The sequence below is a fragment of the Stegostoma tigrinum genome, chromosome 13 (genome assembly GCF_030684315.1).
Source record: "Stegostoma tigrinum isolate sSteTig4 chromosome 13, sSteTig4.hap1, whole genome shotgun sequence".
Taxonomy (NCBI): Eukaryota; Metazoa; Chordata; class Chondrichthyes; order Orectolobiformes; family Stegostomatidae; genus Stegostoma; species Stegostoma tigrinum.
In genome coordinates this window covers 40429495-40501583 of record NC_081366.1, presented here as the reverse complement: position 1 = coordinate 40501583, position 72089 = coordinate 40429495, and the positions used below count along the sequence as shown (strand labels likewise).

General features: G+C 41.6%; 1 protein-coding gene across 5 annotated transcripts; it reads left to right on the top strand.

Annotated features, from left to right (window-relative positions):
- Positions 1-34138: 34138 nt before the first annotated feature.
- On the top strand, positions 34139-68622 carry ube2d2 (ubiquitin-conjugating enzyme E2D 2 (UBC4/5 homolog, yeast)). Of its 5 annotated transcripts, XM_059650709.1 has the most exons (8): positions 35233-35404; positions 41800-41834; positions 62482-62545; positions 62651-62682; positions 62777-62854; positions 62943-63048; positions 66970-67063; positions 67771-68622. In XM_059650709.1, exons 2-8 carry the CDS (start codon positions 41829-41831, stop codon positions 67814-67816), a joined length of 426 nt encoding a protein of 141 aa, XP_059506692.1. In that variant the 5' UTR covers positions 35233-35404; positions 41800-41828; the 3' UTR covers positions 67817-68622. The 5 variants fall into 5 exon arrangements, with proteins under 5 accessions (XP_048399261.1, XP_059506692.1, XP_048399262.1 ...); XM_048543304.2 differs by lacking the exons at positions 35233-35404; positions 41800-41834 and adding an exon at positions 34139-34780; XM_048543305.2 differs by lacking the exons at positions 35233-35404; positions 41800-41834 and adding an exon at positions 35514-35853.
- Positions 68623-72089: the final 3467 nt, after the last annotated feature.

Below are 72089 nucleotides of genomic sequence, written 5' to 3'. Positions count from 1 at the left end.
CACCCTCATCAACTTCTCTTTCGATTCCTCCCACTTCCTACAGACAAAGGGGGTGGCCATGGGTACCCGCATGGGCCCAAGCTATGCCTGCCTCTTTGTAGGTTACGTGGAACAGTCCCTCTTCCGCACCTACACAGGCCCCAAACCCCACCTCTTCCTCCGTTACATTGATGACTGTATCGGCGCCGCCTCATACTCCCAAGAGGAGCTTGAACAGTTCATCCATTTCACCAACACCTTCCACCCCAACCTCAAGTTCACCTGGACCATCTCCAATACATCCATCACCTTCCTGGACCTCTCAGTCTCCATCTCAGGCAACCACCTACAAACCAATATCCATTTCAAGCCCACCGAATCCCACAGTTACCTAGAATACACCTCCTCCCACCCACCTTCCTGCAAAAATTCAATTCCCTATTCCCAATTCCTTCGCCTCCACCGCATCCGCTCCCAGGATGAGGCATTCCACTCCCGCACATCCCAGATGTCCTCGTTCTTCAAGGACCGCAACATTCCCCCCCGGAGTGGTCGAGAACGCCCTCAACCATGTCTCCTGCATTTCCCGCAACACATCCCTCACACCCCGCCCCCACAATAACCGCCAAAATTGAATCTTCCTTGTTCTCACATACCACCCCACCAACCTCCGGATACAACGCATCATCCTCTGACACTTCTGCCATCTACAATCTGACCCCACTGCCAAAGACATTTTCCCAACCCCACCCTTGTCTGCCTTCCGGAGAGACCACTCTCTCCGCAACTCCCTTGTCCGCTCCACACTGCCCTCCAACCCCACCACACCTGGCACCTTCCCCTGCAACCACAGGAAGTGCTACACTTGCCCCCACACCTCCTCCCTCACCCTCATCCCAGGCCCCAAGATGACTTTCCACATCAAGCAGATGCTCACCTGCACATCTGCCAATGTGGTGTACTGCATCTGCTATACCCGATGTGGCTTCCTCTACATTGGGGAAACCGAGCGGAGGCTTGGGGACCACTTTGCAGAACACCTCCGCTCGGTTCGCAGTAAACAACTGCACCTCCCAGTCGCGAACCATTTCAACACCCCCTCCCATTCTGTAGATGACATGTCCATCCTGGGCCTCCTGCAGTGCCATAATGCTGCCACCCGTAGGTTGCAGGAACAGCAACTCATATTCCGCTTGGGAACCCTGCAACCCAATGGCACCAATGTGGATTTCACCAGCTTCAAAATCTCCTCTCCCCCCACTGCATCCCAAAACCAGACCAGCTCGTTCCCGCCTGTCTAACCTGTTCATCTCCTCCTCCCACCTCAAGCCTCACCTCCATTTCCTACCTACTAACCTCATCCCACCCCCTTGACCTGTCCATCCCCCCCGGACTGACCTATCTCCTCCCTACCTCCCCACCCATACTCTCCTCTCAACATATTTTATCCTCTATCCATCTTCAGTCCACCTCCCCTGTCTCCCTATTTATTTCAGAGTGCTCTCCCCAGCCTCCTTTTCTGATGAAGGGTCTAGGCCCGAAAAGTCAGCTTTTGTGCTCCTGAGATGCTGCTTGGCCTGCTGTGTTCATCCAGCCCCACACTTTGTTATCTTGGAAACCCTGAATCAAATCACTGTCATGAAGATCACCTCAGCAAGTTGAATGAATGACGAGACAGTGGAAGTGAAAAAAAGTTAAAAAATGTCATTTAATAATTGGAATTCTAAATATTCTGTCTTTAATTTATATTCTCGACAAACATATAGATAAATGTATAATTTTGTTTAAATAGCGTACTTATAAATGTAATTGTGAGAATTGAGGACTAATGAGCTATCGGCTTTCCTCGGAACTGGTGTGGAAAGACTAGCCCAATTTAAACAACCTTGTTGTATCCCGTGTTACAATTGAGAGCCCTGAATACCACATAGGACTGGGTTGATAATTGACAATAGTAATATTCACACGACAGAAGTGACAGACAAAGGTTACTTATGAAGAAGAAAAAGTTGAATCACCTTCTCCTGAACTTCAAAGGAAATGCCATTGTTTCGTCTCCTACTATTTATATCCAAGGGTCATGTTTGACCTAAAGCTCAACTGGAACTTGTCTGTAAGGGCCCTCTGCTTTGCCTCCTCATCCACCATAATTTGTGATGCTCATGTCAGGAGTGTTGTGTCTGGATGTGTTTAGACTTAAGAAGCTTGAAACCATGGTTCAAGTAAACAAAATGGTTCTATGGGTCTTTTTCTGATTGGTAAAATGTATCTAGTGGGGTGTCTTAGGTCTTGGTCTTCAGCTTCCAACAATTTACAATCTATATTAATGACTTGGATGCAGGGATAGAAAGTACTATATTCAAATTTGCAAAGAGTACTAAAGAAGACAACAAAGTTGCAATGAAGAAATAAGCAATTTGCAAATGATGTGGGTAAATTAGGTGAATATGCCAAAATCAGGCAGCTGATATTTAAGGTGGCTAAGTATGATGTTATCTATTTTAGTAAGAGGAATAGAAAAACAACATTATCTAAATGGAGAGAAATTTCACAGTGCTTCACTGAAGAGGAATCTGAATGTCCTCATGCATGAATCATACAACACTGCAATGAAAGTACAACAAGAAATAGGAAAACAAATGGAACGTTGGCATTTATTTCTAGAGGAATCCAGTATAAGAGTAGGAAAACTTTGCTGTAACTGTACAAAGCATTGTTGAGACTACACCTGGAGTATTATGTACAATTTTAGGCCCTTACTTGGGGGGAATATATTTACATTGGAGGCAGTTCAGGGGAGGTTCACTTGATTGATTCGAGAGATGAGGGGTTTGTCTTACCAAGCAAGATTGATCAGTTTAGGTCTATACTCCATAGACTTTAGAAAAACGAGTGGTGATCTAATCATGGTATATAAATTAAGGGAGATTGGAAAAGCAGTTGTAGAAAGCATGCTACCTCATGTGGAGCAATCTCGAACAAGAAGTCACAATTTTATGATAATGGACAGCAGATTTTAAACAGAGGTGAGAAGACATTACTGCTCTCAAAGAGTCATGATTCTGTGAAATTCCCAACCCCAGAGGATAGTGGATGCTGGGAGATTTAAGGGGAGACAGACATTTTTAATTAGTAATGGGCTGTCTAGTTATGGAGAGCGGGCAGGAAAGTGGAGTTGAAGCCAAGATGAGATCAGCCACAATCGTATCAAATGGTGGAATAGGCTCGAGGGGACAAATTTCCTGTTCCTGCTTCCTAGTTTTTTTGTTTAGATCCTGATGTATAACTAACAAACCAATATGACAGTGTTCTCTCTTTACTAATGCATTTAGGATTTTAACATGAAAAGCAAAAAGCAGAAAGCCTCCTCCGGATGTTACTAAGGCCAGTTTAAAAATGTGAACCAATTTGAGTTTACAATGGATTACATAGATACAACACAGAAACTGGCCTTTCGGAGCACTAATGTGTGTTAGATAAAAGAAAACAAACTGTTGCGAGCACGAGAAGGTAATCAGCCTAAATTCAAGAGGTCTGATGAAATTATGTTTTGTGAGCGCTTATAGTTTCTATTATGTCTAAAATTTATTGATCAATTCCTAACCAATAATTTTCATATAGATTTTGCTGAAGCAAGACATTGCATGACATGTCCTCTTAGTCAAACATTTGGTTTCCCCTATTTTTGTAAAGGCAACAGGACACCCATGACCTTGGTGAATGATAGGATCAAGAGTTCACCTTAACCAAGTGAAATTTAAAATTTTTGAAAATCGTATGAATGGTTAAAGGGAGAAGGATTAAGCAGAGTGAAATCCAGTAAGAGAAACAATGAAAGGAAATGAAAGATTGTTTTAAGAAAAAAAATACATTTTCTTTAAGAAAAAGAATTCTCCATCAACAACTTGTAAGAATGAGATTTTATAACTTGAATTGTTCCTGTTCTAAGCTAGAAAGTGCTGTATTTGGCTCTGAGTAGTTTGGGTACAGTGCTGCACCAATTCTGCTTTGCACTATTTTAAAGTGATCAAGTGGTGAAAATAATCAAAATTAGTGGTGACAACCTATAAGTAGTATTGTAACAAAAGTAAGCATTTCAAAGGAATCATGTTAATTTCAAATTACGATACAACTTTCAATGATGCACTTCAGCGCACATGATGCCTACCAGTCATGGAAGGCCTGAAGCACACTGGCAGCTACTACATGTCCCTTTTCCAAGAAAACGTAGAAGCAGACTTAACCGCAGAGGCAAGGCAGACAGAGGTGCATAAAATCCTCCTTTATCCCTAAGGGCCTATCTAACTATTAGTGGTAAATGATAGAGCACTGGCAGATCTTAACAGATGAGGCACTTGTCTTACATAACAAGAGGCAGTTTATTTCCTGATAGCAATGGGGCAGGTGATGGCCTAGTGGTATTACCACTGGACTGTTAATCCAGAGACCTGGATAATGTTCCGGGGACCCGCGTTTGAAACCCGCGGTGGCAGATAGTGGAATTTGAATCCAATAAATATCTGGAATTAAGAGTCTAATGATGACCGTCGATTTTCGGAAAAAAAGCATCGAGTTCACTAATGCCCTTTAGGGATGGAAACTGCCATCCTTGCCTGTTCTGACTGACATGTGACTCCAGACCCACAGCAATGTGGTTGACTCTCAACTGCCCTCTAGGCAATTAGCGAAGGGCAATAAATGCTGCCTAGACAACAATGCCCTCATCCTGTGAATAAACTTATAAAAAATGCAACAGATGGAAGTTACTAGTTCGACAAAATTGCATAAGAAAATCAAAAGCCAGAGATGGCACATCTATCTCCAATGGGGCCTTGTGCTAAACTGCCTGAATTTTCACACAAAAAAAATGTCACATCATCAGAATTGGTAGAGGCCTACAGAAAATCAAAAAACAAACACTTTTGTAACCATTACCTTTCACAACAAAAAGGGTTGATTGAGAAGAACAGAATTTATTTTGCTTAAAAAAAGTACCCTGTTTACTTCTGAGACCTGTTTATTTGGCAATTAATGTTTCAAGAAACTCATGAAAAAGTTGAGTATGAGTTCCCACTTGCAAATCTAATGGTGGAGTGGAATAAATCATCCAGTAATGATATGAAGCCTGTAATTCACTGACAACCTCTTCTTCCCTAGTGCAAATTGCTGAACAACATGTCCATTAATAACAGTGAGCAATATTAAACTCATTGTTATTTTAGAAGTAAAACCTCAACCATTATTCAGTAATTTCCTTGCTATTCTGCTGCTGAGTTCTGTGATGCAAAGACAGAGCTTGCAAAATTACTTTGAAGTATTCCGTTTAGTGGCTCACAAGCAGATTCACTTTAATAATTAGAAAAGGTGCAAATTGACTTGAAGGGAAACAAAAGTCCTGACATTCATAGGATGGGCGGTGCACCTCTTTTTGGATGACAAAGTTATGCTCAGTTACAAGTAACAAAATTTAACTGATTTTTCATTTGTTGATCTCAATTTTAATTCATCCATCATTAATGCATTTGAGCAAAAGCAAAATACTGTAGGTGCAGAAAATCAGAAAGAAGAAGCAAAATTCTGGAAACCTGAACTCAGCATTTGTGGAGACAAGCAAATTTATTGCTATTGGGTGATAACCTTTCATCGTGACTTACATCTTTCATTTATCTGATATCAACATATTGTAGGAAATTTACACTAAAACTGTTGATTTATATAGCAAATTCTCTTGTCAGTGTTATGTCCCTTTACAGATATATCCTGACGTAGCCTTCACGACCTGACATGTGTGTTGAATGCAGCCATTGGTAAAGATTGGAAATGCTCCAGGTGCACTCGATCACCATGGAAACTGTAGCTTTACACATATGCTCTGAAGCTCGGTGAGATTCAGTTCCTGAAGACAATTCCAAATTTCAAAATTAAGCGTGTTCATTCAGTTCAAATTTTGTTACAATATTTTTACTATTTCCACAGGCAGAAATTTGTTGTCCTTTCCCAGTGGAACTGTATGGCCTTCTGATTGGCCTGCAGAGTTGGTTTCTCCATTCCATGAAATGGAAGTCTGACAAATACCGCCCCTCACCCCCAACCCCACCCCGACAAAGATTCAATTGTTGTGGAATGGGAATAGACAATAAGTCCATTTGTATTTCTGCACATGTCACTTGGGAGCTCGCCATAAACTTCTGTCCTATATGATTTTGACAACTTCTTTCAAACTGTAGAGTAAATAATGTACGCAATGTTCTGGTATGTAGCTTTTGATGTCCGATTCATTTTGTAATAAAGGTATTTTGAACGCAAGAAATGAATTTTACCAGCTTAACAACAGCCCAGGGAAGAATAAGTGAACAACAAATGGGGACACATTCAGGAGTCTGGATAATCCAATTTGGTAGAAATCTTCAAAACGTGTAGCCCACGGTGAATGAGTAGGCTTTCATTGATATACACTGTGTTAGCTCCAAAAAACCCAAGGCCCAAGGGGAATCATTAATAAATCTCCCTATTGAGCTCATTGAGTATGAATTCCCTTAGTAGCAGGAAATGGCCTGCCCAAATCTAACTAAAAAAGGAAATAAAGCAGACCCAGGGATGGTTCAAGGAACTATATGTTCTATGGGCTGGACTAGCCTACGTAAGCCACCTGTAGTGTCTCTATTTTGCATTTAACAATAAAATAAATGTTCCAACCGGACTTCCTGAGGTATTACAAATGCCATTAGCAGATTCTACAATCACTGCAGGGCAGGGTTATATTTTATAGCCACATCAAGTGCCATTTTATAACAATGGGCTAAAATTTCCCAAATAGGAATCAATTTTGAGGAATTTCATGGAAGGTTTCTGCGAGTGTGAGTGAGTTCTCATTTTATTCCCTTCAGCTTGCTTCATTACCCAAGCACAAAGCTTCTATGGCACCCCACCCATGCTCTCATACTCAGCAATGGCAGAAGGACATACCACTGCCAGGAACTGGAGGACTCTAAGTGCCAGCATTATTTTTAAAACTTAGCCAGCCAGAAGCTGCACTTCACAGGGCATGCAGTCAGAGGGGAATGGTAAAGAGCAGTTTCTGGAAGCACATGGGCAACATCATTGCAGGTTGAAATTGTATCAGTGATAATGGGAACTGCAGATGCTGGAGAATCCAAGATAACAAAGTGTGGAGCTGGATGAACACAGCAGGCCAAGCAGCATCTCAGGAGCACAAAAGCTGATGTTTCATCTCTGATGAAGGGTCTAGGCCCGAAACGTCAGCTTTTGTGCTCCTGAGATGCTGCTTGGCCTGCTGTGTTCATCCAGCTCCACACTTTGTTATCATTGCAGGTTGACAGTTGTAAATCTATTGCTCCTTACATCATCCATCTGACTGATTCATTGTAATTACAGCTGCAAGAATCATGTTACACAGACTGCCCATCCTTAGCATCATCCCAACCCTGAGAAAGGAAATGTTGCTCTTTCCCAGTACCCAACATACCATAACATCTTATCATTGTTCAACGTGTCATCACCACACACTGGCAAGCTTTCAAACAATTAAAAATGTTTGCTTTATTCATCAACAACAAAAGCAAAGTAAAACCAAACAAACGCTGCATTTGCTTGTGGAAATAAACAGACACTTGCCTTTTGAGCATCGACAAATTTACAGCTTATGAATGATTATTGGAGGCTTGTGTCAATTAAGTCCAGTCTGGCTTGTTGCACACAAAGCTACAGGGCTCTATCAAGCAGCAGGGGATGTTCCTCCAGTTCAATGTCCTCACCTTCCTCCTCAAAAGATGGCTGTTGCAGAAAATAGAAGCTCATAGTGTAGGAATTAGTCATGTCTATATCAGCATGGATAGAAGTTTGGCTGGCTAACTGGAAGCTGAGAGGAGGAATAAATAAGTCTTTTTCTGGTTGGCAGGATGTCACGAATGGTGTGCTGCAGGGGGCATCAATGCTTTACAATTTATATTCATTATTTTGGTGAAGGAATCAAAGACATGTTAGTTAAATGTATTGCTGACACAAATATAGTATAAAAAATTGGGTTGTGAATTGAACATGAGGAGTCTACAAAGAGTAGGTAAAGATCTGGCAAATGAGGTACAACATGAGACTGTTCTCACTCAAGTACAGTGTGAAATTATCCAATTTTGTGTAAAAAAAGGCATATTATCTAAATGGTGAGCAATCTGAATGTCCTACTGCAGGAATTGCAGATGATTAGTATCACAGTAGATAGATTCTTGATAACCAAGGGATAAGACATTCTTGGGCAAATAAATAAATGTGAAGTAGAGTTAAAAATTGGATCAGCCATGGCTCTTATTAAATGGCTGAGCAGACTCACAGGGCTGAGTGGCTTACTCTCGTTCCTTGTTTATACGTTCATATGTCACTCTCGCAGCTATTCAAAGTCCCTCACATCCCTCCTTCCATGCTCCAGCTACTCCAAACACAGCATGCAAGGATTTTATGATAAACTTTCACTTGAATATGTTGCAAGGTTCCTTCAGACTATGGAAAATTATTGTCAAAAGCCCTATCATCTGTTGCCTGGTGGACTTTGTTGAAGAATCAACCAGGTATCTACACTCTGCATCAATCAGGAGTTTGGGTAAAAGAATTGTTAGCCATGGTTGACCCTTGTCAGGGATAACCCCTGCCTCCCAGTAACCATTCTTGTAGGGCAGTTGGCTCCTCAAATGAAGCAGTTCTGAATTTTTTGTTTATTCATTTGTGAGATGTAAGCATTGCTGGCTGGCCAGCATTTATTATCCATCTCTAGTTGCCCATGAGGTGGTGATGGTGACCTGCCCTCTTGAGCCATTGCAGTCCACCTGCTATGTGTTGACCCGCAAAGCCGTTAAGAAAGGAATTCCAGGATTTTGAACCAGCAACAATGAGGGAACAGCAAAAAATTTCCAAGTCAGGACAGTGAGTGGCTTGGAGAGGAACTTGAAGGTGATGGTGTTCCCATTACAACTGCCACCATTGTCCTTCTAGATGGAAGTGGCTGTAGCCTTGGAAAGTGATGCCTGAGGATCCTTGGTGAATTTCTGCACTGCATCTTGTAGATAGTACACACTGCTGCTACTGAGTGTCGGTGGTGGAGAGAATGCATGTTTGTGGATGTGGTGCCAATCAAGCGGGCTGCTTTGTCTTGGGTGATATCAAGCTTCTTGAGTGTTGTTGGAGATTCACCCATCCAGATAAGTGGAGAGTATTCCATCATGCTCCTGACTTTTGGCTTGTAAATGATGGACAGGCTTTGGGGAGTCAAGTGGTGAGTTATTCACTGCAATATTCCTACTCTGACTTGTTCTTGTAGTTACTGTGTTTATGTGGTGAGTCCAGTTGAATTTCTGGTCAATGATAACTCCCAGGATGGCAATAGTTGGGGATTCAGTGATGGTAACACCATTGGATATCAAGGGGCAGTGGTTAAATTGTCTCTTGCTGGTGATGGTCATAGTCTGGCATTTGTGTGGCATGAATGTTACTCGCCACTTGTGAGCCCAGTACTGTCTGGGTACTGTCCAGGTCTTGTTGCATTTGAATACAGACTGCTTCAGTATCTGAGAAGTCGTGAATTGTGCTGAACATTGGGCAGTCATCAGCGAACACCACCACTTCTGACCTTAAGTTAGAGGGAAGGTCATTGACAAAGCTGCTGAAGATGGTTGAACCTAGGACACTACCCTGAGTAACTCCTGCAGAGAGGTCCTGGAGCTGAAATGACTGGCCCCCCAAAAACCACGACCATCTTCCTATCTGTCCCCCTACAACCACACATCAACGAATACCAGTCACGGTCGGACATAGAGCAGTTTTTCCGCCGTCTTCGCCTGCATGCCTACTTCTTCAACCGGGAACCCAACCCTACTTCCACTGACCCCTTCACCCGCTTCCAACACAAGTCCTCCTCCTGGACACCACCCCCAGGCCTCCTACCCTCCCTCGACCTCTTCATCTCCAACTGCCGTCGAGACATTAACCGCCTCAACCTCTCCACCCCTCTCACCCACTCCAACCTCTCCCCAGCAGAACGGGCAGCCCTCCGCTCCCTCCGCTCCAACCCCAACCTCACCATCAAACCCGCAGACAAGGGTGGCGCAGTGGTAGTATGGCGTACTGACCTCTACATCGCCGAGGCCAGACGCCAACTCTCCGACACCACCTCCTACCGCCTCCTCGATCATGACCCCACACCCGAGCACCAAACCATCATCTCCAACACCATTCATGACCTCATCACCTCAGGGGACCTCCCACCCACAGCCTCCAACCTCATTGTTCCCCAACCCCGCACGGCCCGTTTCTATCTCCTTCCCAAAATCCACAAACCTGCCTGCCCTGGTCGACCCATTGTCTCAGCCTGCTCCTGCCCCACCGAACTCATCTCCACCTATCTGGACTCCATTTTCTCCCCTTTGGTCCAGGAACTCCCCACCTATGTCCGTGACACCACCCACGCCCTCCACCTCCTCCAGGACTTCCAATTCCCTGGCCCCCAACACCTCATATTCACCATGGACATCCAGTCCCTGTACACCTGCATTCCGCATGGAGATGGCCTCAAGGCCCTCCGCTTCTTCCTGTCCCGCAGGCCCGACCAGGCCCCCTCCACCGACACTCTCATCCGCCTAGCGGAACTCGTCCTCACACTCAACAACTTCTCTTTTGACTCCTCCCACTTCCTACAGACTAAGGGGGTGGCCATGGGCACCCGCATGGGCCCCAGCTATGCCTGCCTCTTTGTAGGTTACGTGGAACAGTCCATCTTCCGCACCTACACAGGCCCCAAACCCCACCTCTTCCTCCGGTACATTGATGACTGTATCGGCGCCGCCTCTTGCTCCCCAGAGGAGCTCGAACAGTTCATCCACTTCACCAACACCTTCCACCCCAACCTTCAGTTCACCTGGGCCATCTCCAGCACATCCCTCACCTTCCTGGACCTCTCAGTCTCCATCTCAGGCAACCAGCTTGTAACTGATGTCCATTTCAAGCCCACCGACTCCCACAGCTACCTAGAATACACCTCCTCCCACCCACCCTCCTGCAAAAATTCCATCCCCTATTCCCAATTCCTCCGCCTCCGCCGCATCTGCTCCCACGATAAGACATTCCACTCCCGCACATCCCAGATGTCCAAGTTCTTTAAGGACCGCAACTTCCCCCCCACGGTGATTGAGAACGCCCTTGACCGCGTCTCCCGCATTTCCCGCGACACATCCCTCACACCCCGCCCCCGCCACAACCGCCCCAAGAGGATCCCCCTCGTTCTCACACACCACCCTACCAACCTCCGGATACAACGCATTATCCTCCGACACTTCCGCCATTTACAATCCGACCCCACCACCCAAGACATTTTTCCATCCCCACCCCTGTCTGCTTTCCGGAGAGACCACTCTCTCCGTGACTCCCTTGTTCGCTCCACACTGCCCTCCAACCCCACCACACCCGGCACCTTCCCCTGCAACCGCAGGAAATGCTACACTTGTCCCCACACCTCCTCCCTCACCCCCATCCCAGGCCCCAAGATGACATTCCACATTAAGCAGAGGTTCACCTGCACATCTGCCAATGTGGTATACTGCATCCACTGTACCCGGTGCGGCTTTCTCTACATTGGGGAAACCAAGCGGAGGCTTGGGGACCGCTTTGCAAAACACCTCCGCTCAGTTCGCAACAAACAACTGCACCTCCCAGTCGCAAACCATTTCCACTCCCCCTCCCATTCTCTTGATGACATGTCCATCATGGGCCTCCTGCACTGCCACAATGATGCCACCCGAAGGTTGCAGGAACAGCAACTCATATTCCGCCTGGGAACCCTGCAGCCATATGGTATCAATGTGGACTTCACCAGTTTCAAAATCTCCCCTTCCCCCACTGCATCCCTAAACCAGCCCAGTTCATCCCCTCCCCCCACTGCACCACACAACCAGCCCAGCTCTTCCCCCCCACCCACTGCATCCCAAAACCAGTCCAACCTGTCTCTGCCTCCCTAACCGGTTCTTCCTCTCACCCATCCCTTCCTCCCACCCCAAGCCGCACCCCCAGCTACCTACTAACCTCATCCCACCTCCTTGACCTGTCCGTCTTCCCTGGACTGACCTATCCCCTCCCTACCTCCCCACCTACACTCTCTCCACCTATCTTCTTTACTCTCCATCTTCGGTCCGCCTCCCCCTCTCTCCCTATTTATTCCAGTTCCCTCTCCCCATCCCCCTCTCTGATGAAGGGTCTAGGCCCGAAACGTCAGCTTTTGTGCTCCTGAGATGCTGCTTGGCCTGCTGTGTTCATCCAGCCTCACATTTTACCATCTTCCTATGTGTCAGGTTTGACCTCAACTAGTTAAGTGTTTGCCCTCTGATACCCATTGATTCCAGTTTTCCTTGATGCCAAACCTGATCAAATGCAGCCTTGATGTCAAGGGCTGTCACTCTCACCTCACCTCTGAAATTCAGCTCTTTTGTCCATGTTTGAACCAAGGCCGTAATGAGATCAGGAGCTGAGCGGCCCTGGTGGAACCCAAACTGGGTGTCACTGCGCGGGTTATTTCTGAGCCGATGCTGCTTGTTAGCACTGTTGATGACACCTTCTATCACTTTACTGATGGGGTGGAAATTGGCTGGGCTGGATTTGTCCTCCTTTTGGGAGGGATTATTCCTACTCTAGCCTCTTGAGCTTTTCTGATTCTAATCACCCTAATTTACTGGCCAAGATCGGAATGGAAATCTCAGTAACATGCACTTTTACTCCCTCAAATTTTACATAAACTTAGTTCTGCTGACACGACTCAAATAGATTGAGATTATGTCTAGCTTCCATTACATAAGACCGCTTGTTTTTTTCCATTGTTTCACAAAATGCATCTGACTCATTTCCTGTAATATCAAGAGGTAGATGCCCTCTTCTGTTGTTTTGCAGTAGTGTAAGTAGGGCAGGATTTCCGAACATTCACCGAAATATCTAGTGTGACCTAGTATCAAACAGCATTTAAGAATTTTGTTTGTAGTACATTGAAACATGTCAATTTTTTTCAACAGCTGAGTCACTGTAATGGTGAGGAAAAGTACCAGAAGAGTGAATGGAACTAATATACCTTCTTAAGGGGTTGAGGTCATAGGTTGTACATTTAATTTGGTTTGTAATGTAGTAAAATAATGACTTTCGATTAAAAAGGTACCTTTATGTCCCCAGCTCAGATAAAGGTGATTTAAATTCAATGAAGTATATAAGAAGTGTAATCTAATGGGATAGATATTCTTCCTGAGTGAACTTTTAGGCAGCTGAGAGGTTCAACTCACTGCCAAGCAAGATATATTATATCTATATACACTACTATATATATTATACAACTATATATTATACAACTGTATAAAAACCCAAAAGAACTACGGATGCTGTAAATCAGGAACAAAATCAAAGTTGCTGGAAAAGCTCAGCAGGTCTGGCAGCATCTGTGAAGGGAAAAAAAACAAGAGTTAACGTTTCAAGTCCAGTTCTGAGCAAGGGTCACTGGACCTGAAGCATCAACTCTTTTCCCTTCACAGATGCTGCCAGACCTGCTGGGCTTTTCCAGAAACTTTGTTTTGCTGCGACTCCATTGTATTGTGCAGCAGGTCCCTTCTACTTTGAGAGTTTGACATCATAGCTTTAGTTAGCGAGAAAACAGGGAAGCCAGAATGGGTCTGTATAACTTGCAAAACCTTTATTCTCACCATCTCCTTCATGGCTGGAAAATCGGGTGATGCTCTCCTGGCCAGCTGTCCCTCCTACACCCATTACTGACTCCAGTTTATGAAACTTTGTCCATGTTGTTACCCAACAATGCCACCTCACCAATCACACTGTCAACTTATATTAGCAGCCAGGATTTTAGTCATCTAGGCCATACTCACTAACTTTCTCAATAATTCCTCCTTTTCTTACTTTCCTTATATCCTTTAATGTCCTCCATCTTCCCAAATATCTCTAATCCAATTTTAATTACCTCTTAATCTTCTCATCTTTGACATTTGCTTATAGGAATGAACATTACAGCTGATGTTTAACACAATGTGTTATTGGTTCACGGCAGCAATTTTGATATGTCTAAACCAGGCAAGTGTTATCAGCCTAATAACAACAATCCCAGATTTAAACTGCTACAAAATGATTACATTTGCAAAGCAGGAGGCATGAAGTAAAACATTTTTAAATGAAATGTAATTGCTTTTCCTGGTGGTGTTGTCCATGTGACGTTGCAGTAGGCATCACAAAAATTTCTCCTCCTTCCCAATCAAGGTATGAAATTCAGCCATAGTAAAATCACTATTGGACTGTAGCCAAATTTAGGTAACACCAATTGCAAGAAATTGGTGAAGGATGGTGTCCCATGTGGACGAGGCAGAAATCTCATTCATTGTAAAATCTTCTCCATTCTTGGAGGGAAAAATCTTCCTAAGTATGGCCACCAAAGCAAAACTAGCAGTGCCTTTAAACTTTTGGTTGTTATCAATATTCAAAAGAAATTGAAATTTGAAAAAAATGTAATATTTGAAAAAGTTTGTGAAGATTTAAAATTTGAAAAAGGGCAACAATTTGAAAAGAGACAGCAAGAACTGCTGATTCTGGAGTCAGAGACAATATAGTGTGGAGCTGGAGGAACACAGCAGGCCAGGCAGCATCAGAGGAGCAGGAAAGTTGATTTTTCAGATCAGGACGCTTCAGAAATTTAAATTTGATAAATAGTCTTTATGCCAATATTTTTATTTATCTCCTGGTATAGTTTGACACTTTTTTAAATCTGACAATGTTTGTGTTTCCTGCATGAATAGGTGTCAGGATTTTAATCTGAGTACGGCACTGCATAATTTTTCACCCAACTCCACTGCAGTCATATAGATTCTATTGGATAAGGCTGAAGATAACAGGAACTGATAAGAGGCTATACATTGCTGTTACTTGAGTGTAATTATGCTGAGTAATTCAGGTTTGCTAAGAGTAAGACTACAAGAATTCAGTAGCTACTGTCTCTCCCAAATAGGGATGAAATATTCAGGATTGGTCACATGCATAGATAATTCCAAATAAGGCAAAAAATTGGCATTGAGACCTGTATATAGACAGCTTGAGAAAATCCTGTGCTCAGCAGAACTTCAAAGATTAATACTACAGGAGGTACCCCATGTTAGGAAGTGTGGTGGGAGGCATTGAGAAGAGTTCCAATCCAGCCAGCTGCCAACTCTCCTGGGTAGGAATGTTCTGGTCTAGTTACAGAACCCACTGTAGAGAATGGCAGTGATGAAGATATCTCTAGTAGTTAAAAGCATGTGTTATTCATTGAAGTATTTAATAAATAATTGAGTTTTATAGAGCTCTGAAGTGTCTCTACTCTACCGTTGTCTATATATGTACTGTTGTCTCTCAGATGGGCAACAATTCCAAATGACAATTCAAAGGTGGAACAAAATTACATTCTATATGTTAGTAAATTTCATTTCCTAATCTACAATTTTCCATCCATTAATTTTGTTGGACTTTCAAAATTTGAATTTTTGCAAGCTGTGAAATTCAGCTCCTGAAGTACATCTCTCTGCTTTGAAACAAACCTATGCTATATATACCAGAATGTAATCATTTTATCCACTAACATCAAAGGAGCATTTGTGCATTTTGGCTCAGTCAGAAAATGCTTCGTTTGTGCATGACAGTAAAACAGATCCACCATTAGTGGTCATTTGACTTAAGGGCATGTTAAGTACCAATTTAAAGGTGACAGTCAGTAAAAGCCACTCAACAGACATTGTTACATCAGTGATATGTGCCAGATGTTGTCATGACCAAATGACAAGTATGTTGCCCAATTCATTGCAATTCCAGGCAGGATACCCCAAATATTAGGCTCCCAGGCAATGAGGAATAAACTGGCTCCCCTCCTTTGTTTAAAGATTCCCTCAGCTGGTTGAAAACAGTTAATTTAAAAAATAATTCCTTCCCTTGTGGCCACCTTTTGCCTTGACCTAAATTCCCAGCACGGGAAGGTGTGAGAGGTTAATTGTAAAGAACCAATGAGCTTCAATCACAGAACACCGCAGGTTATTTAATCAAGCTTCGCTTTTACAGGACATTGGAGGAAAAAAAAATTGAAAAGTACTATATTAATTGTGCAAAAGCTATTTACTGTTTAAAAAAATCCATTATCTGTCATTAATCTTGACCCTGCATCTTTCTGATGCCAGTAGACAAAGTTTGTAAGTTTCAATATAAGCATGAGCACTGTCTGACCTGTAACATCATGCCCACCAGATGGCACTATTTCCTACACAGGAGGCAATTCCAAGGAAACTTTAAAATAAAGAACTACAGATGCTAGAAATGTGAAACAAAAAACAAATTGCCAGAGAAACTCAGCAGTTCTGGCAGCATGAGTGGAGAGAAAGCAGAGTTAATGCTTTAGGTTTAGTGAGCCTTCTTCATAAACACAAATACTGGAAGGAAGGAGTGTAAGTTAGGAAAGGAAATCCTGGATTTTGATCCAGTGATATATTTTGAAGTTCAGATGATTTGATGATTTAAGGAAACCTGTAGGTGGTGGGGAATACTCATTTATTTGCTGCTTTCATCCTTTTAGGTCATTGAAATAACTCCATGAAGGCCAGTATCCTGCCACCAAATCATGCTTTACTTACACACATATGCTATTTACCACTGGTCCAGCATCCTCAGAGCCAGCTCTCATACTGAGCAAACCCGCTGACACCCCTGTTTATATCTGTCATCCAAGGCACCCTTATTGGAGCAGGTTAACAGCTCCAATCAGGGAAATCACATTCTATGAGGTCCACGTGTCTGACCTTGTTACAATCACTGCATCCCTCTTCCTCTAAGTTTTGGGACATAGGCCCATTCATTTTCCAGTAACTCTCGAGGGTCCTTTTCACTCCAGGTCTGCTTCCTCTGGTCCTGCCATGTACACTGACAGCTTGTACCGCACTACAGCTGCTTCTTGTGTCCGGAACGTCTTGGCTGAAATTCATCTTCTTGTTTGGGCAGTAACGGCATTGACACTGCGATACCTGCTGTGTCCATCTCAGACTCAGTTCCTTTGACACTACACAGAGGAGGAGAACCCATGCATTCTGACAGCTTTGCAGGATGCTCTGAGGGGCAGGGTATGTTTTGTTCCTGCCCTGTTTGCAAGGTTGCAGCTTTATATGATCCATATGCTTGCACAAGACCACCCTTTTTACCTGAACTTTGTACATCACAGAACCTGACCTCATGTTAACTGTGCCTTTTACCCATGCAGGGCCATTGCATGGTTTCGAAACCAAACTTTATTTCCTGAAATAAGCTGTCTCTCTTGTTTAGAGGAGTCTTGTGTCTGGTATTGGCTTTCCTGATGCCGTTTCACACTCCCCCCATCCCCAACAGGGCCTGGGAATATCAGGTTTAACCTGGTGCAGAGTGTCATCCCAATTAGCAAAACTGCTGGAGGTGTCCCCGTAATTAAGTGAGGGATGGTCCTATAATCAAACAGGAACCAGGACAGTTTGATATAGAATGAATCTGTAGGCTATTCCTTTGGGACTGCCTTCAAAGTTTGGACTGTTCTTCGATGAAGATTGCTATGGAGCTGTCCCTACATGCTGAATGCCATTTGAATTTGGAAAATACTCAGAGTACTTGCTAGTAAATGATGCCCCATTGTTTGTGACCAACACCTCCAGGAGACCATGTATTGCACAAGATGCTCTCAAATTTACAATCGTTGTCCCCATGTTTGACAAATTAAACCTATGCATCTTCAACCACTTGGAATGGTCATCCACAATGACTAAAAACATGAAGCCCATGAAAGAACCAGCATTGTCAACGTGTAGCTGAATCGAGCATTTACCTGCCCATTCCCACAAAAGTGGGGAAAGTGCTGGCGGTAACTTATTGGCAGTCTGGGCACTACCCTGATAATGCAGCTGTGTCTGCATCCAGTCCTGGCCACCAGACATAACCTATCAGCAACATCTTCATTTTGAAAACCCCTGGATGACCCCAGTATGAGGCAAGACCTTTGCTTGGGACAATCATTCTTGCCCCACATTATAAAATGCCATCCTCTGTGGAGATGTAGTGCTGCTGGATCCAGAAAAGTTTCCGTTCTGGTTGTGATGGCCCTTTTGTTTCCCCTATCACAACTGTTGTTTTAAAGTTGTTCTAGGATGGGATCTTTTTGTTTCCACAATCTCATATTTTCAGTGGCGACCAGAAAGGTGTCCAGGAAGTTTAAAATCAGACAGATTCTTCTAGTGGCAGCACCAGTGGGAGGCAGCTTAAGGCATCTGCATGTGCCACTTGGCCTCCCGGATGGTATTTAAAGTTGCAGTTATACACACTTAGAACAAGGGCCCATCGCTGAATTTGACCTGAAGCTATGGGCAGCACAATTCTCTCCTCTTTAAGTTGCCCCAGCATGAGTTTGTCATCCCATACTGTTACATGTTTACATCCAAAAGGATATTGATGGAACTTCATCACACCAGAGATGACCAACAATCATTCTTTCTCTATCTGGGCATGGCTTCATTTGGCATCAACCAAACAATGTGAAGCATGTGCTGTCAGGCGACACCACTCTGATGCTACACAGGAGGCACTACATGTCAACACCACATCCCTCTTGGGACCACAGTGTGCCAACACCTTAGATAATGATAGTTGCTTCTTCACTTACCTAAAGGCTACGTTTTAGCTATAAGACCATTTCCAAGGCTGACCCTTTTTCAATAGTACATCTAAGGGTGCCAAGATGGTGGCCAGGTTACGTGAGAATTTTCTGTAATAATTCACCAATCCGAGGAAAAACCTATGCTCCACTACAGATATGGAGCTGGGGCACCTTTGATCATCCTCACTTCATCTTCCAGCGGGTGTAAGCTGGTCTTGTTGAGTCTGTAGCACAAGTAGATCACTGTCTGGAACACAACTTTTCCCCCATAAGACGTACTCAAGCCTTGAAGAAACATTTAACCACCAAGTCCAAATTCTCTAAATGCTCTAATCGGTCTTCCCAATTATAAGCAGGTCATCCAGAAAAATGGTGATTTGGCTTAGACCTTCCATCATCTATTGGAAAAGGGTGCAGGTTGATGATATCCCAAAAGGCAGTCTTGTACATTGGTACAAACCCTTATAGGTATTAATTGTAGCAAACTTCTGGGAATCCTCATCCAATCACAATTGCAGGTACACATGGTTCATGTCCAGTTTTGTGAAGGACTGCCCCTCCCCATCACCACCGCCAGTTTTGCATATATGTCCTCGATGCAAGGGATTTGGCATTTATCCAGCTGTAAGAAGTAATTCACTGTTTGTTTGAAATGCTCATAAAAGTGAACCAACTTGTTGGGCTTCACGATCAGTACAACCAGTGCTGCTCATTCTGCAAACTGCACTGGTTTGATGATTCCTTTGCTCTCCAGCCTCCTGGTTTCTGCCTCTATTTTGCACATAAGGTCAATGGCACTGGGTGGCCCTTGCAGAATCTTGGAATTGTTTCTTGGTCAACGTGTAAGGTGCCTCGACCCCTCTGATAGTCCCTAGACATCCCTGAAAAACTCCCAGGGATTTAATTAGGACTTCACTCAGGCAACCGTTTTCTCATCGAAGAAAGTTAAATCAATCCAGTTGAATCTTTCTCAATCAATTTCACCCCATCAAGCAAGGGCCCGAGCCTTTTATTACTATCAGTGGTAACTGTACCAGACTGGAACCGAAGTTGAACTCGTAACCTGTAAATTATCCCTGGTGTAGGTTTCCAGCCTGGCTGAGGTCTTACACAAAGCCAATGATTAGAGTCCAGAGCAAATTTTGGTAAAGACCAGTTCCGAAATCACTGATACAGCCACATCAGTACTGACATCAGTTAGAACTGGATGACTATTTAACCAGATGTTTAATTTTGATTGGTTCTGACTTGGATGTTGCTAAACAAATTAACTGGTCCAAACCAACTATGAGTAGACTTTCCAGGGTATACACTCTCTTGGATACTGGCCTATGGGTTCTCTTGCTCTTTTCCAGCCGAATGGTACTGTTTTGCTGTCTTAATTCGACATACTGGCAGCAAATACAATGGCTTGCCAGCCTAAATCCCTGAGGAAATTTTAACAATTTGACCGAGGCTTCGCTTTGGGGTTTTGCTGTGGGCCGACCTGGGGTCCCTCTGTTCAGGATATGTCCCCAAGTGAGGCTATACAATTGCCTTCATTCCAGTGGTGTTCCCCAAGCTCTGATGGCCTGGTGAGGGTGTCTACTTCTGTTGGAATATCCTGTAACCATTAAGCTCCACTTGCCATATTTTCCAATGACAAAGCCTGTTAGTGCCTGTTTGAAGTCCAGCTGATTTTCACCTGATAGGCACTTTTGCATGGCCACATCATTAACCCTACATACCAAGCGTCTCTCAGCATTTTATTTAGGGTTAAACTAAAATCACATGGCTCTTACAGTTTGAACATGTCACAAATCCAAATATGGATTCCCTTGGTTCTCAAACTATTGAGTAAAACTGATAACGTCACAGAATTACAAGAGTTTCAAGGTTGTAATATTCCTTAGCTAAATCCATCAACTCTCGAAAAATGTTAGTACCCGGTGCCCCCGGGAAAGCTATACTTCTACCAACTGAAAAAGATACGGGTCCAAGATATTAGGAGAATTGCTCATTGCTTTGCAACCACCTTGATATCATTTGCCCAGAAAAAATGACGCATTCTTTTCACATACTGGGCATCTTCGAAGCACAAAAGCTGATGTTTCAGGCTCAGACCCTTCATCAGAGAAGGGGAATGGGGAGAGGGTTCTGAAATAAATAGGGAGAGACGGGGAGGTGGATCGAACATGGACAGACGAAAAGATAGGTGGAGAGGAGCGTATAGGTGGAGAGGTAGGGAGGGGATAGGTCTGTCCGGGGAAGACATACAGGTCAAGGGAGCAGGATGAGGTTAGTAGGTAGGAAATGGAGGTGTGGCTTGAGGTGGGAGGAGGGGATAGGTGAGAGGAAGAACAGGTTAGGGAGGTGGGGATGAGCTAGGCTGGTTTTGGGATGCAGTGGGGGGAGGGGAGATTTTGAAGCTTGTGAAATCCACATTGATACCATTGGGCTCCACCAATACGCTCCTCTCCACCTATCTTTTCCTCTATCCATCTTCGATCAGCCTCCCCGTCTCTCCCTATTTATTTCAGAACCATCTCCCCGTCCCCCTTTTCTGATGAAGGGTCTGGGCCCAAAACATCAGCCTTTGTGCTCCTAAGATGCTGCTTGGCCTGCTGTGTTCATCCAGCTCCACAATATGTTATCTTGGATTCTTCAGCATCTGCAGTTCCCATTATCTCTCTTCTATTGTTGACCCAGTTGAGTGATTTCAGACCACGAACAGGCTGAAGCTGAAAAACCAGTGTATCCAGTAGCAAGCCACGGGCACAGCAGCAAGTAATATATCCTCATTCACTGCAGCAGGGAGTCTGTGGTGCTGATAGGGTGGCTGGGAGTGGGGGGGAAGGAGAGAAGGGAGTGCTACCCTTGTTCAAAAGTACATCCAAGTATAACAAATGGCAGCAGATCAAAATCAGAAGCTGAGTTTTACTGCCCAGTTAATCAAGTGCGGAAATACAACTTTTATCTCAAGACAAATCCTGGAATTTGACATGAAATTTGAAAAAAGGTGAAGATCCAGATCTTTTCTGGAACCTACCAAAAGCATGGTCAAGCATCAGGAGCTTCAGCTATGATGCAACCATTAAAATTAGTTAACTTGCTGTTCAGATTAAAATGTGCTGTTGCAGCCAGGAAACCAGAGAAAGGGAAGAGATGGGGAAAGAAAGGCAAAGGAATGCAGTGGAAGATCAAGAATAGACATGCACAATGGAAACCTCCCATTGAGAGTTAACGACCCAAAGCTAAATCTGATCTTTTGTAATAAGGATTAATGCCTACTGTACATGTTTTGCCAACACAGAACTTAACTTCTTTTTCGCCATAAACTCATTCCAGGCACATACCCTGATATATTCTAAACAGCAGAACACCTCATTATCTGAGTTACTGACACGTTATTTGCCAAGGTTAACTGACGAATTGTACAATGAGTAAGGAATTTGTAGTAGTGTGTCCTTGAGTCCAAAGCGTGATAAAATGAAAAAAAAATGACTTGTATCTATACTTCACCTTTCAGAGTGCCCCAGAATGCTTTACAGGCAGCTGATGAAGTTATTTTGAAGTGTTGAACTCCCAGTTGTGTAGTTATGGTAGACAAAGCAGGTTTTGATTATTTGATTTGATTTGATTTGATTTGATTTATTATTATCACATGTGCCTGGATACAGTGAAAGGTTTTATTTTGCATGAGGTACAGGCAGGTCATACCATACAATGTGCATAAGGGTAATCGAACCTAGTGAAGAATACAATGTTACAGCTGTAGACAAGGTACACAAAGAACAAGATCGACATTAAATTTAAAATTTGAGTGGTCCTTTCAGAAGTCTAATAACAGCAGGGGAGAAGTTGTTCTTGGATCTGTTAGTATGTGTGTTTAAGCTTCTGTATCTTCTGCCAGAAGGAAGAGGTTGAAAGAGAGTTCGAGTGAAATGGGATGAGGCTTTGATTATTTTCGTTGTCTTTCAAAAGCAACGAGATGTATAGATGGAGTCAATGGATAGAAAGTTGGCTTATGTGAAGGACTGGGCTGTGTTTGCAACTCTCTGTAGTTTCTTACAGTCCTGGGCATAGCAGTCGTCATACCAAGTAGTGATGCATCTGCCTAGAATGTTTTCTATGGCGCATCCAAAAAAGTTGGCAAGAATCTTTGTGGGATATGCTGAATTTCCTAAGCCTTCTGAGGAAGTAGAGGCATTGTTGTGCTTTCTTGACCATTGCACCAATGTGGGTGGTCCAGGACACTTTGTTGGCGATCATCACTCCAAGGAACTTGATCTCTTGACCATCTCCATCTCAGCACCATTTATGTAGACAGGGGTATGCCCTCCATCTGGCTTCCTGAAGTGAATGATCAGCTCTTTCATTTTGCTGATGTTGAGGGAGAGATTGTTTTCTTTACACCATGCCACCAAGCACTCTATCTCTTTCATATATTCCGTCTCATCATTGTTTGAGATATGGCCTAAAATGGTAGTATTCACAGTGAATATGTCGATGGAGTTAGGATGAAATTTGGCCACACAGTTACGTGTGTATAGGGAGTATGGTAAGAGGTTGAGTACACAGCCTTGCAGATCGCTGGTGTTGAGGGTTATCATGGAGGAAATTTTGTTGCCTATTCTCACTGTTTGCAGTGTGTGCATCAGGAAGTCAAAGACCTAGATGCATGATCGGAGCAGAGACATAGGTCTCAGTGTTTGGAGATTAGTTTGGTTGGAATCATGGTATTGAAAGTGGAGCTGTAGTCAATAGGTAGGAGCCTAGCTTAGGTATCCTTATTATCCAGAGGTTCCAGGGATGAGCATAGGGCCAGGGAGATGGCATCTGCCGTGGACCTATCGCTACAGTATACAAATTGCAAGGGATCAAGGAAGGCTGGAGGCAAGAGTTTTTTGTGAGCCATGACTAAGCTTGCAAAACAGTTCTTAATTATTAAGGTCAGAGCTGCTGGGCAGGAGTCATTGAGGCATGCTGCATGAGTCTTCATTGGCAGTGGATGAGGGTGGTCTTCTTGAATCAGGTGGGGACTTCAGATCATGGTAAGGAAAAGTCAAAGATCTCCGCAAATACTCCCACCAGCTGGTACGCACAGGCTCTGAGTGCATGGCAGGGGACTCCATCTGCGCCAGTCGCTTTTCATAGGCTCACCCTCCAAAGGGCTGATCTGACGTTTGCAGTAGTGACTGAGCGAGCCAATGCATCTAAGGCTGTTGCAGCAAGTGACACTGTCTCAGTGACCTGTTTGAAATGAGCATAAAATGCATTGAATGCATCAAGGATATCCAGATAAATCCAGGAATTTGAAGGGAAATTTAATAGCTAAGTGCATGATGGAGGTTTGGGAATGAAGAGGCAACTAATTTGCACATAATGATCTGCCACAAACAACAATGTGATAATAACCAGATAAAGTCTTTTTGGTATGCTGACTGAAGGATAAAATCAGTTAGGACACCAGGGGCAACACTCCTCGACTTCTTCAAAATAGTGTCATGAGACTTTTCACATTCACCTGAAAGAGCATGATGACACGTCAGTTTAACTTCTCATCTGAAAAGCACTGATGGTTCAATCCCTGTGCACTGGATTGAAGTATTAACCTTGTCTTTTATGCTGCAATCTATGCTGAAGTAATTTAATCCACAAACTCTAATTTTAGCAGCCAGAAACAATACTACCAACCAAGACACAAGGAACGTTACAGAAGAACAATCATCAGGGTTCGGAAAAAGGAAGCCCTACCACTCAAATCATGTGAAGCTCATCTCTGATCACAGAAACAGTATCACACTAGTTTGCACAAGATTTCCAAACAAATGACATAGAGTTATTTAGCACAGAAGCAGACCCTTCGGTCCAATTTGTCCATCCCAACCAGATACCCCAAATTAATTTAGCCCCATTTACCAGCATTTGGCCCAAATGCCTCTAAACCCTTCTTATTCATATACCCATCCAGGTACCTTTTAAATATTATAATTGTACCTGCCTCCAACACTTGATCTTGTAGCTCGCTACATGCACGCACTGCCCTCTGCATGAAAACGTTATATTTCAGGTCATAAACCTTTCCCTTCTCACCTTAAATCTATGTCCTCTAGTTTTGGACTCCCCAAAATAGGAGAAAGCCCTTGGCTATTCATTCTTTCTATGTCACTCTTGATTTTATAAACCTCTAAAAGGTTGCCCAGTGCCTCCAACACATCAAGGAAAAAAGCCCCAGTCTATTCACCCTCTTCCTATAGTTCAGAGCCTCCAATTCTGGCAATATTCTTGTAAGTCTTTTCTGCACCTTCTCATGTTTAAAATCATCCTTCCCATAGCAGGATGACCGATATTATAGATTACATTCTAAAAATGACCTCATCAATGTCCTGTACAGCCACAAAATGACATCCCACTCCCATATATAATGTTCTGACCAATGAAGGCAAAGGTGCCAAATGCCTGCCCCATCATCCAAACTATGTGTTATTTCACTTTGAAGTAATTATGCACCTGCCCCCCTCAGTCTCTTTGTTCAACAACACACTCCTAGGCCCTAGCTGGCATTTACAGTATAAGTCTGCCTTGGTATGCCTTACCAAAATGGAACACTGCACACTTATCTAAACTAAATTCCATCTGCCACTCATTAGCCCATTGGCCCATCTGATCAAGGTCCCATTGTATTCTGAGGTAAACTTCTTCACTATGCAATACGTCATATATTTTGGTGTCATTTGCAAACTGCCACTATTCACATTCAAATCTTTTATATAAATGATGAAAATCGGTGGAACCAGAACCGATCTTTTTAGCACACCACTGGTCACAAGTCTCAAGCCCAAAATACAACCCTCTACAATTATTCTCTATCTCCTATCTTCAAGCCAATTCTGCACTGGTTCCCACGTGATGTATCCTTACTCAGCAGTCTACTATGTGGAACCTTGTTAAATGCTTTGCTGAAGTCCATTTTGACAATGTCTACCACTCTGCCTTCATCAATCTTCTTTGTCATCTCTTCAAAAAACTCAGTAAGGTTAGTGAGATAAAATATCCCACACACAAAACCATGTTGACTATCCCTAATCAGTCCTTGCCTTTTCATATACATGTAAATCCTACCCCTCAGGATTCCCTCCAACAACGTGCCCACAACTGATGTCAGGCTCACTGGTCTATAGTTCCCTGGCTTTTCCTTACAGCTTGTCTTAAATAATGGCACTACATTAGCCACCCTCCAGTCTTCCAGCACCTCACCTGTGGTTGTCAATGATACAAATATCTCAGCTAGGGGCCCTGCAATCTCTTCCGTAACTTCCCACAAAGACCTGGGGATGTATCTATTTTTGTGCATTTAAAGAACTCCAGCACATCCTCTTCTATAATATGAGCAGTTTTCAAGACATCATTATTTATTTCCCCAAGTTCCCTAGCTTACCTATCCTTCTCCACAGTAAAGACTGAAATATTCAGGGAAGTATTTGTTTAGCATCTTACCCATCTACTGTGGTTCCACACATAGACAGCCATGTTGACATTTAAGGGGCCCTATTCGCTCCCTAGTTGAACTTTTGCCCTTAATGTACTTATAAAATCTTTTGGATTTTCCTTAACTCTATTTACGAAAGCTACCGCATGGCCCCTTCAATCCTCCTGATTTCCCTCGAGTATACTCCTACTGCTCTTATACTCCACAAGGGATTCACTCGATCCCAGATGTCTATACCTGACATAAGCCTCCTTCATTTTCTTGTCCAGAGCCTCAATTTCTCTAGTCATCCAGCATTCCCTACACCTTCCAGCCTTGCCCTTCACTCCAACAGAAACATAGTTGTACTCCAATGTTTAGCCCATCCAGAACATATTGGTAGGGCTAATAGGGGACAGATAATAGCTCCTACATATCTAGCTCAAGGAACACAAACATATTTCTGCAATACAGGCAAAAAAAAATGAGACCACAAAAATCATTTTTGAACACACTGTAATAAGTAAAAGATTCTCTGGTATCATGGTGTGTGCTGCATTGACACAAAGGTCATCAACTTGGAGGAGTATCAACAATAGCAGCAATCTTCAGTGGATGGATTAAGCCAGGATGAGGACAAGGTAACAACAGAAATAAATTTATTACCATATCACCTTGCAACAAGAAATGAAAGAGATGACAAAACTGCCCTGGGATTCCAAAGATCATTAAGTTCAGCTGCCCTTAAAACTTACACACGGCCCTCAGTGTTAATAGTCCGTGTTAACCCATTGGCCTCCTTCTTAATATCACTTTAAACAGTATTGCAATTATTCAGCCAGTTTCTATGATAATGATATTCAGACAATATATCCTCAAAAGTTGCTACAAAACTCAACTGCAGACTGAAGTGTAAATGTGACGTAGGTGATCAACTTAATAATATAGTAATTGCCTTGAGTTACTTTCTCATGTGTCAACCTTATTAAAGGAGTTATAAATCCAAAAGGTACTCCTCCAGTGAATTCAGTAAAATTAGTTAAAGCTATTGTTCACTGTAGAGTAATAAGATTGCCATCAGTAGCATGAATAATATTGATGATGTATAATGGTGTCAGTTCCACATGATTATGTTGAGAAAACAAGGAGGGAGCAGAAACTCTAGGTGTTGAGAGGATGTGTGTACACACCAAATTGTAAATAAAGAGTTCTCGCCAAAATTTCCATGGATTCAAGAGGGAATACTTTAGGTGACTGTTAAACCCTGAACACTCAACAAAATATTAAGTCGGAAGCTTTGAGCAGTTGAGTATGTGAAGACCCAAATGTAAATTGTTGCAAATAGACTGCAACCAAGGCAACTTGGCTCTGCTATGTTTGCAGGTGTTGGCTGACAAAGTCGTGAAAAAGCAAACATGCTGGCATTTTGAGAGAGAGAAACATGTTCTGTTCTCATGGCAGCACTGCCTGGCATTCCTATGAAGCAGCAGCACATCTCTCATTGCGGGGGAAAAGATGCCTTGAAATCCCCTATTAATTAGTTAATCACTTTCCAATCTGGAACCTAAAATATACAAAGAAAACATGTTAGCTTCTACTAATTCTGAAAATAAATGATACCAACTTTTATTGCAGGGACCCGCTTACAGTATCCTTAGATAGACTGCCTGTTAGACTGCTGTTGATGTATTGTACAGTGGCAGCAAACTAGCTGGAATTGGACTCCTCCACACTTATCAGCATCCATAAATGAAACGAATATCAACAGCAGCTTTTGAGTTGCAAAGGAGAGAAAAATAGATAGATAACAGCAAAGATATTGAAAGCACTTCTGTCCCTCTCAATGTTCAAACAACACTGATGAAATAGCAACTAGAAAAAATGTGTTGTGCATGTATGTTTGATGTCAAATGTTCTTTTTTATTTGAGTATGCAAACAAAACTCTACTTTCTTTTTCTCAAGGAAGACTTGGAATGGGCTACGTTTAATTTTGGGTCTTGTAAATTAAAATTTGTGTAATTGTTATGTATTGAAAACAAATTAAAAAAAGAGAATCAACCACTACTCCTCACCTAGCCCTAACTCCCTGAGAGGAGAGGATTTTCAAGTTTTTAATCAGCTTCAGTGAAGAAATCACCGTAAATCTATAAGTCAAGATGACTGGTGGCTTGCAGGTGAAATTGTGGAGGGTGTGTTCCTTCATTGCTAGAGGGAAGGAGTTTAAAAATAGGGAGACTACACTGCATGGGGGGTGGGGGGTAATGGCCTAGTGGTATTTTCATTGGGCTATTAATCCAGAGACCCAGAAAACATTCTGGGGGCTTGGGTTCAAATCCTGCCACAGGAGAGAGTGGAATTTGAACTCAATACTTTCAAAAAACATGTGGAATTAAGAATCTAATGAGGACCATTGTTGATTGTTGGGGGTCGGGGGATCTTATCTGCTTTACTAATGCCCTGTGAGGAAGGAAATATCTATCCTTATATGGTCTGGCCTACATGTGACTCCAGACTCAGAGTAACACGATTGATTCTGAACTGCTCTCTGGGCAATAAATGCTGCCCTGCCAGTGATGCCTTTATCCTGTTAATGAATAAAAAAATGCTGTATAGAATGTTGGTAAGGCACACCTAGAATACTGTGTACAGTTTTGGTTTCTTTACTTGAGAAATGATTTATTGGCACCAAAGATGGTGCAGAGGAGGTTCACTAGGTTGATGTCCAAGATTAGAAGGTTGCTTATGAGGAGAGATTGAGTAGATTTGGTATATACTCATTGGAATTTAGAAGAGTGAAGGATGAAACTAGAACTGGGGGGCATAGCCTCAAAATAAAGGGATTTAGGACTGAGTTGAGGATGAACTTCTTCATGCAAAGGTTTGTGAAGCTGTGGAATTCCCTGCTCAATGAAATAGTTGAGGCTATCTTGCTGCTAGTTTTAAAGGCAAAGATGGAGAGATTTTTGAACAGTAAAGGAATTAAGCTTTCGGGTGAGCGGGCAGGTAAATCAAGCTGAGTCCATGAAAAAAAATCAGCCATGATCTTATTGAATGGCAAGCAGGCTCAATGGGCAAGATGGCCTGCACCTGATCCCATTTCTTATGTTCTTGTGCATCTGCTGTCTTTGTCCTACTTGGCAGCAGAAGACATGCGTTTGAAAAGTACTGTTGAAGGAAGTTTGTGGATATTGCTGCTCCTTGATGCCATTTATGTACAGAGTGAATATTTAAGGTGGTATACATGTTGTAGTTGAGGCAAGCTATTTTCATTTGGATCTTATTGTAGGTATGTTCATTCCATCCAAATAGATAGTATACCATCACACTATTGAATTGTGCCTTCCAGATGTGGTCAGGTTTTGGAGAGTCAGGAGGTGAATTACACACCACAGAATTCCCAGTCTCTAACTTGCTCTTGGATCTACAGAATTTGTATGGCTGGTCTAGTTCCGTTTTTGGTCAATTGTTGCCACAGCCAGTGATAGATTCAATATCTTTGAATGTCAAGGAAAAATGTTCTCTCTTGTTCAAAATGGTCACTACCAAGCACTTAAGTGGCAAATAATAATCTTGACATGCATTAACCCATGAGTGAAATGTTTATGGAGATCTTGCTGCCTTTGTGCACAGATTGTTTCAATATCTGAATCATCAAATACTCTGCAATCATTGCACATTCGCAATCTAAAGAGAAGGCCATTGATGAAACAACTCAAGATGGTTGGGCCTAAGTCACTCCCCTAAAGAGCTCCAGCAGCAATGTTCTGGATCTGAGATGACTTACCCTGAATGAACACCATCAGCTTCCTTTACGCAAGGTATGACCCCAACCAGCAAAGACCCTCACCCCCTCAATACCACTCCTCACCTCCCACTAACACAATTCCTGTGGATGTCAATTTTCCAAAGCACACAATGTCACTTTCAGTAAAATGCTACCCTGATTCAGGATCCTTTGTCCCTGTTCATACTAAGACTTTACTAAAGTCTGAAGCCAAGTTTCCTGGTAGACCTTTAAACTGATCATGTGAGCAGGTAATTGCTGAGTAAATGCCTCTTGATAGTTTTGCCAGTGACACCTTTTATCATTGAGAGAGCAAAAACTGCAGATGCTGAAGTCTGCGATAACAAGTGCAGAGCTGGAGGAACACAGCAGGCCAGGCAGCATCAGAGGAACAGGAAGGCTGATGAGTCCCATTTCTGAAGAAGCGTCCCAACCCAAAACGTCAGCTTTCCTGCTCCTCTCCTGCTGTGTTCCTCAAGCTCCACACTTTGTCATACTTCCTATCATGCTGTTGTTGTCTATGAATAGTCATTTATGGAATTGCTGTTGGCTGGGTTATATTTGTCCTGCTTTTGTAGACAACATATCTGAACACTTCTGCATATAGCGAGTAAGATACCAGTATTGTAGCTGTACTCAAACAGTTTAGCTAGGTGTCTGATCATTTCTGGAGCAGAGATCTTTAGTACTCTCAACTTTCACTGAAATCAGTTTCCAGACTGAAAATAATTCTGTCTTGGTATCACAAGGAATAAATCATAACTGCTTTAAGCTGCCATCTGAGATCTGCAGGACCTCAAGATGAAACCCACTTGGAACATCAAATAAACATTCTGGCTAAAGATATCTGTTTTTTGTGCTGATGTCGTGGGCTGCCCAATCATTGAGGATAGAGGTGTTTATGGAATTTCCTCTTTTCATAAGTCAATTTTTTTTTCTGGTTTTTAACTTGTCCACCACCATTCATGGCTGAAAGTGATAGACTTGTCACATGAGAAATAATTTTTATTTAGATTTTTTTATATCCCACTACCAAAGAAATTCCTTCATATGAGGTATTAGAAATTGAACTACAACTGGGAAATTTCACCAATGTTTTGCAACCTTTGCCCATACATCTTTGATTACCCAAACTTGTATTTTGATCAGATTCCATACCCATTAGGATGACAATTCTGGATAATGAATTCATCCCTACTATAGGTGTCGCATCATCAAATGCAAGGTACTGCCTCATATCAACAACTTATCTCTACTCCAGTCTCAAATCAGACATGTTTATTACATTAATATGGTAACTAATTGTTCTGTACAAGCTATCAATACAGACTGTCTAACTAAAAATGATCATCTGAAGGCAAGTAACATCACACTTTGAGCAGAAATTGACGATCAACGAATGCCAGCATTTCTGCTATACCACAGTTTCAGAGGAAAACATCAGAATTACAAGTAAGAAAGGGTTAGATTGGCCAAGATGTTGGACATTCATAAATTCTGAGGAATCACAACAACACTGCCTATCCCCTCACAATCTCCCGTGTAAGACAGTTCCATTTTAATACATAAAACAAAGACTTACAGATGATTAAGATCTGAAACAATAACAGAAATTGCTGGAAAAACTCACCAGGTGTGGCAATATCTATGGAGAGAGAACCACAGTTAATGCATCAAAGCTGAAGAAGGATCACTGGACTCAAATTATTAGCTGTGTTTTCCCTACACAGATGCCACCAGACCAGTTGAATTTCTCCAGCAATTTCTGTTCTTGTTTGTTCCATTTTATTAGTTGGGGTTGAACTTAAACTCAATGCACTAATGCACTTGACAATCTAATTTGAATTGGCTCTATCTGTCCTAGGATCATAAACATATGACAGGAAACATTAGCTTTCTAAATAACAAAATATATATTTAGAGTATCACAATAAGGCACAGATGACAATATATATATTGAGTATTAGCAGTAAATATCCAGTATTTCAAACTTAAAAGATCAGTAAAATGGAATCATATTTACAACAAGATGCACATCAATCAAACACAAAAAGACTCTTTTCTTACAGCTTTAAACAATGGTGCAATGATTAAACAAAATAATTGTTTCTTATTTAAATGGTCATTGGATAAACTTAAGGATGATCGGATTGGTTTCACAGGTTGGCACAACATTGAGGGCCGAAGGGCCTGAACCGTGCTGTAATGTTCTATGGTCTGTATAGTGATGGACAAATCGTTACATTTGGGTATTTCATGTTGCACACAAGTATCATTCAAGTTCTAAGCGGAGAATTTACACTTGTTACATGCTGGAAATGTTTTCACCAAAACAGGAAGGATACAATGTAAAACAATTCCAGTAAATAGCTTGAACATGGTATAGTACAAAACAAGCAAATAGTATCACTTCATGAAAGCAAGAACCAATTCTTCACAAATAAGTGGTGAAAAATTTAACTTCGGCATTCAAAAATTGATACAATCTGCATTGGTTGAATATTTATTTACACATAGTTAAAAACTATGCTTACAATAACAAGTGATGCATTCCTGAAGTCTGACCAAGGCCATCATTAAATTTATCAGTTTCTAATCTGGTGGTGAACAGTCATTAGCCAAAATTGCCAAGAATCATTCAATAGATGCCAAAATCTTACTTACAGGCCTATAAAATGACTACTGGACAAACTACTTTTGAAGAGGTAAGAACATTTTATTTCTTGACCAGGTTTTAAGAACTTTGCCGATTTTTGCAAAATATTAAATGAATTGATAACTGTTTCCTGAAGTAGAAAATTGGGATGGTGATGAGCAGGATACTGAATGATGCAGGTTCTAGTTCTTACTTCCCAGGCTGACAGAGTCACACCGAGATTTGCTGCAGCTCTCCTCCTAAGAGAGACAGATCCACAGTGATTGCAGCTCCTGCTTCTCACTTGCCAGGACAAGAGAGGCCAACACTGAGTAAGACTAAATCACTCGGAGTGAATCCAGTGATGACCCTGATTCCCCCAGGGGGACTGACCCACTCAGAACGAACCCAGTGAGGACCTTCACTCCCCAGGAGACTGACCCATTCAGAACGAACCCAGTGAGGACCCTCACTCCCCGGGAGCTTGGCCCATTCAGAACGAACCCAGTGAGGACCCTCAGTCCCCAGGATACTGACCCATTCGGAATGAACCCAGCGAGGACCCTCAGTCCCTGGGAGATTGACCCATTCGGAATGAACACAGTGAGGACCCTCACTCCCCGGGAACTTGGCCCATTCGGAACGAACCCAGTGAGGAACCTCACTCCCCGGGAGCTTGGCCCATTCGGAATGAACCCAGTGAGGACCCTCAGTCCCCAGGATACTGACCCATTCGGAACGAACCCAGTGAGGACCCTCTGTCCCTGGGAGCTTGGCCCATTCGGAACAAACCCAGTGAGGACCCTCACTCCCCGGGAACTTGGCCCATTCGGAACGAACCCAGTGAGGAACCTCACTCCCTGGGAGCTTGGCCCATTCGGAATGAACCCAGTGAGGACCCTCACTCCCCGGGAACTTGGCCCATTCGGAACGAACCCAGTGAGGAACCTCACTCCATGGGAGCTTGGCCCATTCGGAATGAACCCAGTGAGGACCATCAATCCCCGGGAACTTGGCCCATTCGGTACGAACCTGGTGAGGAACCTCACTCCCTGGGAGCTTGGCCCATTCGGAATGAACCTGGTGAGGACCTTCACTCCCCGGGAGACAGACCCATTCGGAATGAACCCAGTGTGGACCCTCACCCCCCGGGTGATTGACCCTGACTCCCTCGGTGAAATGAAGGGAGACTCACCCACATTGCCCGTGGAGACTGACCCACTCGGAGTGAACCCGGTGATGATCGTCACTGCCCGGGAGACCCACTCGGAGCTAACCCCAGTGATAACACTCACTACCCACGAGACTGAACCTACTCAGTGTAAACCCGGTGATGATCCTTACTGCCCGGGAGAGTAAACCTCTCTCTACCCCGGAGAGACTGGACCCACTTGGACTGATACTGCAATTGCTGCTCCCACCTCGTCTCCAATGCGGCGGACCTTACTGCGCCTGCGCACTAAGCCCCACCCCACTACCAGCGTCCAAGTCTCGCGAGAACTCGGAGACAATCGAGCCGCATCACCTCTGTCGGTATCGGCCCGCCGCTCACTTCCTTTGCCAGAGGGAAATGGGGAGGGGATATGCTGTTTCATAAAGCGGGGCGTGCAGGCAGCTGCATGTAGAAATGACACGCAGACACTCAACACAGAGCCCATAACTTCCAGTAGGGCAGGCAGTCTGTAAAAAGAGGGAGGACGAGCGAGGGTTGTGTGTTTGTGTATGTGTGTGTTTTGTTGCCCCTGTCCACCTCTGCGCCTGCTGCCGGCGGACGGATACATGGGAACTACTTTAAAGCGGCCGGTCCTTACCTTCCATTTTCTCGGTGTCTCCGAGCGGACTCGGCGGCTTTTTCCGGGTTCGTCTTTAAACCCGGCTCCCAGCAGCAGTACACACAGATACAGGCGCAGGGCGAGGGAGTGGGACTGGGGGTGAGGGGGGGACGGACACAGAGACGCAGAGAGAGAGGGGAAAAACATACACACACACGTGTATATATATATATATACATACATACATACATACATACATAGATACACAGACACACATAGTGAGGGAGGCAGAGTACAGCCACACAGCCTTGGCCTGGCCCGCATCCTGACCTGACCCAGCACAGCCCAGTCCGCTCCACTGCTGTCCGGCCCGGCTGCCAACAACAACACTTGTAACCGCCCGGCGCTCCTAACATGGCTCTCAAAAGAATCCACAAGGTAAATGGGGGAGAGCGGCGCCCATACCCGCCGCCGTTTATTGTCTGTCCCTCTCTCTCTGTGTATGTTCATTACTGTGTGTGTGTGTGTGTGTGTCGGTTAATGTGTTTTAATTTTATTCGAGCCTTCCCTCCCCTATCACTCCCTGCCCACCCCCTACCTATCTCCGACGCCCTCCCAGGGCCCGGCCGATCATTCTCCTCCCGATTGTTTCTCTATTCCCCTCCGTGGCCGCCATTTGCTCTGAGGCCTGTGGTTTGGGAGGTGGTGGTGGAAGCCGGGGCCTACTCCCGGTAGGTACGACCCTGGGTGATGGTGGTGGGTTATTTATTTTATCATCGTCTGGGCGAAGGGCGGGCGCGTGTGTGTTTTTTATTGTTTATTTCACCACCTCCTCCTCCTCTCCCTCCCCCGCCCCCGGTCTGTAAGCAGTTAGCGGGCGGAGGGAGGCCAGAACCCCCTCCTCCCGCCTTTGCCCAAGCCGCTTCCTTTCTCACTGCCACCTTCCCCTCACCCCCCACCCTCCCCGGTTCCCGTCTCGTAGGGGCCGGTCGGGGAGGAAGTGGCGGTGTCCCCCGGCCGCGACGGGGCTTAGTGACCTGGGTGTGCGGTTCCCCATCGGTGGTGGGTTCCTGGCCGAAATGTCACCGTGACACTGAGCACCCACCGCCACTCTTGAGTTAGGCCTCGGTCCCAGCGGGAGTTTATTGCCGGGTCCGATCGGCAGGTCCTGGCCCTACTGCGTCTCTACATACAAGCCGAGGGCCATGGTGGAGGACCTAAGACCCCGGGGCGCCCATTTTTTTTCGCAGTGCTCCTGCTGTGGAAGTTGGCCTCTTGTATCCTGTTTCCATGTGTGCTGTTTGTATTCTCTTGTCAGTTTCCATTCCCGAAACCAAATCGATCTACGTCTTTACTGCCTCAGCTGATGAGTGGGAGCTGGAAGTAATAAGTGTAACTTTTTAATGAACAGACGAATGAGGTTTTTGATGCAACTCCAGAGATTTTTAAAAAGTGTTTCTATTGATCGCACAGAGCGTGAGGATTGGCGTTGCAGTTGCTAGTTTTTATTGGTGAATTTAATTCTTTTGATGTCTTGTTGTTAATGAAGAATTAATACGAATGAAAAACTTGAACTTTGACCTAAAGCTGATTTTTTTTATTGCTGTTATTTCCATTATCCACAGTACAGGTACAGAAGGATAGGGTTTCTGAAAGTTCGATTTTTTTAAAAAAAAAACTTGGCCCGCTTAATGATTTGCATAGCTAATGCTTGGCATTTTGTAATTGTGGAAATAAATGTTCGTTTTGGATTTCAAAATTCTCACTTTTATATAGTAAACTTTGGTCTTGCAACAAATTGGTCCCTCACTATGTAATTAGGTTTCATAACCTATTTGTAATAACAAAATGCAGTTCATTTGTCATAACATTGTTTTTTGAGCCCATTTAATTTGAAAAGTTTTCTATGGATTCTTGGGCCAAATGACCACGTGCAGAATATACAGCAGTGAAAACGTAGTTCTAAAATGTGACATCCTTGTTTTGAGTCAAGTCTTGTGGAAAAGATATGACTGGTTGACTATTTCTTTAAAATCTGGGCACATTGAGTCTGAGGCTTTGTTACTTAACATAGGTTGCACTTGTTCAACTAACCAAAAGTTTCACAACTGCTTTTTTAAAGTCTGTTTCTCAAAATATTTTGACATGTAATGAAGTGGCATTATCAAACAATATTTTGCATTTAAGACTTTCATGGTCTTCACCCTTCCGATCTGTACAACCCTTTTGAGAGCTTTGCATTACTTTCATTCTGTATTCTTGTGCCATCCCTGATTTTTCCCTACTCCAATATTGACAAGACGACTTCGGGTATATGGATCTTTTTAACATTTCCCTTCCCTAACTTTTGCATTACTTGATGCAGTTTGTTTCTAATAGTGTGCTTATGAAGCACCTCTGTTTTAACGTTAAAGTTACTATGTAAATACAAGTTATTTTACTTTTATCCAAAAACACAATCTTTCAACTTTTGTGACTGCTCCGAGGTCTGTACTTTACTGTGGTTTGTCAGATATTTTCATCAAGGTCTTAAGTGCAGTACTGTTCACTTTGAAATTAGTTTGCAACAAACGATAAAATCAGAATGTTTTATTCATTTGCCTTAGAAAGCGTTGGTTCTGCCTCAGTTGCAATCCTGTGTACTATTCTGGACCTTATTAATAAGGCAAACATGCTGTAGGAATGGTGCAGTGAAGGGCAACTAACTTAATAGTGGTGTTTAAACACCCAAGTTTCCTTGGGAAACTGCTGAAGCTGGAAATATTATTTATTCTGCAAGCACTGAGGTAATCTGGAGGTGTTTCATATTGAGGATCTTGTGATGATGGACACCAAAACATTTCACAAAGTCACTAGTTCTTGCACAAGTAAACGTAACCTTAAGCTTGGGTAAGGGAGACACGGTGCCTAGCAACAGTTTTGTTTGTGCTAGGTTACAAAGTGGATGACGATTGTATGGCATGGACTAAAAGGGAGTCCAAGGGAGGTGGTTTATGTATCAGGAAAACTGGTTCCTAATCTAGCTCCAGTTGTTCTCCAGGTAGTGGTGGATATTGTGGTATGTATTTCCCATGCAAGCTGGCCAAGGGAACTTCAGTGATCCTTTCTGATTTGTACATTGTTTTGACACTTGGGATTTGCTTAAATAATTCTTGGATGTCTTCAATACTGATTGCATACAGGAATGGAGTACGTATTTTGAAATGAAACATGCTCTTTTTCAAATCTGATCCCATTTGCCCATCAGCCTGTATTTGCTGACCTACATTGAGTCCTTGGGCAGCAGCGTCACAGATTTCAAAAATCTCCTCCAGTTCAAATTCCTCTGCATCTCCATATCTGTGTAAATTCTTTCAGCCCAGCAACTGTCCATGAGAAGTATTTTTCTAATTTTTATCTTCATTTTTTCACATCAGTTTGTTATTTCTCTCAAGCTGTCAAGACCACAACCTCCTGAATTCTGCCCTCCCACCCAATGTCTCTTCCCCTCCCCTTCGAAGGTACTTGTTTGAACCAACCTCCTCTGACACGTGTTTTGATTGCCTGTCTTAATGTTCCCTTGTGTCTTGGTGTTGGATTTTGACTAACACCTATGAAGTGTTGCAATGTAAAAATTGGTATTACAAAAGTATCACCACCTTTTTTGGAGTTAACAGATGAAGTGTATTTATTTTGCATCTGCAGTATCTTAACAACACTTGCTGTTGTAGTTAACAGGATTTGATCTCTTTTTTTTAGAACAGTGTGCAACATCATCATGTGCTTCACTCTCAAATGACACATTCTTGTTCCTTTTAACTGTCAGGAACATTTTGATGTGCCACAGGTTCTAATTGATGCAGTTTCATATCCTTGTAGTAAACGTGTATTGCAGAGCTCTTGGAGCCTGGTTCTGTATGTTCCTGGGATTAGTACAAGCTGTGTAAACTAATGATTGTTTGCAAAACTTAATGAATTGAATTTGGAAATGTATCGTTCTTTGAGGTGATTGAACATCCTATGAGTACAAGATATAACTATTTGGCTTGTCAAGTCTGCTGGTAGTCTCCACATTGCCACAGGTTGTCTACTCCCGTTTTCTATTTATTCAGATTTATTTTTGAACTGGTGATTTCTAATTTCTTTTAAATTTTGCCTTGCGGTTAATCCTACATCCAAAAATCATATTTGTCTGGTTGGTTGCTTGTCAAATTAAATTCGTCTAACTTAAAGTTTCAATATTCTTGATTAATACATTCAAAAACTATTGCTCAAACTAAAATAAACCTGAAGTGCTGGCCCAATGGGAAAATTGCTCCTCAAACCTGCCAATAATTTTGTACTCATATGGAAATGACCTATGTTGAATTTAAAATCTTTCATGTACAGGTCAGCTGAACAAATTGTATTTCTAGTAGCCGGCAGTACAGATCACTTCATATTCTTCAGCCTGGCAAGTTCCTTGTGGATATTGTTTTTTCCCTGATAGTTTAAATAAACTGCACCCTTTTCCAAGAGTAAATTCATATACAGTTTGTGACATTTTACTGATTCAGTTATAACATTTCTTCCTCTTTTTATAAGTCTTTGATTACTGGATAGCTTAATTGACTTCACCCTTCCTGTGAAGGGGAGGGTGATCAAGGTTTATATTCTTAACCTGCATTCGGTGAAATATGTAGATGTTGGGAAAGGCATACCAGTCAGTGCTGGCTCTTGAGTCTGGTTCTGCAGTGTTTGTATATTTGCAGGTTAAGACTTGTTTTTGTCAAAAACCTCTTGAATGAGGTCTTCAGGGGCTAATGATACTTGATACTATGCCTCAATATCAGCCATTGCAAATAGTTGTGAAAGTGGAAATTGAGAATTTAAAATGGATAGTGCAAAACTTAAAGGCCTTCTGATTACAGAAAGTCTACCTGTGCTTGGTGCTAGGATGCACAGTATTTAAAGATGATGTAGTTAAACTTAATACCAAGTGTCTACTTCTGATCTCATACTCCATTTGTGACATTGGGCATGTTTTTTTTTCTTGGAACTGTGATTTAAAGGAATCTGCATGCTTTTTGTCCTGTTTCACTCTTCGTTCTGTTAACACTTGAAATTGAAAACTTTACTCAGCAAGTGGTGTGGGAACATAATCTTTTCTCATGTAATCTAATACGCAACATTTAAGTTCTTGCAAAAAGTTGCTCACTTTAATTCCACAGTTTGCTGAAGTAACAGAAAATTGTGCTATCATGTAAAAATGTTCACTAAAGTGTCTTATTGAAAGTCAGTGTAAGGTCACACTTTGTACTAAATTACTTTTTACTTGCCACCTGATTTTGTGGTTTTGCAAAACTTTGGACAAGATTGCTACTTTGGGGAAACTTCTTGGAAGCTTCCAAGATGTGTATGGTTATTTATTGTGATAATTCAGGTAATGTTCTATTGTCTGCTGTTGCTTTAATGTCAATACTATCAATTGCTCCCTGCTTAAAAGAAATGTGTTCATGGTTGTGGATTTGAGACAACCTGGAATGTAAATTGAAGGTGTATACCATGAATCTTGGATTTTGCAGTTCACATGAGGTTTACCCCTCAAGGTAATGCATCCTTCTTGACCTGGAATCTGCTATGGTTGTACTGAAGACCACTGGTTTAATCAGAATTGCATCAAATACACGACTTGAATTGACTTGTCCTGCTCTAGTGCTGTCGCCAGTCATTTGCATCCATGTATGAAGTTTTAATCTTAGAAATACTCGTTAGCATTGGCCATGGGCAACCTACCTAAGTTAATAACAGAAATTGTTTAAATTGCTGTATTTAGATATCTCATTTGCTTAGTGGATTGTTTTCCATAAACTGGCATCCATAAGTCAGACCTCGAATATAATCTAAAATGCTAATGTGGTTCTGTGAATCACTTTGAAAACCTTTACATTAAAAGTATTAAATTTGGTCTAAACAATTGCTAAATAGTCTATATTTTCAGAATGATTTTCCTCTTTGACAGAAAGCTAGCCGTCAGTTCTGACACTGTATGAAGCTGGATGAACTTAGCAGGCCAAGCAGCATCAGAGGAGCAGGAAAGCTTGACGTTTCGGGTCAGGACCCTTCTTCACACAGTTTTATCTCGGATTCTCCAGCGTCGGCAGTTCCTACTATCTGTGTCAGATCAGTTAGTTGTTTCTCCAGCCCAGTTACCCTAACAAATATAAGGGTGGCCAATTCTTTGCCAATTTTCTGTCCCTTTTGAAATCATGCCTTTTATCTTCAGGAAGGGTTTTAAAGCTAGTTGTTACTTTGCCAATAGCAGGATCTAGTTCTGGTCAATTCAGATTTTGCTAAAAATAGCACCTGCGCCCTGTGCATTCTTGGATTCTCAATGGCCTTTCTGTCCAGAATATGAAGTAGTATTGTAGTGCAAGTTGCTGGAAAAGTGAGTTGTTCACCTGGCGTGCATGAAATTGAACTTGATGTGTTCTTTCCTGGTGAGTACAGATTATTGGCAGGTTTGAGAAACAATTTCCCCTTGGATCAGCACTTCATCTTGTTTGATTTTTCAGCAAAATATTGTGACTTGCTGTTGAGAGCGTTGATGTACTGAAACTCTATTGAAATAATGATGCAAGGTTTCTGCATTGTTGAAACATGGGAAGGCATCCATCCTGTTGACTATCCTGGCCATCTGTCTTGGAGGAAGGCCGGTTAATCCAATTTCCTCCACCCTTGTCCTTGCGTTTTCAAATAAGCGTGTTGGACTATAAGGTGGTGTAAAGTGATTTCTGAACTTGTCCATTGCAGTCCAACACTGGCACCTCCACATCTTGTCCTTGTAGGTTGCAATTTTTGCCTGTTTGATTATAAAATTCTCTTCAGCCTGAAATCTAACTACAAATCAGTACAAAATTTCTGACTGCATCACGGTTGCATTTTCACTTAACTTTTAAACAATGTTATCTGTTTTCTTTGGTACCTGGGTACTCAATTTCTTTGTGTAGTCTGTAGAAGTGTTTATGTGCGTGTGCAGTGGTTAGAAGGGAAGAACTTCTGTGGCTGTTCGGACATTTTTTTAAAGTTACTGTGCAATCATGCACATCGTTAAAGGGAGCAATGCCTTTTAAGTTTGATCCATTGTGTAGTAGACACTAATCTTGTGACTTTGCAGTTGCAAAGACAGATCCGTTCTAAAGTCCCAAAATTCTCATCCGTTTTTTTTTGTTCCCTGGTTAAACATGTGACAGGCTTGTGCTGAAGCCCTATTTGCTGAAGCATTTCACATTTTAGCAATGTCCTGAACTAGATAGACGTTGCTTTTAAAAGCCTTTCACTTAACTTTGAATAACCTCCATTGTTCTTGTTTGCGGTGTGCAACATTCATTGCATCAAACAATACTGTAAAATTTGACTTTTATTTCTAAGTCTTGTAATGACAATTTTTCATCCCTAGCATCATGTGAATCACTGTATTGTCTGTAATATTTCTTTAGGCTTTCTGGAATGTATTTGGTACTCAGTTATGGAGGTTAGTGTTATATTTTATTTAAATCTATTTTCACAAAAATGTAAGAATGCAGTAGAAAATTGTTTAAATGAAACAACATATTAGAATTTGAGTTGAGTAAGTTGTCGTAGGGATAGCTTTGTATTTTGTTGTTCCCTCTTACCCTTGCCAAAAAAAATTCGTTACAATGCAGTGACTCTGAAATTAGCACTTTTAAACTTCTCCAGGAAGGGGAATTTGAAAAGGCTGGAAGACTAGTTGGAAGTGCAAGACTTCATTTTATAAGGCATGTTTGGCATTAAATGATTCCCAGTGAGGGAACGTTATTGTAAAGTCTCATCTTTGCTTTTGATTCCCGCTGTAGCCGCTCTCGCTTGTTCTCTCTCTCGAGCGTGTTCTAGTCGCACAACTGCCCCAGATACCTGCTATCGTCTCAACTGCTGAATTTTCCTGAACTTTTACTGTTCCATTATTGGTAGCTGTAACCTTTGCTTGGGCTCTTAAGATCTGGTTTTCCATTCCTCCACCTCTATTTATTTACTTGCTCTTATGTCCCTCCTTAACTCAGCCAATCAAGCTTTGGTCATCCAATTTTAATATTGCCTTGCCTAGATAGCTTGTTTGGTTGTGTTTTGATAAACATACTGGGATGCTTTAACTTAAGGTGCAATATCAATGTGTATTGTAATGATCTTTGTACTGCGTTCGAAGAAGTGGTTTGGAGTAAGGGTGAAGAATTCCAAGACTAACATATTCTCCAATTAAGACATGCAATAGCACATGATCTGGTTGGTATGTATGTTGGCAGCTGTTCTGTGGTATCTCATAACCACATCCAAATACGTCAGAGCCCTAAAGGCACACCTGCCTCAGTTACTGTAAACCCGTTTTACTCGGACAGGTGGATTTGAGCTCGCTGCGTGTTGAAGTGATTGTCTTGTGCCTCATTCTAGTTGAGCAGTTATGCCGATGGAATGCTTCAAAAGGGTTGTTTGGATATAAGCGGTGGGGGGGGAGGAAGAAAAACAAATTTACTCAGTAAATCTTTGAATGTAGCTTGGTGTGAAGGGGGAGGCATTGTGAAACATCCATCTTCTATCCACCTCTCCAATCTCCCTATTTATTTCAGACTCCCTTTCCCTCCCCCATTTCTGATGAAGGGTCCCAACCTGAAACATCAAGCTTTCCTGCTCCTCTGTTGCTTGGCCTGCTGTGTTCATCCAGCTTTATACTGTTATCTCAGATTCTCTACCATCGGCAGTTCCTACTATCTCTTGAATGTAATCTGTTTTATTTCATTCTTTGTGCAGAAGAGTTGCTTGCATACATGGGATAATATTAATTTGTGCAAAAACCTTTTTAATTGACATTTTGTGAACTGTGCAAATTGTTAATTTAAAAACAAATAACTCAAAAGCTAATGTGAAAATTGTTTTACTTTTGCTCTCAGAATGATGTATTTTACATTAAAATCAGGATGCATGTACCCAAACCATTAGGAAATGTTTATCTTCACCAAATCGTTTTAGGGCCATGGCTTGCGATTACATGCCTTGACATAGTCCCTTTTTAAGGAGAGTAATAGTAATCTTGACTGAGCTGCAATTTGAATGTGTCAATACTAAGCACTACAAATTCCCCACTTTTATTTCAAAAAAAGAACTTCGTATGTGTTTGAGAGAAGGATAGAACAAGTTACACTTTTATTAAATATAGATTGATAAGGCAATAAAATTTATGCCCCAGTTGGCTTAAGATGTGAGATTTTAAACTTATCCTTAGAATTTTTTAAAAACTAGTTAGCCTACTCAGTATGTTGAGGTCTGTGCTCCACATAGAGTGGGGGTGTTCAGTAACTCTGCCACCAGAAGTCCTCAAACACTTTGTTCAGCTTTTGGATAATTCACTATAGGGTCGTGTCTTAAAGGTGAATGGAAGCTAAGGGTGAACTGTCACCTTCAGCAAATGAGACGATTGGCGTATGTTTGGAGGAGCAATGACAGTTGGTAGGCATTGAGCAGAGGGCTTGCAGTAGGTAATCTGTTCGACAAGATGACTGCTCCAAGCCCTATGTTGGAAGGGAGGAACTGCTGGTTTACTGAGGTTGGACTGAGATGGAGAGGCTACAAAGATGAACTTGCCAACAAAGGAACACCTTACTGACTAGGAGTAAGGAATACTTGAAATCATTAAACTAAGTAATTTATTAGCAAATGATTGGGGTGTCTTGGCTTATGTGTTCAGGAGCTGGGAGGTGGTATAGGGGAGATGCAGTCAGTCATATTACAATAAACTTCATGTCAATTGTTAAACTGAAATCTGATGTTAAGGTCTATGAAGTTTTAATATATTTAAAAAGTCCAGCTTTGTAAACATGATTGAAGCAAATTAGCTGAACACGAAAGTGAGGCCATGCTTCTCTGTATTAATGAGACCATGTTTCATATACACCATTTTGGTCTCCATTCAGAGGAGGGTCATAGATTGGTACCTGGAATGAGTGGGTTGTCCTGAGGATAGCTTGGATAAGATAGGATTGTTTAAACTGAAAATCAGAAGTGGGTGATTTGAAGTATGCAAGATCCTGTATGGCCTTGTCAAGAAGGATAAGGAAAAGATATCCCCTTTGGAGTTGGTAACAACAGGGTGCTCTTTTTGAAAAAACACTTTTTAAGCATTGCCCATTTATGAAAGATGAGAATTTTTCAGGGCTATGAGACTTGGGAACTCTGCTTCTGGTGCCAACAGAGGTAGTTTTGCGGAATATTTTTAAACTAGAGATTGATTTGCTTGTCTAAGCAAGTGCACAGTGGCTCGGTGCTTAGCACTGCTGTCTCACAGCGCCAGGAACTCTGGTTTGATACCACTCTCGGGGGACTGTCTGCGTGGAGTTTGCATGTTCTCCATGTGTCTGCATGCGTTCCGTCAGGTGCTCCCAGTTTCCTCCCACAGCCCAAAGGTATTCAGGCGAGGTGAATTGACCATGCTAAATTGCCTATAGTGTTCAGGTATGTGTAGATTAGGTGAGTAATAGGGGGATGGGTCCTCCGGGTCGGTGTTGACTTGTTGGGCCAAAGGGCCATTTTCCACACTGCAGGCGTTCTATGATTCCTATGAATCAAAGGTCATGAAAGGTACGTGGCAGTCTTGAAACCAGATAAGTTCAGCCGTAATTTTATTGAATAGGGAGGCTTGAAGTGCTTTTGTGTATATATGAGCCTATAAGGCTAGAAGACATGTTTAGAGTGGCTTATTTCAATGTCCAAGTATTTGTCAGCAGCTTTGGAAAATTAGCATTTGTAAACTTATGCCACTTTTCTTGTACCAATTTAACTATTGCTGTATCTAGGGAATTAATGCTTTCCTTATGTTGTGGCTTTACATTGAATGGACAGTTGATGATTATACTTCCAATTCTGCTTTTGAGTCCAAACAGTGCACAGGTCAGCACAAATGCCAAAGGTAATATTACTTTGACAGTAGTGACCTATGATCAAATAAGAGTTGATGTGCATGATAAAGTAGCACCTGAAAAACATTAAAAGCCCTTGATGTATACTGGGGGCTGAGGCCTGGTTGCTGAAATCAAAAGCTGTAACTCAGTTAAGTTTATAAAAAAAAAATTTCTCACTGCAGAAAAAAGAACTGAGATTTGGCTAACAAATGTACAATGGTTGGCCATGATGTCACTTTTGTAGTCGAAGAGAATTGCTCTCTAAAGTGGAGAAGTTCATGGGAGTGTCGAATTGTGTAGCTCAGAGCGGAGGGTTTTAATGGGATGTTAACAGATATAGTTTTAAGTTTGGGATGTTAACCCACTAACATCTCGTTAAAGAGGTGTTAATGGGTTAACATCCCAAGGTGATTAGCAAAAGAAGCTTTGGGGTTTGGTGGTGAGAGAAGAATATGATAATATTTTCTTTATACAGCAAGTATGTGGATTATGCTGCCTGAGAGAGTGAGGAAAGAAGATTCTATATAATTTTCAGAAGAGAATGGATATGCTTTAAGGGAAATGCAGGGACATGCCGGAAGAGCAGGGCAGTGGAACGAACTGGATAGTTCTCTCTAAGAGCTGGCACAAGTGGCCTCCCTGTGCACTGACATTTGATAAGGTAGGTCAACACATCAACCAGTACTCCTCCTTGTGTATAGTTGCACTTAAGTCATGGAATTGGGGTAAGAACAAAAAGAAATCGTAGGAGTAGGGCATTCATCACCTTGAGTCTACAGTGTTATTTTGAAAGATTATGGTTGATCTGGTGCAGGTTTCAACTCTTAAATCCTCAACTTAAAAAAATCAACCTACCACCTCTTTAAATCTAGCTTCTGCAGCTCTCTCTGGTTTAAAGGATTCCAACACTTACTATGCTTTTGAGAGAAGTTCCTTCATCTTGTCATTAAAATCAATATTCCCTCACTGTAACTGTGTGCCATAGTTGAGATTCCCCCATAAGTAGAAATGTTTTTTCAACATAGCTTGTTGAATCAGAATCTTGGATGTTTCAATAAGATCACCTCTTCTTACTCTAAATGCCACTAAATAAAAGACCTTTGTTAAATCAACCCCTTCACTTTAAGAATCAGCCTAGTGAATCTCTGTTGAAAGGCCTTCAGTGACTGTATATCTTTCCTTTAAATAGGAGACCACTGTATGGCACCCCTGCAGTAGTAACAAGATGACCCTATTTTTAAATTCCAATGTCCTAGCAATGAGGGCCATGATTCCCTTACTGGTGTATTCACTTGCTACACCTCCATGCTAGTTTTGTCTTTCTGTACAGAATGACCAACTCCTGGTGAATTGTTTGAAGTCTGTCCTCAATAAAATGAGAGTCTGCCTTTTGATTTTTCCTCACTTCTTCTATAGAGAAGTTCCTCAATGTAAGTTCTCTTTTGTACATTAAACTCTGCCATGTTTTTACTTGCTCATTCACCCTATCTGTATCTCCTTGCAGATCCTTTGTGTTCTCATCACAGTTTTGCTTCCCATCTATCTTTGTTTCAGCAAACTTGAATCAATTATACTCTGCTCTGTCCAAATCATTCACGTAGAAGATAAATACAGAGATACAAGAGCTGGTCCTGTGACACTCCACTGGTTTGTGTCTTTCTGAACTGCAAAAGACTCTAAGCCTGACTTTCTTTGTGGTAAACAATCCTCAATTCATGGTAATGTGTCCCTCCAAGACTGGATCTTTTGCAATTGCTTTTTGTGGCACCTTATCAAATGCACTATATTTGTTTTCTGTTTATCAACTCTGCTTGTTGTATCCTCAAAGAACTGTAGCAAATTCATCAAATGTGGTTTATCTATCACAAAACTGTGTTGACTCTGCATTTAGCTTTTTCTAATTGTGCTGCTGTATTTTTTTTTCTGTTGAACGTACTCAGCCTAATGTCTGGGAAATGCTAGCCAGTTTGAAGTTTCCTGCTGTGTTCATCCCTCCCATCAACGGCAACATCACTAGAGGCTTTCTGATCACTGGAACCCCATGTGTTTTGGAATATTTCAAGCAATGCCTTTGCTACCGTTGCAGTCACACCCATTTAAAAACCCTTGGATGCAGGCTGTCAGTCCTTGTGACTTGTCTATTTTTGTCAATTTGTCAAATATTTCATCATTTGTGATTGAGACTGTGTGCATTCACTCTTCCTCCCTTTAGCATCTGATATCTATCTTGGGTCTGTTTACAGTGTTCTCGCGCTCTCCTCCCCACCCCCCCCAAACCCCTGAGGAAGACCAGTACAAAATATTGGTTTAAGTTGTCTGCCACTTTCATATTCCCTGTTATCACTTCTCCAGTCACATCTCCAAGGAGCCTGTTCTCACTTCAGTTGCTCATGTTTTACATGTTCCATAATTTTATTTCTTTTTGCCAATATACAATCTTAATCAGTTTCCCCCTTCATAGTTTGTTAGATGTCTGATACCTAAAACATAAAAATCCCAATCCTCTGGCCTACACTAGTTTTCCCTTGCCTTAGTTTTTGATGACATTCTCTGCTTGACCACCTTTTGTTAACTGCAGGTGGTTTATCGTTCACAGAATCTTCCTTTTTGGGCCAGAATAATCTTTTACTGAGCCTTCTGGAACATCTGCTTAAATGTTGCTCGCCTACTGATCTGCTTTAGTGGATTTTCCCCAGCTCACTTTTAAACCATCTCTCTTCATGCCTCAGTCCTTGCCCTTAAAGAAACTGTTTCAAAACGGAGTTGCTTTCCCACTCCTCACCAACCACCCCCCCCCCCAAAAAATCACTATTTTTGAAGCTACACTGAGAGGTTGTTATTGATAACCTCTAGATCCTTAGAGATTTCTTTTTATTTGTACCTCATTCCACATTACTAGATCTAAAATATTGTTTCTGGTAAGATGTGCAATGTACCACTCTAAGATGCATACCCTGAAAAACTGCAAGTTAATCTCTCATTACTCTTGTGTGTCTGATTTTTGTAGAGTTAATATGTAGATCAGAATCATCTATAACAATCGTTGCCTCCATTATTTCCTTTTTTGTGCTCTCTCCAGCAGCGAAACAATCCTTTTGGGTCAGCTTTCTAAACACTCCCATAATGTATTTCCCTTGCTATTCCTTATTTCCTCTCTAATTTAGTATTACAATATATCGCACCGATTTCGCTACTCACCACTTTACTAATGCCTTCTTTATTAGCCAAGTTATTCAAACTCCTTTTTATTGGCTATTTTTCCAGAACATTGAATATACTTGACTATTGAGTTCCCCGTGCTATCCACCCTGCAACCAATGACAGTCGCCTTGTGTTGGGCAGGGAAATCAAGGGTTACAGTTACAGTGACGGGCAATAAAGTGGACATGAGGAATGTCAGATCAGTCCTGATTGTTTTGAATGGTGGAGCATTCTCCTTGTTCCTGTTTCTTCTTATCTTTGGTCATATTCACCTATTTCTATTTTTTTGCAACCTCTCTATCTTTAAAAATGTTGCATGCACATTCAGGTAAAGAACCCTTCAGCTTTGACATTACAGGATTGTTAGTTATGATTAATTCTAGTTCTAATTTTTGATGGATTCTTTTGCTTATATAGTCTGCCCTTTTCTGTCTTATTTTGTCCTGCACCTTTGCTGTCTTGTTTCCTTTTTTGGTTTTTATTTTATTTTCAAACTTCCTCATTACCAATCTACCCAATTTTCCAAAGCCTTATCTGCAAACCTAGTTAAGATTTGCCAGGATGCTAGTCCCAGTGTGGTTCAAATGAAACCTGTCGCAGAATAGCTCTCTTCCTCGGATTGGCATCAGAGCCCAATTCTCACCCACCATGCTTTTGACCTACATACTTAGTACAAGCCGGTTTTCATTACCATTCTGATCGTACCGTTGTGGTTCTTTCTAATTTAGTGCCAAGCTGTTAGTAATCCCTGAGCAGAATCTTTTTGTTGGTACCTGTGTCATTGGTACCAACTGGATCTTTCTCCCACTACTGAGTTCCCTTACAGGCCAAAAGAGATGTCCTGAGCTTCAGTAAAAGGTAGGGAACACCCCCTTCGGGATTCTGTACTCCTGCAAAAACAGTATCTCTCGCCCTAACCATGATCGCCCTGTAACTAATATATTTCCATCCTCGTTTTCCTCCACCTAATTGAATGCTCTGTTCCTCTGATTTAGTTAATTTGATCATTCCCCCTTGTAAGCAGTGTCATTGTCGATTGTCGGGAGGTGAACCACCCAATTTGAACAATGGCACTGGCCGAGTCTCGTCCAAAGCTAAATTCTGGACCCCGTTACCTGCCTCAGACTGTCCCTAGCTAAGGATATCCAGCACACCTGCCTGCCTGAAGCTAAGGACCAACTTTGATGTACTAAATTTAAGCGGTGTCTCCTGAAAAAGTAACCATGTCCAGACAATCTCCGCTTCCTGACCGCCTATTACTGCAGCCCGCCCAAGTGCTCCAGCCCCGGTCATGTTAATTTCCAAGGTTCAGGCTCCAACTCACAACCCTGAGCTGCAGTCCCTCGAACAGCCAACACTTCCTACTAACGTGGTCACTATGGGTCTCACTAACATTCTGCACCTCCCTTATGCTATAACAGGAGCATCAACCTTGCTGAGCCACCTTTTTTATTTAATTTAGTTATTTACGGCTGTTAAATATTTTAGTGAATTTCCCAGTGGTACTCTTCAACCAGTCTAAAGCATGTGGAATAAATACTGACCAGTCACCCTCCTGTATTCCTGGGATGTCACACGTTGACTTTGATAGGTAGTGTATGAAGGTACTCTTTTTGCCATGGGTTTTCATCTCTCTCTACTTTTCTGATTTGTCGGGTGGCCTTGGAACTTGAAGCGAGTGCACTTTGTAATTAATTAGTGGATGCAGAAGATATCTGGGATCTGAAAGGTTGAGTGTAACTTTAGTGACTACTTAATGCAGATCTGCTTTCCTAGACTGCTTCACTGCTGATTTGCTGCATGTTTCTCCCCATCTGCTTCACAGTGATGCTATGATGGTGAATTCTAGTCTTCAACTCAGGGGCAAAGAAGTGTTGCTCCTGTTACAGCTGAGCACTGAAATCACTTCATTTTTATGATGCTTACCTAATTCTGATATTTTTATTTTACTGGATAGCTGATCAATAAAGAAGTAAGTTCAATTTGCTGAAGGGATGACCTTATTTTTCATTTGGCTCTTTACACAAAAGGTCTTGCTTTTCATTTTAAGGTTAGTTCTTGGTAGTTCAACACCCTCCTATTTCACAATCATACTGTTGCTTCCAGATTGACATTTGATCACCTTTTTACTGCCTGTTGCATCAAGTGGGAATTTATTATCACTTCCTGCATTAGTTGTCAAGGACTTCCTTGTGAGAATCCCAGTCAGAGCTAAATTGCTGATAGCTTTGCCTATTTGGGGCATTTCCATTAGAAACTAGATTAACTAACATCATGCGTGATCTTTCCAGTAGCCTAGTTTGGGAATAGAGCTAATATGGCCTAGAAGCAGAAGTTTTATATCTGAATGTACAATGAGATTTTTATTTCTGAGGTTTCTAACTTGTGACTGCAGTCCACGGTTTTACTAAATGTTCTACTGAACTCATTTGTGCCCGTGCATAGCAAATGAAAAGTAGTAGAAAACAAAGGAAAGTGAAGAGGACAATCCACTAACTCAGGACCTAGCATCCTCAATTCAACTTAGCTGGTAAACCCCAACTGTATCTTTCCTAAACTCCCACTCAAATAAAACACTAATTTTTGCACTTATGACCCAGAACAAAGATGAGAATAAACCATAAAGCAGCGCCCATTGAGCCAGTTGTGTCATTTGGTGGAATCGTAGCTGATGTGGTGATCCTTTTAACTGACTTTTCTACCTATAAGCCTTCTGACCATAGAATCCATAGTGTGGAAACAGGCCCTTTGGCCCAACAAGTCCACACCGAACCCCAGAGCATTCCACCCAGACCCTTCCCCCTTTAACTCCCTGAACACGATGGGCAATTAAGCATGGCCAATCGACCTAGCCTGCACATCTTTGGACAGTGGGAAGAAACCCATGCAGACATGGGAAGAATGTCTGCCTGCCACACAGTCACCCGAGGCTGGAATTGAATCCGGGTCCCTGGCAGTGAGGCAGCAGTGCTGACCACTGTGCCATCCCTGTTCCTGAGAGAGATTTTCAGTCTTGGCTTTGATTGTTTAATGACCCAGCCTTCAACTCTCTGCAGTGGTTTCTATGCAAGACTGAATAACTTTAGTGGTCGTAATAGTTACTACCCAGCCCAGATTTCAGATTCCTTGTTTCTCCCCTAGTCTCCCTTCTATGTCACATTTTTTTTTGCATCGTTCCTCAGTTCATTCCCTGTTCCCACTAAACTCCTAACAGCCAACTCCTCTTTCTGGCCTCCAGGTTAGTGGGTGATGTAATCTTTTCTTAACTTGCTGCCTCCAGTCTTCTCAAACCCACATCCTTGACTCTACCATTCTTGCAATTTAGAATTCAGTTTCAAACTTCCTTTCCTTGCGAGTCCTTGAAAATGTTTGTCTCCAATCCATACTCCTTGCCCAAAGACTGCATGTTTAAATCCCACCAATCTAATTTCTGCTCCTTGCGCAGTATATAAATGGCTTCTGTCTAAAAGTAAGCTTCCTTGTTGGCTTACATGCAAGCTTTGATGTGGATGGCCGTACCTAGCAGCTCTTCGATCATCCCGCTCGATTCTGTATTGTCTAGCTAGTTGTGTCCGTGGTAATACTTGGAATGGTTTCTCCTCTTTCGGCACACGATTACTGAGAAATAACTGGCCAGACGTAGATCTGGAAGCTGCCATTGTTACTTGATGGGTTTTATTATTGTTGCCTTTTTGTCTGAACCGTCCTGGCATGGTTTGTAATTCTTAAGCTTGAGACTTTTCTGATTTGTCGGGTGGCCTTGGAACTTGAAGCAAGTGCACTTTGTAATTAATTAGTGGATGCAGAAGATATCTGGGATCTGAAAGGTTGAGTGTAACTTTAGTGACTTAACACTTGATTGCTAGTTCGAACCCCAAATCTTTTCTAAGCAGTTCACTACTTGTGATCTTGAGCAAAGTTAGGCCATGTCTCCTGACACAACTGAAAAGTTCTGTGTAAGTCCACTTTGTTAGAAACTCTGCATGTAAAAATCATGGCACTTAAATGCACGCAACATATAAATGAGCCGAATGGATTGATGCCATGTCTTGTGTGACTGCTTGGTGCTGCAGTAGACGTTTTTGAAATTAGACCCTGCCCATTCCTCAGCTTAGTCATAAAAAGCAAATAGGCAAAAGCTGAATACTGTCATGGTACCACGAGTGCTCAGAGATGCTGTAACATTGGATTTTTTTTTGTGGAAGTTTATCATGGGCAGGAAATTTTCAGGAGTCCCATTTATGGTTAACAAAGTTTCCTAACAGTATTCATAAAAACCCTGGTTAGTTTTAATGCATCTTATCTGTAGTTCCCTTTTTTGCTGCACCTGTTTCTTTCTGATACTAAATGCATTGTGCAATAATCTGTGTGTTTAGTTATCATGTACAGGAGGATCAATTTGACTTAAATGATTGGCAATCGCAGTACTCAACCCAGTGATCTGTCTGTTCTAAACAATAGATCCAAATCTGAAATTCATGTAACTTTGTAACATAATACTTTTATATACAGTTCTGGAAGTTGATTAGTTGGGCAACTACTTTGTAATGCAGAGTAGCACCAGTATTTTTTAGTTCAATTCCCATACTTGCTGAGGTTGCCAAGAAGGATGACTCTTGCTTTAAGTGTGGCAACCTCCTAGTTAAGTAGTTGTCTCAGTCAAACTTGAGAGCAGCCCTATGGTCCACAAGGACTTTTGTAACTTTGCTTTGCAGTTATTGAGTCCCATCTGTGATATACAAACAAGGTTCATTAACAAATCCCTTACAATGGTTTCAAAAGCCTAACAACACCTTCTGTGTAATAGTAGCATTTTTTTTGTCATTTTATAGCATAAAAGACTATTAAGTCAATCTGCACTTCTTGGCGAATGTAATACTTGCATCAAGTGATGCACTTGGGGGCTAATGCAGCAAATGATTTGGTGGTGGCATTTGACATATACCACCAAGACACTAGTTCTTGTTAATGCGGATGTCTTGAAGTTTATTAACAATGCTAAATATTTACATTGCTACAACGTCACAGACATTCTGGGTCTGGCTAACTGATATACAGTGCACACAAGTGACTATCTCATTGACTCCATTGACTCCATTAAGTAACTGAGGGTGTGGTTGTAAGATTTATATCCAGCTGTTGTCATGTCGTGATGTCATGTAACTTGCTTAAAAGTATGTCTGGTTTGCAATGTATAAACTGTTGTCAAACACAGTATGTCCAGGTATGCTGAAAGCCAAGTGTGAACAGCTGTTGCATTACAGGTTTTTCTAATTTATTGCACTAAAGGGAGCCTGAGGGGATAATCAGCTGCCAGAATGTAATCATGTCCTTAGGGTGGAAATTATCAGTGGTGATCTTGCACCATGGTTTTGGAATGATTTTTGTCTGGAAGTTGATCTCTTATTTTGGGCTTGTTGAAATCGATATGTTTTAAGCAACGTGATTGACCACGTCCTTTGAATAGTTTGGACGTTCTCCTTGGTTTTTCGATCCCTGTAGAGCTTGCAGAATTACCACTTGTTTGCTTTTGAAGATTACTTTCTTGGTGAATCCTAGTTCTTAATGACCAGAGTCATTGGTCATTAGTTTGGAGTTGTTAGATGCTTTTGCATCCACTGATCTTTTTGAGTTGTTGCTGGTCATGACTCAGCAGAACGGATTGAAAGTTAAAATTATGGTATTCCAGCTTAGTTTGTTAATATTCACTTGTAGGTTTAAAGGGATATCTTTGTTAGTGGGGTTTTGAAGTTGAAGAGGATTACACATGGTCATTTGGGAATCTGGCTTGTGTTGTAGGTGAAAATCTTAGTGTTGAAGGTAACAAGTAACTGTTATGGTCATGGAAGTGTACTTGAGTTTTTCTCCAGGCCCTTTATAAGAGTTTGTGATCGGTATGAACAATCAATTGTTTGTAATGTTGATTATAATTAGCCTGAACTAAGGACATTAGAACCAAATACAACAAAATGTGAGGCTGGATGAACACAGCAGGCCAAGCAGCATCTCAGGAGCACAAAAGTTGACGTTTCGGGCCTAGACCCTTCATCAGAGAGGGGGATGGGGGGAGGGTTCTGGAATAAATAGGGAGAGGGGGGATGCGGACCGGAGATGGAGAGAAAAGAAGATAGGTAGGGAGGGGATAGGTCAGTCCAGGGAAGACGGACAGGTCAAGGAGGTGGGATGAGGTTAGTAGGTAGGAGATCGGGGTGGGAGGAAGGGATGGGTGAGAGGAAGAACAGGTTAGGGAGGCAGAGACACGTTGGACTGGTTTTGGGATGCAGTGGGTGGAGGGGAAGAGCTGGATTGGTTGTGTGTGCAGTGGGGGGAGGGGACAAACTGGGCTGGTTTAGGGATGCGGTGGGGGAAGGGGAGATTTTGAAGCTGGTGAAGTCCACATTGATACCATTAGGCTGCAGGGTTCCCAAGCGGAATATGAGTTGCTGTTCCTGCAACCTTTGGGTGGCATCATTGTGGCACTGCAGGAGGCCCATGATGGTCATGTCATCTAAAGAATGGGAGGGGGAGTGGAAATGGTTTGCGACTGGGAGTTGCAGTTGTTTGTTGCGAACCGAGCGGAGGTGTTCTGCAAAGCGGTCCCCAAGCCTCCGCTTGGTTTCCCCAATGTAGAGGAAGCCACACCGGGTGCAGTATACCACATTGGCAGATGTGCAGGTGAACCTCTGCTTGATGTGGAATGTCATCTTGGGGCCTGGGATAGGGGTGAGGGAGGAGGTGTGGGGGCAAGTATAGCATTTCCTGTGGTTGCAGCGGAAGGTGCCGGGTGTGGTGGGGTTGGAGGGCAGTGTGGAGCGAACGAGGGAGTCACGGAGAGAGTGGTCTCTCCGGAAAGCAGACAGGGGAGGGGATGGAAAAATGTCTTGGGTGGTGGGGTCGGATTGTAGATGGCGGAAGTGTCGGAGGATGATGCGTTGTATCCGGAGGTTGGGGTGGTGTGTGAGAACGAGGGGCATCCTCTTGGGGCGGTTGTGGCGGGGGCGGGGTGTGAGGGATGTGTTGCGGGAAATACGGGAGACGTGGTCAAGGGCGTTCTCGATCACTGTGGGGGAAAGTTGCGGTCCTTCAAGAACTTGGACATCTGGGATGTGTGGGAGTGGAATGTCTTATCGTGGGAGCAGATGAGGTGGAGGAATTAGGAATAGGGGATGGAATTTTTGCAGGAGGGTGGGTGGGAGGAGGTGTATTCTAGGTAGCTGTGAGAGTCGGTGGGCTTGAAATGGACATTGGTTACAAGCTGGTTGCCTGAGATGGAGACTGAGAGATCCAGGAAGGTGAGGGATGTGCTGGAGATGGCCCAGGTGAACTGAAGGTTGGGGTGGAAGGTGTTGGTGAAGTGGATGAACTGTTCGAGCTCCTCTGGGGAGCAAGAGGCGGCGCCGATACAGTCATCAATGTCCAAGTTCTTCAAGGACCGCAACTTGCCCCCACAGTGATCGAGAACGCCCTTGACCGCGTCTCCCATATTTCCCGCAACACATCCCTCAGACTCCGCCCCCGCCACAACCGCCCTAAGAGGATACCCCTCATTCTCACACACCACCCCACCAACCTCCGGATACAACGCATCATCCTCCGACATTTCCGCCATCTACAATCCGACCCCACCACCCAAGACATTTTTCCATCCCCACCCCTGTCTGCTTTCCGGAGAGACCACTCTCTCCGTGACTCCCTCGTTCACTCCACACTGCCCTCCAACCTCACCACGCCCGCACCTTCTCCTGCAACCACAGGAAATGCTACACTTGCCCCCAAACCACCTCCCTCACCCCTATCCCAGCCCCCAAGATGACATTCCACGTTAAGCAGAGGTTCACCTGCACATCTGCCAATGTGGTATACTGCATCCACTGCACCCGGTGTGGCTTCCTCTACATTGGGGAAACCAAGCGGAGGCTTGGGGACTGCTTTGCAGAACACCTCCGCTCGGTTCGCAACAAACAACTGCACCTCCCAGTCGCAAACCAATTCCAGTCCCCCCCTATTCTTTTGATGACATGTCCATCATGGGCCTCCTGCAGTGCCACAATGATGCCGCCCGAAGGTTGCAGGAACAGCAACTCATATTCTGCGTGGGAACCCTGCAGCCTAATGGTATCAATGTGGACTTCACCAGCTTCAAAATCTCCCCTTCCCCCACCGCATCCCAAAACCAGCCCAGTTTGTCCCCTCCCCCCACTGCACCACACAACCAGCCCAGCTCTTCCCCTCCACCCACTGCATCCCAAAACCAGTCCAACGTGTCTCTGCCTCCCTAACCTGTTCTTCCTCTCACCCATCCCTTCCTCCCACCCCAAGCCGCACCCCCATCTACCTACTAACCTCATCCCACCTCCTTGACCTGTCTGTCTTCCCTGGACTGACCTATCCCCTCCCTTCCTCCCCACCTATACTCTCTCCACCTATCTTCTTCTTTTCTCTCCATCTTCGGTCTGCCTCCCCCTCTCTCCCTATTTATTCCAGAACCCTCACCCCATCCCCCTCTTTGATGAAGGGTCTAGGCCGAAACGTTAGCTTTTGTGCTCCTGAGATGCTGCTTGGCCTGCTGTGTTCATCCAGCCTCACATTTTGTTGTCTTGGATTCTCCAGCATCTGTAGTTCCCATTATCTCAGAACCAAATACAACTGGGTTGCCATCCAATAAGGGACACTAAGACCTTGCTGAGATGTTGCTATTCCCCAATGTAATGAGTTGCAAGGAGTTATATTGAAAGATGTACATGCTGGAAAAGGCACATTGTCTGATCTTGTTTCATGCAGTTCTAGTTTTTCGAGCAAATCTCAAAGATGTAATGCCTTAGTTGCAAAACTTAACATGGCAATTTAAAAATTTGAAGAAACTGACTGTGAAAATCACCTTTTTTGTCTTGCATAATGGCCTTCTGTACATCTTCCTGTATTTGATCTTATCAATATGGTAGACTAATATACTGAGCTGCTGTGATTTTTTTTTTGGGGTTTGGCTTGTTGATGTGTAATTTCTTTTCCATGCCTCCCTGCTACTTTTAATAGTTAATGGGAAGTTTTTAGTTTTTGAGAATTGCAAGGTCATCTGTGATACAGTCAACAAATTGTTGGCAAGTTGACAGTCCTAACTGATCAACCAAATGGGAATCTAAAAACTTAGAGGCCTTCCAAGAAGTTACTGTTCCTGTCTTGCCAGGCAAGATGTATGGGCCTGTATCCCTTCCTGGTATTTGAGGTGGGAAAATACCTGGTGCCTGACAACGTGGGATTAAGTTCTTTTGAGATTACAAATCTCGTGTAGACATGCTTTTAGTGCATTGTTCAGTTGCCTAGGATCTAAACACGTGTGCAGTGCCATCCTTTTTTTAAAAAAAAGTAATTAAGCATGCATCAATTAATATGATGCTTGAATTTTTGAATTTTTCATTGGAATCCAATTCCAGTTCGAGCCTACCTTGACAAATGCTGCTGCATTTTTGAGGAAGGTAAAAACTGAATTGAATGTCATCTTTCATATATAACTATACAGTAGACTGTCAACTTTAATATTTAAATAGTTAATGTAATTGACTTGATGGGAGACTGATGGAAGTTTTCCAGGAGAAAAACTGTTTCATTTGAGAGTTGATGAGGATGCAAAAGTCATGGATTTAAAATAATTAAAGGAAGTAGGGACTGAGGAGTTGCTTTGGACGGTTGTTGAGACCTGGAACACCATTTAGAAAAAGTGGAATTAGATTTGAGGGATATAAGTAATCAAGAACTAACTTGTAAGATTATGGGAGTGTTATGGTTGTAAGCTGTAGAAGACTGAATTGATAGCTTTTAGAAAATTAATTAGCGCAAGCCCAGTGGCCATCATCTGTGAGGTACTGTAATTCTATTGGCTGACAACATTGACAAATGTTTGCATTAGTCAGTGGGGTTAAAATTGCCAGTTCCTACTATCTTTAACAATTCTGGAGAATATGAGACGACAACGTGTAGAGCTAGATGAACACAGCAGGCCGAGCAGCATCAGAGGAGCAGGAAAGCTGACGTTAGGGTCTAGACCTGAAACGTCAGCCTTCTAGCTCCTCTGATGCTGCTTGGCCTGCTGTGTTCATCCAGATGTGCACCTTTTTTTGTCTCTTTACATTAGTATTTGATTTGGCTATTTGAACCTTCACTGGATGCTTAAAAGTTTATGGATTCCTGAGTTAAACTTGGCTTTCACAAGATGTTTCAATCTTTTACTAATTTGGTAAATGTTTAGAGGGATTACCTTTCTATACAGTTTGCAATGATAACTGAATTAAGGCAAGCAACTGCTGTCAGACTTTGTTCAGCTGTCTATCTCTATTATAACAAAGCATTATTTCTACCTTTAGTTTTGTTTGACTGTGTTGTAAATATATCAGGTCCTCAAGTGTTCACTCTAGTAGTTCCTGACCAGATCTTTGAATAACTAATCCCAACTTTGAATAATTTCATGACACCAATTTGGTGTCTTAAACGACTAAATATATTAAATGCGAACTAAAATCAGCAAATTAAAAGGTGCAATAAATTGATTTAATGTCTGTCATAAACCACAGACTTTTGTTTTCAGCCCCATTCACGAAGACAGACAAATACTCTCAGTTGAGCAATAACTACAGCGAACCTTCTGTTGACCAGGAGTGTGCTGTTTGATCAAATATTTTGGTTGATCAAGAGGTCCACTTATCAGTGTACAAACACAAAATTAATGCAGGGGGTGTGCAAATCATTGTACTTATCAGTGATTTATGCTGGAAGTTTAGTGATCATGCAACCATTCCTTAAATAAAACTTTCAGAGCCGCCTTACTCGTATCCTCACCTGACTAACTGGGACATCATGGAGGTTGTGATGATACCTCAAATTCCCAAAGTTTACTGTATCTAATTTTTTGCTGGCTTATTGTGTGCTAGTTAAAACAGTTTGCTATAGTAAATGACAAATTGGCCAGGATCCTCATGTCTTTCATGATGCGTTGTTCACGGGCATAAATGTGACATCCTTTTGCTGTTTATCCTGATACATTGATCAGGCTCATCTCAGTTCACCTAGGTCAGGGCAGCAATACCTCCGATGCAGCTTTTCTTGTATTTGCTCTGTTATCGTCCAGAAGCTGGTGTCTCTGTTTCAGGTGGGGAACTTTCAAGTCTTCATGCTGTGTCAGCAGCAGCCCAGATCCATTTCCCAAAACACCGTTCTAAACGCTTTTTCTTTTTAAATTATGGTTTTGACTGAATTAGTCTAATTGACTCCAAGACCTCCATCACCATTCACCAACTGTCATCTACTTAAATGTAGGTCTTCTGCAGACTTAATGGAACCAATTCCCAGGCACTGATCTCCATTAATTGCAATCTTCCACTATTTATTTAAATACCCTACTCTTGGAAGTTACTATGCCTCTTTAAAACCTTTTAAATCAAGGCTTGTTGTCTCAAACTTGCTTGGTCTGTTCTTTTCAATCCAAGCTGTACAGAAGTCCATCAGGCATTCCAGCTAAGAATTCAAAATTGATTTAAACATGAAATTAAAATTAATGAAATATCAGCAAGGGTTCTAGCGCCTTTGTTTTGAAATGGGAACATAATGAAATCCTTTTGGAATGATTACACAGGACTGTACGTGCTATGTTGTGGATAGTTTTGTCCTTAGTGCCCATTTAAGATTGTATTTACCTTGGAAGGGATGCAGCCAAGGATTGTTAAATTGATTGAGGTCGAAAGAGCATCCACTCAGTGGAGTTTTAAAATAATGAGAGTTGCTCTAATTCAATGTATTAATAAAGGATTTATAAACTGATTGTAAAATGTTATTTTTCCTGCCAGGAAATTCCAGGTCCTAAAGGCCATTCTTTGATAAGTTGAAATTTCACTAGTTCTAACTGATCCTGTTTCACAGTTTGGTTGTTTTAATGTATTTTAAATGTGGATCAATTGATTCATGGATCCTACAGAAATTCAAGGATTCTAACGAGTTGAGGGTACGAAAGTCAGTTTCAAGTAGAAAATCAGTTGGACCATGTGAAATGGCGGAACAGCTTGAGTTTACAATTTATTCATTACTTGTATTTATTCACTCTTGTAATCCATGCTTTTACAGAATCTGTCCCAGGAATATTTCCTTCCTGCCACTCCTGTCAATTAAAACTAGACCAATAACTAAATGTTATATTTGCTACCTTCTGGAAAGGTGGGCATTGGAAGTTTAATAAACTGCATTTTTAGTGGTTTACTCCATCTCATTCTTAATGATTTTGCTTTTTATAATAATGTTCTTTTTGAGTACAGGTGTCTATAGTTTAGACTTGCAGTTACAAGAGAAATTGAAATATTTGGCAGGGTTTTCCACTTTTTGTAATACGTAAACTTTAAAGTTTGTTACTTACTATGACTTGCTGTTTAAATTGATATTTATTTTCTCCATTGCAACATGAGTTGGGGGGAGTGGGTGGCGGGGTGTGTGAATCATAAAGGCTTTTGGATTTTGATGTAATTTGGAATGAAAAACGTCTTCCAACTTAAACGCTCCTTTCACTCTGCAATCCACCCAGTTGTAATCTCTCGTATTTCAGTGTAAGTATTCTCTGACCTTCAAAGGGAGTCATGAAGTTTTCAGACTCCTCATGCACTTCCCTTCATAGATGAGTCTCTGGTTCTCAACTCCTGTCTTGCAGAAAGATTTAGACTTATATCAGAATATTTGATCATCTTGGTTCTGTGGCATTTCTCTTTCAAGTGATCTTTTTTCCCCCAGATCTTGAGCAATGATCATAATTTTGTGGTGATTGAATCATCATTTTTTTTTCCTCTAAGCGAGGCATGGAACTTGAGATTTCCTTGTGAAAGAACTAGCAAGAGGACAAAGAAACAAAAACAGGTTGCTGACAAGCCCAGGTAGCATCTGTGAAGAGAAATCACTGTTAGCGTTTCGGGTCTGGTGTCCCTTCCTTGGAACTTCTACAAAACAAATACAGGAAATGTTCAAGAACTGAAGAACTGCACTCGAGTCATTGACTCTGACTCTGCTTTCTCTCTACAGATGTTGCCAGACACACTGATTTTTCTCCAGCTATTTGTTTCTGATTTCCACAGTTTTTATTTCCCTGCTACAATAAAAAGGCTGAGTAATTCCAGAAACAAGATGTGAATTTCACTAATTTTCTTCAGCACTCAGTTATAAAGTGTTTTGCATGATAAGCCATCCTGTAATCACTATAAATTGGAAAACGTAGGACCACAGATGTGGAATATGTGTTTAAATATAATGCCATCTCTGGTCAACAAATTAGCGAGTTTTGAGAAGATTTGTAGCTCAGGTTGAGGTTCTGGATTGTGAGTTTGCTCGCTGAGCTGGAAGGTTAGTTTTCAGACGTTTCGTTACCATTCTAGGTAACATCATCAGTGAGCCTCCGAAGTGCTGGTGTTATGTCCTGCTTTCTCTTTATCTGTTTCGGTTTCCTTGGGTTGGTGATGTCATTTCCTATGTTGGTGATGTCAAATGACCAACACTGGTTGTGACCAGAAGTTTGATGGACCCTCAGCTTAGTGCCTTGTCAGAAAGGCTATACCTTGGTCAGCTACTTCAGTACTTTATAAGTGTTGCGTTTGAATTCTGTATTAGTCAGTTAAAGTTGTGTTTTAACATCCCTCCACATCCGATCTGTGCTAATGATCTCATGCAAGATGGAAATTTTTTCATTAGGCAGCATGTTTTCCCTTTTACTGGTCATTCTTTTTATCTACCTATGGGTGCAGCTCTGTTTGGATGGGCAGTAGCTCTGTTGGGTTTATTTCACAATCCTATCATTATACTCGTCTGGTACATTTCTGTTGAGTCTCAAGTATTTTAAGAATATCAGCCTATTAGTGATGTGGCTATTTGATGTTTTTGTAGACAACTTTTTTCTGTGCAGTAATCTCGTTCTATAGGTTAATGTACGATAAACAGCTCCTAATTGTATATGGGAATGAGAATATTGAAGCTTTTATCAATTGTTCCCTATAGGAATTGAATGATTTGGCCCGTGATCCACCAGCACAGTGTTCAGCAGGTCCAGTTGGTGATGACAGTAAGTACAATTTCTAAGTTGGTAATCAAACTATGCAAAAAATCTTGATTCTTTCTACAGCAACACTAATATATGACTGAAGACTTTTTAAAATTCTTTCTGCAGTGTTCCACTGGCAAGCCACAATAATGGGACCGGTGAGTTAAAGTTGCTACTTTCAATCGTAAGGGATGAGTGGGATCTTAAACACACTGAATTGAATTTAAAGTCGTCTTCTTTTTTCTCCAACAGAATGACAGTCCTTATCAGGGTGGTGTATTTTTCTTGACCATTCACTTCCCCACAGATTACCCCTTTAAACCACCTAAGGCAAGTCTACTTGTTTGCACCAAGTATCTCATCAATGTAACTTTGCCTTGATATCTAAATAACTTTTCATATCTATACATTTTTCTAGGTTGCATTTACAACAAGAATTTATCATCCAAATATTAACAGTAATGGCAGCATCTGTCTTGATATTCTACGGTCGCAATGGTCCCCAGCATTAACTATTTCAAAAGGTATTTGTTGTTTAGCTGAATCTGATTTTAAGATTAGAACTGATGCTCTTCAAGTACTAACCTTCCAGGAGTCACCAATAAACTGTTAACATGGCATCTAGTTGTAAATACTGTAACATTAGGGAAAAATCTGCAGTGTAATCCTAAATACATTTCACCATAAAGAGTCCGATTCTTCTTGTTTCTCATAGCAAATAGCCAGAGCTTATGAAAGAGCAGGTTGCCTTATGAGGGAAGTCTTTAGACAGGTTTGGCCTACGTCCTGTGAAGATTAGAACAGCCCAAGATGACTTAATTGAAATATGCACGATCCTCCAGGAACTTTGACTACGTATATGCGGGTAAGGCAATTCCTCTTCTGGGAGCATCTAGCACCAGTAGTTCATAGAATCCCTACGGTGTGGACACTGGCCATCTGGCCCATCAAATCCACAGCAACCCTTTGAAGAGCATCCCACCCAGACTTTCCCCTATAACCCTGCATTTCCTATGGCTAAGCCACCTAATCTGTACACTGTCCGAGGCTTTAGGACACGAGCAACTGCCTGTGTCGAGTTTGCAGAGGGCAGAATCGAACCAGGTCTCTGGCGCCCGGGCAGCAGTGCTGAACTGTTTGATGACCATGCTGTCCCTTGTAGTGTGAAAATAGAGGGTTACCCATTTAAAACTGATTAGGAAACTCGTTTTTCTTCGTGTTGAACATTTTTGGAATTTCCTTCCTTAATAGGCAGCGGAGGCAGAATCTTGAAATACTTCTGTCAGATTCTGTTACCAGAGGGATGAATGATCATTGGGGGGTATGTACTGAAATCCAGTCAGCCACAATCTTATTGAATGGCAGAACAAACTTGAAGGGCTGAGTGGCTGATTCTTGTTCCTTGGTTAGTTGTTCCCAGCACTACCCTTTTTACACAAATTTCAATTCCAGATAATTTCCCAATCATCTTTCTGCATTTTTCCTTTACCTGACCACTACAACTTATTTTCCTTGGGACCTTGCAAGCAATTTTAAGATTTCCTTCTGGGTCCACTGGAATGGACGCTTCAAAAATTATGATTTCAATTTTTTTCAATTCTAGCAAGCAGTACCTTGCTATCAAGGCTTTCCTGGCTTAGCAGCTCTGCAGATTAAACCACTCCAGGTGACTGGTTCCCCAGTCTAAAAGCCCAATTCCCCTGCATGAACTAATTGTTCCCCCTTGAACTCCTTATTCTTATGCTTTTGAAGTCAAACTAAACTAATGACTTTCTGTTTAAAAACTCAGTACAAGTATTCTATTTATTAACCTGACAGAGGACCTAATTAACTGCTTTCAGTTCTTTGTGGGATTTATGCACTAGGGTCATCTTTCCAAATGACTTGTTGAATGAAGCATTATCTTCTCAGAATCGACAACCAACCATCTATCTGCATTTTGGAAATCCAGCTCCCAAAATGTGTAATTATCCACCTGTTAATCACAGTTCACACTGCCCCTATTTCTCATGCCCAGGTTCCTTTTTATATTTTAACACATCCTTCCACCTTCATCAGTTTGTGCCTTCCCAAATCCGTCTGTCTTGCATCCTATTTAAAGCTTTACCATTTGGTGTGTGTTTTCTCTCATCTCAAGAAGATATTTGATCAACCTGTTTTGTTTTTTCTGGATTGAATTTTACCATGCTTTTTGCTTGACAAACCTACCTAACCTCAAAACTCACTACACTTTCAAACTTCATCATGTACAAATTTTAGGATTGTTATGCATTAACAGCGACTCGGCACGTTTTACCAGCCTTGTATCCATAGTCCTGTTTTCCCCACTGGCTTCTAGTTTGCTAGCAAGCTCAATATTTGGAACTAATCAAATTCCTTTGATAATCTATTCACACATGTGCTGTGCTGTCTTCATCCAACTTATAGATCAAGAAATTCAGTCACATTTTTTTCAAACACAATTTGTCATGAATGTGTTTTGATTATTGAAGGTCCATGCATATCCAAGAAGTTGGTTTCTCCAGATTTTTGTTTATTTAACTTAGCTACATTTGTCTATTTCCCTTCATCCTTTTCTTGCTTTAAAGAGTGATATTATATTTTCACCTCTTCAGTCTTTTAGCATTGTTCCTGTACCTAAGAAGGATCTGACCAACATTTTAACCACCATTTCTACATAACCTGCGTTTGCTTGCATCTGTGACTTTGGCCCCTCCAGACTGGGTTCAGTTATCTGTTTTGAAGTGCTATCAGCCTTCCTAGTGCCAGCTAGTCAGTAACCTGGCAAATCTTCATTTAACAAAGCTTTTACTGTCCTTTCCCTTGGAAAACACCAATGTATGGTACTCCACCGAGTATCTTGACCGTGCCATTTGCACTGATGCAACTGCTCTTTGCAAGAACTTTCTTTTACTGAGTAGATCCATAGAAGCTCTCCAGCAAATCTATTGTGGAATCTTACTTGGTTATACTGCCTCTGCTGCTGTTATTTTACCAGATGTGCTGTGTACTTAGCAGCCTTGTTCGTTCTTGCTTTACTAACAAGCTGATATATATATATGAAGTGCCCTTTCTTCTATTGCTTTCTGTTTTCTAATTCTACTGTTCAGAGACCAAGACTTTGCACTTTGTGTTCCCATGAGGGAGAAGTAGATCTGGAAATATCTAAAACATCACTTCTTTGAAGGTCACCCTTGATATGTATAATTTCTGTGTCCTTTTGCTCCATTATACCCCTGCCAAATCCCCTTCAATTCAATTAACCCTCCCCCAGCTAACAAGCAAAATCTAAATTTAGAAGTGTTTATGAATTGCTAAACTTTGGTACAAAATTACAATTCTCAAACCAGGGAAAAATACAACAAACCAAACTGCAGGACGATTAGTGGAGTAGATACGTTAGCACCAGATGCAGTTCGTTGCAGGGAAACGTGAAACATACTGTTAGAGATTGAAAGAAATTGTATCCAAAAATGCAAGACTTCAGTGTTTTCCTGGATTTGTGCATGGAAATTTTAAATATGGTATTGAAACACGTGAATTGTCACAGTTGAGGCAGCACTTGCTGAAAAAAAATCCAGTTATTTCACATGCAAATCATGGAGCAACTGTGCAGCAGAAGAAATACCATTCCTGAAAGATGAGAACACTGTGGAAAGGGGCAAGTTTAAAGGCTTGTTTGACTTAATTGGACTTCTGACTATGGGAGAATTTTAAATTTAATTTGTGCTATATTTTGAGTCTTTGAATGCTCAACCTATTACATCTTTCTAAATTGGTGACAAAATGACGTAATGAGGATTTTACCAGGGTGGTTAGACTGTGCTGAGCACTTAAAATATAGGTATTGAGGCAAGGCTATATAACATTGTCCAAAGGAACTGGTTCCCGTTTCAGAATGCGTTTTAAGAGGTTGCAGAACTGGAATTAAAAACTCAAATGCTGCAACTGAGCTAGCACAGACATAGTAAAGTAAACGTCCTTCACGTTCTATGATTTTGCTGTTTTATGGCAGTTGGGTTAGCTGAATTGTGTTGTACCAACAGTAACACATGATAGGAATTCAAAACGCTGGGACTTGTGCATGTTATTGTTCCTTAAATTGGGTTATGGGATTAAATCTTTGAGTACTGTTCAGTTTAAGTTTTTGACTTCAAAGCTTCTGCTTCAGGTTGATTTATACTTGTTTTTTTTCATAAAATGCCATGTTGACTTGTTCACTTGCTACCCTTTTTAGTGATAAAAAATGTGTACGTGAAAATGTATTTCCACCTTTTGAGGTTGAGGTGTTATCAGTTGCAATGTATTTCTAAGGCTGGATGCAAATGTATACACTTCAAGCATTTTTTAAAAAAAATTAGTTTTAAAATTATTCTAAACTGTATAGGCAAACAAAGTAATAGAATTCACATCACTGCTTAACTTTAACTCACTCTCTTTTTCAGTTCTTTTGTCTATCTGTTCACTGTTATGTGATCCGAATCCAGATGATCCCCTAGTGCCTGAGATTGCACGTATCTACAAAACAGATAGAGAAAAGTGAGTATTATGTTTCAGGCAGTTAAACTCCAAGGTGTTAACTAAGTCAGCACCTAGTCTTATTAATCCTGAACAGGAAATACTGAATTGAAGAAACCAATGTTCTGAACAAAATGTATTATGGAAATCAGTAGTGAGACTGTTCATAAGTATATAATATTTTCAAATGGTGGAAGAAGTTCTGAGTTTCTCTGTATTGTTTTGATTTATTCATTTTTTATATTGACTTACATTTAGCTGAAATGCTAGAATCTATAGCAGTTGTTCCTGCCTTGTTTAAAATGTTGCATTTTGCAATTAATAGGCAGGTAAACTTTTTTTATTTAATTAAAGTTTTAAAGTAATGCTTCTATCTAGCATTTGTCTCACTGAATTGTCTGGCGGCCAAGTCAGCTGCAAATTAATTGTATTCTGACATTTTTAAAATATTTTCCTTTGTACCAAATTTACACTAGAATATTTCTGATATTTCTAATAATGAGGGCATGTACAACTACAAAAAGTATTAGAATTTTATTTGAACTATTATTCAATTTTGTTTTATTAAAATTTAAGGACTTTGCAGAAGGGTGGAGGAATTATTTAGTCCAGTGTGGCTGTTCTTTGAAAGGGCTGTCTTTCTGTGTTAGCTGATTCTGTTTAAGAGCTTTAAAACAAAATTGCTGAAGCTATTTTTTTGATATATTCACTTACTGTTTTTCTTGCAGGTACAACAGAATAGCTCGGGAATGGACTCAGAAGTATGCAATGTGATTACATTAAAATGTTGATGAACGAACCTCTTATACAGCTGGGGGAACTTGCAAAACAAATTTCTTTGGTTTCCATTTGACTGCTTTCTTTGAGCCCACGCCTCTTCCCCTGTGCACATGTTCACCTGATCCAGCAGTGCTGCGTTGTTTTGTGTACATATTTGGAACAGCTGATAGAAATGCCCCTTTCTCGATTGTTTGAAATTCTGACTACTTACAAAGCAAGTGTTAATGTCCAGTTCTTCGCTCATAACATTTGTGAGACTAAAAGCATTCCTAGTCATTGTAACAAGATTGTTTAAAAAAAATTTCAGGGTTTAAGTGCTTCCGGGGGTGGGAACTCTTCCTTTTATAAGATGTATGTTGGAATTCTTTTAAACTCATAATGGTTATGAATAATAGAATGAAGAACTTTAATTTGTTTAATGTTTTGCAATTTTTACGCTAAGAATGCAAATCTACATTCTAGTTAAACGTTGGAATGGAAAGTTGAAAGCATACTTGTGTCCTATAAAATTGAACAGTCATTTGAATCATCTCCCATAACAATTAAATAGATTGGAGCTATTAGTTAGCCACTCATTCAGTTTTCAATACCTTTTTGGGTTTATATTTGGCTTATAGTGAATGAGTAGCTAATAGCTCTAATTTTCTTTTTGTTTTTGTTAACTAATCTTAGAAGCCTCATCTGGATGTAAGGGTAAAAATTCATGACAGAACTTGTGTATATTTAATGACCCAAAGGCTCTCCTGGAGCTTGTATGTTCAAAATGATTAATCTGTGTAATAAACTGATTACTAAAGTCATTAAGTATTTCTGTGAACAGGATAAAAGGCAAATTGAACACTGCCATTTTCAGTGACTAATTAGAATGCTAGTACTTGAGCTCAAGCAGCAAACATGCGGCAGCTAAGATCACAATCTGCAGCTGTGTTTTGTTGATAGTGACTGCAAAACAGAATGCTAACTTGCTGGAATTCTCCTCTTGAGCCTGGTAATTGGTAGAGATTTTATGTCTCAACTACTAAAACTTTGTGTCTTGCCCATATTTGGCCTACTAAGGACCTCTTTCTCTTAGAAATTTGCATAGGACTTGATGAACTTGCATTACATGTCATAATACAGCAACTGTGCACGATTGCACAAATCTTGCAGCATTGCAATGAATCCATTAAATATTTTTGATGTAAAATTGTCCTGAGTTTAGAGATTGAGTTTGCTGCATGTATCCTGAACCTATGGTGCGTTGGATGTGCTATAGCTGAAGTTGCTGCCGCCCCAGATAAAGATTTTTCTTTTATTCTGAGGAAGGATTACTTCTGGGAGTGCCAGTGGTGGTTATTAAAATGTTTTTCTTTGCCCATCCTTAAATGTTAAACAATTTTTCTCTTCCTATGCTTTGCACATCACTAAATCAGAATGAGTCTATTGACCCCATTGTGCCAGCACCAGCTCATTTGAAAGTGTGATCCAAGTTGCTGCTATTTCCTTACTGCCTTCCACGTCAACCCCCTTTTGACCTTCTAATAGTGTCTGTAAATTCATTCTTCCAGTGTTGTATGCTAGATCAGGAATTCTTTACAGTTTTTTTAATCAAAAAGCTAATTTCCTTTCTGGATCTTAAAATATTCACCTTTTAGATCTATGTCCTTTGGATGCCAATTCTTTGGATACTTATCTTTTTTTTTAGTTTTATGAAAACCTCTGCTAAATCTCCCTGCAGGCTTTCCTACTCTAAGGACACCAGCCCTAACCTGGTTAGTTTCTTATCCCTGGCACAAATTGAGTAGTTTCTGTGCATCCTTCCAAAGTTTTACCATCTTTTACTAAAATTGGGTGCTCAGAATCAGCTCCAGTGCTCTGGCTGGGTCCTAACTAATGTTTTATAGTAGATCAGTATAATTTGGTTCATTTGTGTTCAGAATTTATGATCAAGCCAAGACTATATCACCCTTTTAATGATAACTTAACTTAACCATCATGTAAGATTTAAATATATTTAACGTGAATGTTGATTTTTTTGCATTCCATTTAAAATTTTCTTGCCCCCCCCCGCCACCAAACAATTCTTGATATCAAAATGTCATTTCACACTTTGTATTTAATTTGTATGTTCTTTTCAGCAATCTGTGTCCTCCAGAAGTCTGTACAATCTTCACATTTTACTACATTTCAGAACTCTGTATTCAACAAACTTCTTTAAAATTATGTGATGTCTACCCAAGACTATCATTAATATCTTAAAGAACATGTGCCGATAACAGTTGGTATGGGTGCTGCAAGACATGCCTTTTACTTCTGTCCAGTTTGCAAAATAGCCATTTTTTTCAAAAATTCACTTTTTTACCTCTTGGCTAATTTCAAAGAGCTTCACTTTTTTTATTGCTCATTCTCTTGTGCTACTTTGTCAGGTGCTGTATTCATAAACTCCAACTCATTCAAGCTTAAGTTCGGCACCAATAAGTTGCCTATAACAATCTTTGCCTGTCAACTCTGTTTTTGCATTTGGTGTTTTTTGTTTTGATTTCCTCAGCCTGTCTGTTTCCCCGCCACAGGCATTCATCAGACTGGCAAGTAGTTTGTGATTTGTTCTTTTTTTTCTAATTTGGCTGTGAATTTAACGTTTGCAATCCTCCAGAGCTCTCGTTACTACTTCTAAGAAGGAATCAAAGCTGCTGCTATCTCCAACCCTTATTAGCCTCTGTGAAATTGGATGTATCTCATTTAGATGGCCACTGCAAATTTGAAGGCAGTTTCTGGAGGCCTGTCACATTTTGTACCTTCCATACTGGAATTCTTCTGGTTGCATCTGCAGCATGTTGGACATGGGGAACTGTTAATTTATAGCACCAACTAGAAGGCATTCCTGTTCAGCCAGGGCCTTAGAAATTTACTCTATCCGCAAGACTGTCGATAGTTTTTCAATTACTTAGTAAATTCAGTGGCCTATGCTGTTTTTTGGCCAAGTTGCTTTTATTTTCCATATTTTAGGACGACTCCACTACATTAACCCCAACCCTCACACCCGTCACACTTCGTTCCAGTTTACTTCATGAAGTTTATTTTGCAAGTATTTAATTCCCACTTAAAAGTAAAACTGGATAATGCATTGAAATGTTAGATTGTGGTATGGTGTCAGCCTGTTCTGAGGGTATTGCCATATAACCAGATTCTAATCATTATTTTTAGAGACAAATGCAGATTAGTTTATCTCAATCCCCTTTTTTTTGTGTATGTGTACAAATTATACAGATTTATTTTAAATGTAACTTGTGGGTAAGATAAGTTACTTTTACACATACTGGCATTTTAAAGAGTGTTGCTATCAAATCCAAACCATTAAAGGAACGTGGTCAATGCTCTTTCATTTTCCTGTCCTGTCTAAACAGTGAGTGCATGGTCATTGTCAGAGCACATAATTATCATGGTTAAACTTCTGTATAATGCTGCTCAAATACCTATACAGTTGTGATTTCTAAATATCTACAGTTGACTGCCCTTGCAGAAATCAGCTGAATTGAAAGGTGAGCAAAATTGAAGTCTCCGTGTACTCAAGGTGGCTCCGGATTTAGAGGTTTGATCTTAATTATGTTTTTAATATTAGACAATTCTAATTAATTCCAGAATATTTGAAGTTAAGAAAAAGGTCATGCTGTGTTTTAGCTAACCATTTCCTTTTAAAGTCTTTTATACCACTACAAATTCAATTCTAGTCACATAAGCTCATTAATGGTATGGCATCTTTTCACAAACCGCCAACACATTTATGGTTTGAGGTCATCTGGGCATACAGGCCATTCTTGAGTACCACCTTGTGTGTATTAAGTTTTGTGTGGTTGATGGATGGGTAGTATTATAGCTTGGGTCTAGATAGAAGGATAGTATACAGATTGAATTTAATGGACTGTTTGGCCAGTTGGGTAAATTGGAGTGGGCAGTTGCATGTATGTCTTTGTATTGCACTGTCACATGGGTTCTATGGCTAACATTTTTCTAAATGGAAACCTTTGTCATAATTAACATGTTGGTCAGCACATATTTTACCTACTGTCAGGTGGTTGTGTGGGAATAAGTTACATTCTTGGTAATGTTATCAAACCAAGTTAACATTGAAAACCTGACTTGGATTGTTGTTTACATGTAAATAGTCTTGAATTGTGAGCTTTTCTAAAGTTGGAGGAAAGAAATATTTGTAAAAATTCCTCTAACATTAGTTTGCACCAGCATTGCAGTCACACTTTCAATAATTCCTCACTGTTGCAGAAGTTGTTTA

Bases quoted from the DNA above. Each gene is read 5' to 3' on its own strand.
- ube2d2 (XM_048543302.2), top strand. From the start codon at position 45,839: ATGCCGGAAGAGCAGGGCAGTGGAACGAACTGGATAGTTCTCTCTAAG. The intron at 45,929-62,481 runs GTAGGTCAACAC...TGTTCCCTATAG, and splicing joins GTGCACTGACATTTGATAAG to GAATTGAATGATTTGGCCCG. The intron at 62,855-62,942 runs GCAAGTCTACTT...ACATTTTTCTAG, and splicing joins ACCCCTTTAAACCACCTAAG to GTTGCATTTACAACAAGAAT.